Source organism: Arachis hypogaea, chromosome 19 (genome assembly GCF_003086295.3).
Source record: "Arachis hypogaea cultivar Tifrunner chromosome 19, arahy.Tifrunner.gnm2.J5K5, whole genome shotgun sequence".
In the NCBI taxonomy this organism is placed as follows: Eukaryota; Viridiplantae; Streptophyta; class Magnoliopsida; order Fabales; family Fabaceae; genus Arachis; species Arachis hypogaea.
Window position 1 is genome coordinate 143,569,936 of NC_092054.1, and position 72,089 is coordinate 143,642,024.

At 33.3% G+C, this 72,089-nt stretch overlaps 3 protein-coding genes and 3 long non-coding RNA genes across 6 annotated transcripts; 3 read left to right on the forward strand and 3 right to left on the reverse strand.

Annotated features, from left to right (window-relative positions):
• Nucleotides 1–26,894: 26,894 nt before the first annotated feature.
• Nucleotides 26,895–33,312, reverse strand: LOC140181801 (uncharacterized). Its single transcript, XR_011877230.1, has 2 exons — nt 33,074–33,312; nt 26,895–27,426 (listed from the first exon to the last, which is right to left on the reverse strand). It is a non-coding gene; the product is annotated as an uncharacterized lncRNA (long non-coding RNA).
• LOC112776466 (ABC transporter G family member 21) lies at nt 27,333–31,789 on the forward strand. The gene is made up of 5 exons (XM_025820632.3): nt 27,333–27,590; nt 27,884–28,691; nt 30,158–30,325; nt 30,507–30,685; nt 30,961–31,789. Exons 1-5 carry the CDS (start codon nt 27,333–27,335, stop codon nt 31,609–31,611), a joined length of 2,064 nt encoding a protein of 687 aa, XP_025676417.1. The 3' UTR covers nt 31,612–31,789.
• On the forward strand, nt 33,096–33,913 carry LOC112776467 (uncharacterized). Its single transcript, XR_003189969.3, has 2 exons — nt 33,096–33,315; nt 33,622–33,913. It is a non-coding gene; the product is annotated as an uncharacterized lncRNA (long non-coding RNA).
• An 8,786-nt stretch (nt 33,914–42,699) lies between these two features.
• LOC112779504 (uncharacterized) lies at nt 42,700–44,109 on the forward strand. The gene is made up of 2 exons (XR_003190727.3): nt 42,700–43,015; nt 43,584–44,109. It is a non-coding gene; the product is annotated as an uncharacterized lncRNA (long non-coding RNA).
• A 3,773-nt stretch (nt 44,110–47,882) lies between these two features.
• LOC112775695 (peptidyl-prolyl cis-trans isomerase) lies at nt 47,883–48,887 on the reverse strand. Its single transcript, XM_025819515.3, has one exon. The coding sequence runs from the start codon at nt 48,671–48,673 to the stop codon at nt 48,155–48,157; it is 519 nt and encodes a 172-aa protein (XP_025675300.1). The 5' UTR covers nt 48,674–48,887; the 3' UTR covers nt 47,883–48,154.
• Nucleotides 48,888–68,791: 19,904 nt separating this feature from the next.
• LOC112778946 (uncharacterized) lies at nt 68,792–69,253 on the reverse strand. The gene has a single exon (XM_025823208.1). The coding sequence runs from the start codon at nt 69,251–69,253 to the stop codon at nt 68,792–68,794; it is 462 nt and encodes a 153-aa protein (XP_025678993.1).
• Nucleotides 69,254–72,089: the final 2,836 nt, after the last annotated feature.

Genomic DNA, 72,089 nt, shown 5'->3' on the forward strand with positions numbered 1-72,089 from the left:
TGAGACAATTTTGCTTCTTTCGGTTTTAATTTCTATTTATCTCTTATGAAAATTTGCAATCGCTTTGTTGCCTTAGCTTGATTGTATATACGTGTTTGTTTCACATGGAAATATGGCTGGGGTGTTGATTTGATTTGGAAAAAGTGGGAGAAAAGGTAATTGCAGGTAGAAGAAAGAAAGCATTTGTGCTTTCAGCAAGTGCGGTGATTTGATAGGATCTCAAGGGTGGTTTGGACTGTTGATATTTATTTTATTTTGACTGTTGAAGGTCTGGCGTAATTTATGTGGAAGCCTGTAAAACTTATTCTCTCTGTTTCTGCGTTGCTCCTTCTCTCTCCCTTCTAAGTTTCTCACTCTCTGTCTCTCCTCCTTCCTTCATTGTGTCAGTGTATCAATCTCTCTATAGATCTGCTTCTTTCCAGTAGAAGCCAACAGAACCGGTTGCTTCAAACCCTAAACCCTGCCTCCTTTTCCATTCTCACTCTCAGGCACAGAACACATCGAAAGCCGAAACCCAACCCGCAAAATTCTAGGGTTTTTGTTTGCGGTTCCATAATGTCTCAGAACGGGAAGCTCATCCCCAATCTCGACCAGCACAGCACCAAACTCCTCAACCTCACTGTTCTTCAGCGCATCAATCCCTTCGTCGAGGCAATCCTCATCACTGCTGCACACGTCACCTTCTATGAGTTCAACATCAACCTCTCCCAATGGGTTCATTCCTTTATAATCTCCTTCCTTTCATCGATTCCATTCTCTATCTCTCTCTCTCTCTAACGCTTTCTCTCTCTTCTTTCTGCGATTACCGTTTGCAGAGCCGCAAGGACGTTGAGGGATCCTTCTTTGTTGTCAAAAGGTCTACTTTTTGTTCCTTTTCCTTCATCATATTGCAACAATTCATGAATTCCATGATCCTATTGCTTTTTGTTTGATTTTTTTAGGAACACGCAATGGCGATTTCAGTTTATTGTGATGAACCGTTGCTTCCATGAATCTTCCCCGCTATTGCACTCTGATTCGCTCACCAGAACAAGTTAGATATCGGATGCTTCGTGATCGTGTTTTTTAGGATTTCTTTGATTTTGTTTCAAATAAATGTTAATTACTATTATGTATATTGTGATCTGTTGGTATATGAAAATATATAAGAGATTAATTGAGTATTCAGCTGGATTCTGATCTGAGATTGCATCAAATTTAGAGAAACAGAAATGAGTTCAGAACGTCTACAAGAAAATTAAGTTAAATAATTTTTCTTCTTGCTTATATTTATATAAATTATATTTAATTTGTTCTTTTTTTTGTGGTTTACTAATGTTTTTTTTTTTTGAGATAATACATATTTTAGAACGAGTAAAATGAGAAGAACCGGTTAATTGTAGAAAGAGAAAAAGCTTTTGCCTTTTTTTGAAGTTAAATATTGGTTTCTGATATATATTTAGTGGTTCTAATATTTTATATGCTAACGTTTTTTCTTCTTTTGTGGGTTGTTATGTTAATATAATACATTGGAATGAGGAGTTGTGTTGAGACAATTTTGCTTCTTTTGGTTTTAATTTCTATTTATCTCTTATGAAAATTTGCAATCCCTTTGTTGCCTTAGCTTGATTGTATATACGTGTTTGTTTCACATGGAAATATGGCTAGGGTGTTGATCTGATTTGAAAAAAGTGGGAGAAAAGGTAATTGCAGGAAGAAGAAAGAAAGCATTTGTGCTTTCAGCAAGTGCGGTGATTTGATAAGATCTCAAGGGTGGTTTGGACTGTTGATATTTATTTTATTTTGACTGTTAAAGGTCTGGCATAATTTATGTGGAAGCCTGTGGTTTATATATTAATTTGAATTTAACTTTGACTTTGGGTAGCTGGATAAGAGTTCTTATTCTTCTTTTGGCATATGATGCCTTTATGATTTTTGGTGCAATATTTAAGCTGCCAAAGTGAAAAGTATGCAGTTTAAAATGATAGAAGTAGTTGTATTCTTAAAAAAGTTCCTTCATGATCACTTTCTGATGACATATTTGGGCAAAAGGCAGCTTATTTGAAAATATTTGAAAATTTTCTGTGGTCAATTATTTGAGCTAGAACTAACATACGAACTTAAGAAAATTTTGTTTAAAGGTTTTTGTTATGATTTTTTGCAGGAATCTTCATCTCTTAGAAAAATACTAGTGGTATCTTTTGGCCGCGATCTTCAACTTCCTACACATGGTAAAAGAAATTCAAAAAATATAGTCATACTGAATAAACATACAAATTAAAAGTTTTTAACAAATGTTGTATCTGTGAGTAGGACACTATTAGGATTTCATTATTAGAAATTCAGAAAACGGGTAAAATTATAAAAAACTTTATTCATATTTTTAGAATTTTAAAAATATACTAACATGTTACCAATGAGATGTTATTCCTAAGAAATCTTATTTTTAGAATTTTAGGTACTACCTTCCTAACATGCAATAAATTTCACAAGTTTTAGGTATTGCATAGTTTAGCTAACATTTAGTGCATAATGAACTTGTAAAATACTAAACAATGAAAGAGTTGGAATGGATAAATAAAGCTGAGCTTTTAGGGAGCAAGAATCAACTTACTATGTTAATTGTTTATAATAAAATTGTATTTTCAAAATATTTTTTACAAAACTCCTCCTAAAGAGTTTAGAATTGTAAACAGATGATAATTATAAATTTGGATAAAGTATATTTTTGGTCTCTGAAATTTGTTTAAAGTTTAAGGAATACTCTAAATTTTACTTTGTTTTAATTATATCCTACAAATTTTTAATTTTGAATTAAATATATCGTTGTTGACAGTAAAGTTGTATAAAAGATAATTTACACAAGTATTAATCATTAAATTATTATTATTGTTATTCAAAGTTATGTTGTGTCCAACAATTTATATAATATAGAAGAACAAAACTATAAACAAAGAATTGTAAAATTGTGTAAAAAATACTTAGAAAGAGTACATTTAATTGAAAGTGAAAATTTCTCCTAAAATAAAATTAAAACAAAATAAACTTTGATGAATATTTTAAAAACTTTTAACTATTATTGAAACGCAAAAAATGTAATTATTGTATAAATTCTTTATAATCTTATCTTTGTTATTTATTTAATTATTTTCAATATATAATTAGATAATTTTTTTTAAAATAACTGTTCATAATGATTTAAATATTTTTTAAAATAGCAATCATAACTGAGAATTAAGATAAAAAAATATATGATATAAGCTAATTTATTCAAATATTAATTATTAAATTATTATATATTTTAAAAATAGGAGTAAATTAGAATTTTTAATCATTTTTCATAATTTACATATGATGTGATTATATTATTATTTTAATTTCAAACAAATATGTCTTTGAAAAACATTTTTGGCAATTTTTTTTTATAATTTTGTTCTACTATACTATATAAATTGTTGGACATAAGATAGATTTAAATAATAATAATAATAATAATAATAATAATAATAATAATAATAATAATAATAATAATAATAATAATAATAATAATGTAACTTAATGATTTTAATAAACATGTTCAAATGAAATTTTTTTCAAAAGACTAATATTTATAAAAAATGACAATACTTATGTCAAATTGTTAACAATTTACATATTTTCTTAGAAAACAAACATTAATGCTTGACAATGACATTTACTTTTTTTTTAGAGTATTATTAACTCTAAATAGCAAAACAATAGATAGGTGGAAGCTATACTTCCTTTGCATGAAGTAGCTGTGTTAACAAATAAGGCTACTTTAAAATATTAATTGTGAGATGATGGTTTCCATCAATCAATAGATTACTTTACTAACCATGGTTGGTTAGTAAATTAGTTAAATTTTTCTTTAAAAAAAACATCACCTTAATGGACTAAGTTTTGAATTTCAAAATATTATTTTAAATATATTAAACTTAGCTTATTCAATATTATTTTAAATATATTAAATTTAGCTACTTTGTTTATAATAATAGCATTTTGTGTAAAGAAATTGAAAATAACTTTGCAGTGAATTTCAATTCTAAATTAACAAAGGCTATAATTTTACTTTAGTTATTTCAATCTAAAATTTCTAGTATTATACTATCAGATAAATATTAAATTATTCAAATATTAATATTGTTGACATCTAAATGTATGTAGTTTGTAAATTTATTTTTGTGCTATATTTGAATTCAGCCATTGCTTTTTATCTGTATTTTTTAGCATGTTTATTGCTTAGAAAGACCCCTATTTTTTTAAGTTTTTATCTTTTTATTTTTTCTTCATTATACTTTACTTCGTAGAGATATTGACAAATAAAAATGATTTTAAGTAATTAAAAATAAATATCCATAAACAAAATAGTTGATATTTAACCCAACTAAACAAAAAACAATTCTTAACAATTTCATTATTTTAGTAGTTTTTATATAACTTTTTTTGTAGTTGTTTTGTGTAACAGCCCAGACCACCCGCTAGCACGATATTGTTCGCTTTGGCACACAAGGCCTCACGGTTTTGCCTTTGACGATAGGAATGCTAGCCGAAACCCCCACACTCACTCGTCAAAACGCATCATGCTAGGGAGAGGTATCCACACCCTTATAAGGCATGCTTCGTTCCCCTCTCCAACCGATGTGGGCCTTACAATCCACCCCCCTAAGGGAGCCCAGTGCCCTCGCTGGCACATCGATCCAGGTTCTGGCTCTGATACCATAATGTAACACCCTACCACACTAAGCTTTACGCTTAAGTCGTAAAACAGAGGTGGTGTGGTATTACGACCTCTAAAATAAAATGAGTACATATAATAGCAGAAGAATTATAATATACTAGGAGCCTTGAAGAATAGAGAAAACAAAAAAAAATCGCAAAATAAAAGCGCAACGCTCAAGGAACGAGTTAACCTGCGTGCTAAGGAAACCATAACTATTAAACATGAGATAACAGAAGTAGGAATAGAGTGCCAAAGATACAAAATAACAAGCTCCTAACTCAGCCTGCGAAGTCAAGACTGGCCGGAGAATATTTACACATATATACATACATATATCCAAAACCCAAAAGTACATACACACAATCCTGCCTCTCCATAAACCTCTAAGAGGATCAAAAAAGACAAGTTATGCGGAGAGAAAGCTAAGTACATATATATATATATCACTGTACAACAACACTATCCAGTAACCCCTCCGCTTTAAAAGTCCAGACGCCTAACGAGATGGCTCCCGACCTGCATCTGAAAAATAACAACATAGTATGGAATGAGAACCGGAGGTTCTCAATATGGTAGAGGTGCCACGCACATAATATATAAGGTCCTGGGAATGCCAGAGGCAATCCTAGAACACCGACACTCGGATTATAGAGCTTAAAGTATTAAACAGAAGCCATAAAAGGTGGTTTCCTAAAATATTTAATCCTAACTTAACTTAACCTTAAATCTAAGTCCTATACTGCCATTCCTCCATACCTCCAACTCCATCATGCATTTTCACAGACAAATAGACAGATAAAGGCAAACACAAGAAGGTTACAACTACTGCAGGTAACAAATACACATTTAGCATGGCAAATACAGATAGGCACACCCAATTAGAGCACAAGCAAGTAATTCAAGTAATATGCATATGATGCATGCCTGTCCTATCTCTACCTCGCCCGCGACCGCGTTCGCGAGTCGACATCTGGTCCCTATACACACCAAACAAGTGATATTAAGTTGATCAGTCTCAATATCGCAGGTCTAATGCTTTAAGTTCCAAATGCATGCTCACAAACGTTTATGCCATATATATCAGTCAGATATCCTAATAGCACATACACACATATACAGAGAATGCACAAAAGTACAATCAGTCCGTCTTTCAGGCTCTATAGGAACGAACTGCTCTGATACCATAATGTAACAGCCCAGACCACCCGCTAGCACGATATTGTCCGCTTTGGCACACAAGGCCTCACGGTTTTGCCTTTGACGATGGGGATGCTAGCCGAAACCCCCCACACTCACTCATCAAAACGCGTCATGCTAGGGAGAAGTATCCACACCCTTATAAGGCATGCTTCGTTCCCCTCTCCAACCGATATGGGCCTTACATTTTGAATAAATTATTCAAAATCAAATAAAAGATATATTAGCATGAGATTCACGAAATAACTATTCTCTTTAATAAGTTATTATGTACCAAAAATTTTTCTACTTTTTTAATCTCATTAATTATAATTATTGTTTCCGTAACTATTTTTTATATGTCATATTTTATCAAACTTAGCTTGGGTTGAAGTAATTTATGTCATTGGCTAACTATAGATTTTTCAGTTCAGATTTTCTTACCATTTTATTCATTTATCACAGGAACTGAAATTTTAAAAGAAAATAAATAAATAAATAAATAAATAAATAAGTAAATATGATGAGCAAATTTTAAAAAATCAATAGAAGAATACTCATAATTCACAATATCAAATAACTACAAAAAAAGAGACTACACAAAGATAATAACAAAAAAAAAGTTTAATCCTATACAAAAGAGACCATTTTTTAAAAATAATGTTTATTTAATTTATTTTGTGCACTGTAATAAACTAAATTATGTAAAAGAGACAGTTCTTTGATTTACATATAGAGTCAATATGAAAAAATAAAATAACACAAGAAAGAAAAAAGATAAATAAATGATATCCTAATTAAATATTTGAGAAAGAATTTGAATGATATGACAAGAGTTAGAAATTGAAGGTATGACGGTGAATAGTTAAAAATTCACGCAGAGTAGGTTATATTAGGTTATAGGTTATAAGGGTTTAAAATTAAATTTTAAATAATCCTGTGTTGATCATGCGGATTTAAAATTAAATTTTAAATAAACTAAACTATGTAATAAACTATTGGGCCCAAGAAAATAAAAAAAATAACATATGTAAATTAAAAAAAATACCTTTTGGTCTATCTAAACTAAACGCACGTTATAAACTAATGGGAATGAATTTTCTTTTAGAGTCCAGGATAATGAAAGAGTGTTGTTCCTCTCTCTTTATTCTTTAGTGAGCAAGGCAAACCAAACATTAGAAAGCAAAGAGTTTCAGCAGAAGTACAAAAGAAGAATCTACACCAGATCATCTATCCAAGATTCTTCGAAAGAACAAAGTAAGGTTTGCATCATTCATATGAAATATTTCTATCTCTCTAATTTTTAACTGTCTCTTTTAACACAAAAAGAAACCCAAAAATTTTTTTTTTTTATTAATTTTCTATACTCAAATAATATTTTGTACTAAGAGAAAAAATCGTTGGTCTATTCTTCAGTGCTGAGAATGCAGTTAGCAACATCATAAAATTCAATGGCGGCGTATGCAGACAAGAATGATGCCAACAGGTAAAAATCTGAATCCTTATCAAAGAAGGGTCAAATTAGGTGAATGAACCTTGGATGGTATATGTATCGTGATCAAATTTTGTGTTGCAAGATCGTAACCTGGGGAGTTTAGCATCTTTAATTTGATTCTTGTTGGGTCGCTGTCTAATGTTTAGGATTATTATTGGCGTATATTATCTTTTTATTTGTTCTTTGCTCCCTTAATTAATGTATATAGTGGTTGTTGTTGTAGTATTTTAAAAAAAGAAAAACTATTAAGTGTCCTTGTAGTATTTTGCCTCTTAAATTTTGCCGTATTGATTTTTTTTTTTTTTGACTTTTTGAGAAATTTTAATTAGAACGGAAAGATCAATAATATAAGGCATTCAGATCTTATTAAAATAATTTTAAGTAATTAAAAATATATACCAATCAAAAAAATAGTTGATTTTAAGATGACTATTTACTTAAGTCAGCACAAGTCCATTTCTTACGCTATAAATAATCGAAGTATGACTAACTTATGATGGTGTTTTTATATGCTCTCAGGAGGTTTTTGGCAACCCAACAACACTGGATCCAAGGAAAAGAAGCAACTCTAAGGTTTCGACTATATCACGGGCAGGTAAGTAAATATATATAATATTATGTCATGTATCGTAAATAGCATGTGAGTTGCATATTTAATTTGAACTGTAACATGTAATATAGGGAGACAGAGCTCTACCACCATGTTTTGAAGTAATTTATGGGCATGAATTAGGGTCTTCATGCTACGCAATTGATGAGTGGGATAATTGCTTAGTGTTGGATATAGAAAGTAAAAATAAACAGAAGGCTATAACTAAGGGTTCATTCGAGCTGATTAGGAATTTTTATTTTGTCGGGAAAGGAAATACTATACAGTTTACCTATGCGGGTTTTGGGATATTTTTTATTTCACTTTTCGATGAAATGAACCAACCAATTAAAATTTTTCCTGAAAAAAATTTTTATGTGGGGGACCGATTGGACCAAAACACATTGAACAATGTCAAAAGAGCATTTCATCTAGATTACAGCAGCAACGATGACTCTTCCTCACCTGATGTTATGATACTTTCCGGGTCTGAACCATCCGAGCTTCAAGACTCATCAGATGAGGATGAAGATTCAACAATGGAGGGTAATAACCCTAACAATCCAATAATTATGTCTGATGAAACCAATTCAATCATTGAGTTGAGCGAAGACAGTTATGAAAGAAAAGATATAGCTGACCATAGGTAATGTGACACTTAATTTATGTATTTATCCATAAATTTTATTTCTAGATAACATTGAGATAAATTTTAGTATGGAGACTAACAATTTAAACTATCATCAAGCAGGTATAATCCAGAGGTTTCCTATAGAAAGAGATTGACAAGTACGGACGTGACCGGAAGTAGATTGGTAAGTTCATTATAAATAATTCATATCAATTTTATACAAACACATCAAATTTTGATTATCCATTTACAATACATAAATTTAATAATTTCTCCCAAAACACTAACAATGCTTCATTTTTTGCAGTACCTAGGTGCTAGTTTTGCTGCACATCTCACTCCATTTGGACATGGTTCCATTTGACAGATCGCTGGTCCATCATCTAGTGGCGACAACAATGTCTTTTTTTTCTATTTACTCAAAAGTCAAGGAAGAAATACAGAGTGGAGATTCACGACAGAGGAACAGTCCAATGGTTAGCTACCAGAATTTGTCGGGTTGGCTTTATAACCGACAGATGAGACTCACAGCCACTAGGACAGGCATGCATCATATGCATTATATGTGAATTGTCTGGATTGCCTGATTGACTGCATCATTACTTGCTAATTTCCTAATTGTCTTATTTGCTTCCTACTTGTGCATCTCTTTGTTTGATATACTTGTGTTTGCATTTCAATTACAGTTGGTGGTTGGGAGTTTTGCAGGATTTGGAAATGGGATATCTAGTTAGTCTAAAGATCCTTAAGTTAGTCGCCTATTTACATTTATCATGGTTTAGCATTGTTTATACGCTTTGATTATGATCTGGAAGTTCTAGGATTGCCTTCGGCTTTCCCAGGACATTACATGTTAGATATTTGGGCACGGTTACCATGCTGAGAACCTCCGATTCTCACTCATACGGATTTTGTGGTTTTCAGATGCAGGACATGAGGCTCCTCGCTGAGGCATGCTGGAAACTTCTTTTTGGCTGAGATCCTTGTATCTTGGGATTTTATTTTGATTATTATATACTTGTTTAGATACTTACATTCTCCACTGTATATGTATTTTATATTAACTCCTCTTAGAGGTTATTTTGGAGAAACAGGTTTTGTATTTTGCCTTTTGGGTTCTTTTGGGATTACCTCATATATATGTATATATTTACTTATATGTTCGGGTCGGTTATATTCGCAGGTCAAGTCCCGAGTCTTGATATATGTATTTTGGTACTCTTTTGTATATCTCCTAACATCAGCTTACTCTTTATCTGTTTCGTTTATGTTATCGATCGGAGTGTTGCGCGTTTTGGTTTAACGGTTTTGATTTGTCCCTTTTTCTTCAAAAGTTCCTAGTTATAAATCTTTTCATACTACTATACGTACTAAATTTTACTTTTAGATGTTGTAATACCTTGCCACATCTGTTTTATGACTTAAGCATAAGACTCTGTGTGGTAGGGTATTACATTACACAAAATACCACAAATCAACCTAGAATATATACACAAAATCTTTAGGGATTCGAATATGCTCACCTTTCCAACGTAATTTGGATAAAGCCCAATAATAATTGTATGCTAGATTGTACCTACGCAACAAGAATCACAAAGATCACTCATTCACCTTAACCAAAATTTTAAATTTATTGAGAAGAGAGAACTGGGCAAGAAATATTGAATTTATTATCAAATTGTTTAGCGAGTTTTGTAGAGACCTCTAAGATGAACGCGTGGTCGCAAACTGGTCGTCAATCGGAGCTCTGTAACTCAAGTTATGAACCAAGAAAGTGATGAATGAATAGTGAAATCTCAATCCCTCTTACTCTCTTCACTTCAGCGCCCCTTTCTTCAAATTAGGGTAGAAATGAGTTGAATTACTCATTAGTTGTGTTTACATATGTTGAGTTTGGGCCCAACTTGGATTCGGTCTAATCCGTTAGTATCTATGGTCCGTTTAGCCCAACTTTGGGCCAAACCTATAGAATTAGTGCTCGATTTTCAATTCTAAATATTTTTCTAAGATTTTCTACTATTTTTATTATTCTCACACAGTATCGGGCAAACTTAAGACGGTATTGTTGGCTAAATTATCGGTACACATTTTTACGTAATTTTTTGCAGAAAATTATATTTTTCCACTAAAAAAAATTCACTGAATTCAAATCTCACTATTAAATTTTTAATTAACACTCCTAAATTTTTGAACCTATTATGGGTATTTAAATTATTATTTTATATTATCTAAACGGTCGATTTTAATTACGGTTCTTACAAGCACTTTGATTGTCACAATACAAGGTTAGTGGAGCTGTGAGTGAGAGGTGCAACTCTATAAGCAGATTTGTGTCCAGATAAGCTCAGCTTGAGCTGTTGCTAGTGCTCTAAACTCTGCCTTTGTATTCGATCTACTTACTGCATGTTGCTTGTTGCTCTTTCAAGTAATTAAATTTGTGCCAATGTATACACAATATCCTATTACAGATTTAAATATGAATAGAAAGCAAAATTTAACTAAGATCTAACTTAATTTTTTTTCTTTTTTCAATTAGTTAAAAGAAAAGACTTTAATGGAGAAGAAAAGAAAGTACGTACTGATTGGGTTGTCTCCCACAATATTATCACCTTTTTGTAAATAACTTCATTTGTTGTGGGATTGAACCTTCTCTATGCTTACTCCATAAATTTTAAAACTTCTTTCTGTAGTATTTTGCGCATGTATATTGTGGGGTTCATTCCCTTTTCTTCAAAAATTAAGTGCTGTGGAGAGTTTTCAATGGTATCTTCCTTAAGAACTTCTCGGATCAATGGATATGGACTCTCAATGTTAATAGCCATGTATTTCTCTCTAAGATTAAGTATTGTGTTACTTGGAGAGGAAATTGCTTCCTTTTCTGCCAATTGCTTAACAATTTGTCCTACTTGCACCTTTAAATTCTTTATTAAAATTTCTTGATTTTTAAAATTTGCTCTTATTTTTTTCATAAAACTTTGAGTTTGTTGCATGAAGGAGATAGTGTTTGGGATAATATTTCTATCTTACTCTCAATAGTTTCTTCTTCTGCCACTTGCTTGGCAATTAACTCCAACTGCTTTTTCAAAATTTTTATGAAAATTTCTTGGTTCTTGAAAGTTGTTCTAACCTCTTGTATGAAGTCTTGAGTTTGTTGTACAAACTCTTGAATGAATTGAGACAAACTTTTCATAATAAACTCGAATGAAGTTTGTGATTGCATTCGCTCCCATTGCTGTGAGTGAAAAGAATTGTAGTATCTTTGGCCTTGACCAAACTAATCATCATTATGATAATTTCTCTGTATGAGGGGATAGTGATTACTCCCCAATTATGAGGAATAACCCATGTGTGCTCCTCCATAGAAATGATAGCCAGTAATTTGTGAGGCATGCAATTATTCCACTTGTGCTTCGAATAAGAAAATTTGTTAAAGCATGCACTTGTTGAGTATAAAGATTGTGTTTATGGGATTCATTATTTTCTTGTATATAAAGAAACAAAGAAATCAAAGGCATTCGTGGGAGAAAAAAATAAAAAATACAGAATAATAAAATGAAAGAGTAATACAAAAATTAAAACACTAAACTTAATTTAACTTACCGTGCAAAAAAAGAAAAATCAAATAAAACCCTAATAATTAAAATGAAATAAAACAAAGAGAAAACAAAAACAAAAACCTAATAATAAAAAGAACTTAAACAGAAACACCAACCCTAATGACAAAATAAATAAAAATCCTAATAAACCAACCGAACGAAACAAAAACTAAAACTAGGTTCTAATTTAGCAATTTAATCCAACGTATGATGTCAATCTCAATTAATTTTCGAAAATGGCGCCAAAAACTTGATGAGCAAAAACAAAAGTTCATAGATACCGGTAAGTACATCGAATCATTCAAGTAATATCACGGTGAGTGAATATCATTCTTACGAAAATTAAAGGACTGAGCACGCAAATATCGAATTAAATTACTGGGGTTTCGGAGATGTTCATGTTCTCAGAGAATTAAACCTTGTTAACTTAGTTCTAAAATTTGCAAATCTCTGTTCACGTCTTCACGATGAATCTAAAGTAACCGATTTCTGATGTCTTGACTCCTTGGTTTCTCTTTAATCGACCAACCACCAATGTTTTGGTCGATCGACAAATTAAAAATGTAAAGTTCAAAAATCTGATTAAGTTTCTTAGAGAGAAAACATAATTTTCGAGAATTGTCCTAATCCGAATTATATGTCACGTATCCTAAATTATGGTAATCAAAAATCATGTATTTACGTCTAGTTGATTTAAAAAGTTATGTAAAAGAGTTTTCAAGCATGATTTGAAAATCAGTTCTGTCAAATTAGTAAACAAATTCATGACGAGATTAGCACACCTGTCGATGTTACTAATCCTTTGTTGATAAAGAACGAAATACTCAATCATAAACAGATTAATACAAAGTTTTAAAATAAAAGACAATCTAGATTAATAAACTATTGAAAAACAAACAGAACTCCTAACACTTTGACAAAAGATTAGTGACTCATGAAGAAAAAAACAAAAAAACAAAAAAAAAGAAAGGGAGCAGAAGAGGGACAGTGAGGGATCCGAAGATCCTCCCTTACCGACCTGCTTTCTTTCTGTGAGCTATCTCACTTATTTAAATCTTAGGTTTTCTAATAATTCCAATTCAAATTCAAAATTAAATCTTATCTTAACTAAAAATAATTAAGATAATATCTAATCAATTCAAATCTTAAAATTTAAAATAGAATCAAATTCAAAAACTAATTAATTACAAAATCTTTTCTTTAATTTGAAACCATATCTTCAAAACTGGGCCTTTAGAGATTAATCATTGGAAGGTAGCTTTTGATCAGGGTGTAGCACGCTGGTTTCGTGGCTGAGGTATGTGGTTCAGTGACAAAAGTATTTGTTTCAATCCAAAGCCACATAAGTTCGAATCCTAGCAGTGATTGATGGCTAGGTTAGTGTGTGTGAGTGTGTAATTTAAGATTAGGGATTGTTCAATCCTTCGACCCAAAAAAAAAAAAAACACGCTGGTTTCACTGTGTGGCAAGCTCTTCTATGCACATGGTACGCCTGACTGAAAAACGGACTTGTACGTAGACACAAACGTGTACGTATGTACCTGATAAGAAATTTTTTTAAAGGGCGTCGCACGTCCTACTGTCTCTAGATACCATGTGAAAATTTGTATATGGTGCTATAATTGAAATTGAATTGCATCGATAATGGGTGAAATGAGAAGAGGATAAAATCAGAAAAATTAAGAAAATATATATTATCCGAATATTTTTTATATTATTGAGTGATAAAAAAAATGTCCTATGCTAACTAACTGTTATTTGTAGAAAGGTTTGTAACATCTGTTTAACTAACTAAATAATTCAGAATAATATTTATTCTTCTAACAGTTGAGCTAATCATTCTCTAGAGTATTACACCTCTTTTGATCTTGATTCTTTACAACTTCATCACTAATAAAATGTAGTAATGATTTTTCTTACACTACATTCAATTCCCTCATTAGTTAGAAACCAATTTTTTTCCCCATTAGTTTATTATGATCAGTACACTACGCTAATTAATTAAACTATTTATAGCATGTCATGATTTTAAAATGGAAAAAAAAATCCCTTACCACCACTCTTCAATTCCTACAAAATATATATATATTATGGAAGTGGTCGGAAGATTAAATAAAACGTTGTCAAATTGTGAACCAAGGTTCCAAATTAAAGTTGGCGTCATTTATAAAAGAAAAAAGGTATATAGAGCAACATTCGAACACTTGGCACAGAGTCACTTGTGCTTAATTATGATACAAAGGAATAACACAACAAAGAGTGTACCCTACAACTACAATTGATAGAAGAGAAAAAGCAAAAAAGGATATACGTGCGTTCTAATACTATTTTCTTATAAAATATTTTAAAGGAGAGAAAAGTAATGTTATTAGAGAATCCTAAGCGGTGGTTTTGATGATGGGTTGAATGCACGTTGACTCTATATATATCTTAGGTAATGCGTTTTTAGATGATGCCATTGCATAAGAAAGCAAATTAAAGATGCATGAAATAAATTAAATAATTGTGGAATTAGAGGAACCACTAACTCCCTAGCTACACTTGCTATTCAGATAGAGTAGTTCACAACTTCACATCACCTATACAGACAAATTAAATATTAAATAAATATTTTATAAGAATTTGGGTAATATTCTCTCTTTCGATCGAGAGCTAAGTTATTAATTAGGTTAAATTTGACTGACTTAATTATAACATAATATAGATTATGTTTTGTGGCGCGCATTAAAGTTTCACATTACTTAAAAACTGTTGGTACAAAAAATAGAATTTTTTTAATAAGAGAGTATTTTGATGGTTAATAATTTCGACTACAAAAAAAGTATTTCCACTATAAAAATAGAGATAGATAAGCTGAAATAAAAAAAATGATTAAAAAGCGTCGAACTCGAAAAGTAGTTATTGCTTTTTTTTTGAGTATCAAGGCTTGCTATTCAACATTCAGGCTAAATAGATAACATGGATGCGAAATTTGAAAAACAAGTTGAAGAAACATAGAATTTAAAGACCAAAAAAATATGGGTATTAAAATTTTGAGAGACAAGATTTTTTATGGTCAAGACAAGATTATGACTAAAAAAAAGAAAGAAATAAAATAGTGGACAACATGTTTCATGGCAAATACATCTCTATGGTTTATAAATAGTAAAACTCAGAAGAGTTATGAGACTTCTTCAAAAACATTAGATCATCAGGTAAGTCTGATCTCCACCAAAATTTTCAGTTTTCGCAATGCAAAGGAATTGAAGAACATGGAGCACAAGTATATATGATAGCGTTTGTTTTTGGAGACAGGACACAGTACATGTTTAAAATGTATTTGGAAGCAGAGACATGGACACGAAACACAACACATTGTCTTGGAGACCCTTTTTTATATTTTTGTGTCAACTCTTTTACGAAGGATAATTATGAACACGGGATTTGAAATAGTGGACACGGATTTTTTTATAAATTTTGTTTTCCTTTTTGTCCATAGATATTTTTTATTATTCCACTATTATCTCTTCTTATTTTTCCTATAATTAGTCTTGAAACTTTTGAAAGATAAATATTATTAAAGGTAAAATTGATCTTTTAAAATGTTAAAAAATAATTTATAAGTTGTAATTGATTTTATATAATTTATAAAAAAATCAATTTTTAGATAAAAAAAAATTGGTTTTCTAAATAAAAATAGATTTTTTATTTAAAATTAATTTCGCTTATTAACCTAAGCAAAATTTTTTATCAATCAAATTTAGATCTATTTTTTTATTAATCTTAACCATATGTATTCCTACATATTAATAATAAATTTAAAAATAAAATAAATATATTTATAATTTTTATTTTAATATAAATACTATTATATATTTTTTTATTAAAATTTTTTGTCTCTTCAAACATTTTTTCAAGTTTTGTCTGTAGTCCTACGTACTCTCATTCTCTATTAAATTAATTTGTACTTGATGTAGAAAATTTGGAATCATATGATTATTTTAGTCATTTCATATAATATTTTAATCTTGTCCATATGTATCCAAACATAATACTGGACATTACATTAGTGTCTTGTACATCGTATCCAAACACAATACACAAACAATAATTTTTAGTGTCTCCATCCTATTATCTCTATCTCAGTGTCATATTCTGTCCTGTTTTTAAAAACAAACGCAGCCTATAAGTATTAGAAATCTATTTTTATTTGCTTTTCTTTTATTTTCTTTTTCCGCTTCTTTTCATTTGTTTGTTTTTTTTTATTTATTTACTTTATGCATTTTATTTTCACTTCTGTTCTTCAAACATTTTACTTTCTTTCAACTATAATTTTAAAATTTCATCTATTTTATTGCAATTTATTATTATTTGCCACTATTTAAGCATCTCATACATAAATATTAAATAATTTTTGGATCAAACCCATTTTTTTGTCACAAAAAAATTCTATCAAAATTACTAAAAATCGAGTGAAACAAAAACAAAATTTAAATATTTCTTCGCCACAAAAAAAACTTAAATGTTGTTCCTTATTATTAAAGTTAATTTGTACAGTTGTCCCCCCTCTCCCTTTTTCTGAAGAAACGTTTTAGAATTTAGTCAGGTCTATTCCGATCTTAATAAAATGTGACTAATTGCTTTCATGACTAGACTCGAGAGTTATGTGAGGTTATTAGAAGCTCAAATTGAAATTAAAGAGAAGAGAACATCGTGATTCACATAAAAGAACTTAATGCTATACACACAGAGACCATCCATGAATCCTAACCTCCAAGGAAAAAAATTCTTCAAAGAAAAATAAAAACAACAGCAACAACAAAACTTTATCCTATTAGATAAGTTCGATTATATGAATCAGATGACACTATTAAAATAAATTATTTTCTCAATTAAAAGAAAATGCATCTCATTTCAAATTATAGTTGTTTATTTATTTTTTCTCTGACTCTTCAATTATTGTAGGTAATGTATAAGAATTGAAATATGAATCTGCTTTCATAATTACTATAACGCGAGCACGTAACGCGCGTACTCCTATTCTTATTGATGATTTTGAATATTTGATCGAAAAGATATTTAGAATATTGTAATATATATATCTCATTTCATATCCATCACAATATACTATTATACTCCATTGATCAATCACCAATTGTCAGGTGAAACGTAGAACGAATAATGAGAATATCTTCATGTGTTTCCCAATTATATTATTCGTCCTTCAAAGTTTTTCAGAAAACCCCCAACCCCGAACCAGGTAACAAAAAATGAATAATTTCTAATCCAAATTATATATATATTGTTGGACTAAAAACAAAATAAAAATTTACAATTTTGCTGTATATATATATATATATATATATATATATATATATATATATATATATATATTATAATAGATTAATAGATACTATTTAAATACTAATATTTTCTTAATAATCAATATGTATTTTTTATTTTGTCAATTAAAAAAATCTAAATACATAATTACTTAATAATAATTATATTTTTATATGTATGTCAAGAGTATTAATATATAAATAGTATATTATATATATAACAAAAATGCTAGGAGAGCAGCGCCCAGGAGAGATAGCGCAGTGTGGGTGAACGCAGCGCAGGGTAAGTATAGTGCTTCAAACAGACTGGAGAAGGACCCGAGAGTATGGAATCGTGAGGAGTATGTGCGCTTGGAGCGGGATTCATTCAGTGTGTTCGTGGACAGATTACCATGTGATATATCGAAGCGGGAGTTATTTGATCGGTTCTCTTGGACGGGAAGGATAAACGATATCTATCTCTCAAGGAAGATGAGGAATGGAGTTGTTTACCTATTCACGTTCATAAGGTACACCACGAAGGGAGGAGCTCTGAAAGCGATCGCGGAGATGAATCATATGCGAATAAGGGGATCGGAGATTTTTGTGGGAGAGGCAAAATATAGGAGAGACGAGTCGAAGGGGCGGGTAGCTACTGCTGAGGGGATGGCTGGGAGTCGGATACGAACAGAGCAGCAGGGGGTCAATACTGGCAAAGATATGCGTGCTGAGGATTTAATGTCATCAGAGCACAGGAGTCATGAGGCTGGTCAGACGCCTTTAGTCAGCTCGTCCCCTGCACTCGTGAAGGATCCACATATGGTGGAGATGAAGGGATTGGAGGTCTCTGTATCACAGCATAACTTAGAATGGCTGAATCGGAGCATCGTTGGGAGTGCCACGAGAGCAATCAACACTAGTTCAGTGAGTGAATCAGTTCGGCAGGTGTGGCCGCAAGTTGTCAAAATCTGTGACATGGGGAAATATAAGGCTCTGTTGATTTTTGATAGTGCCCGGAGTGCGGAGGAGGCGTTGGAACGCTCTGGAGATGGAATCCCTCTGATTTTTCATCATGTCTGCCGCTGGAAGGAACAGGAAAGATGCGACAGGAGAAGGGTGTGGCTTACGTGTTATGGGGTCCCGTTACATGCTTGGACGGCAGATACATTCTGTGCAATTGGAGGCCAGTGGGGGGAAGTGATTGAGATAGATGCTGAAACACGCTCAGCCACGTCGTTCTGGGCTGGACGTGTGCTAGTTGATACGTGGCGGTTCGATCCCATCTCTGACAGACTCCGTCTAACGGTTGGGTCGTGTGGCTTCGATGTTCATGTTACGGAGATGGGCAAGGCTGCGCCTGGATTATCGGGGGACTTGACACAGGATGCTCGGACCCAAAATCATGATAACAATACTGATCCGCCGGCCTGTCGTCGTAATTCCAGCACGGTGGAAAGTTGGGGTACGACGGCTGAGCTGGTGACCACGACGCATAGGGTGGCGGAGGTCCAGGAGGATAGAGCGGTAATTTGGCCTGAGATCTTAGATGAATGGGGTAACAATTTTTTGAATTTGAAATCTGCAACGGATAGGAGTGCGGATTTTTCTCCTAGAATGGTAAGGGCTGGGCATGGTGGAGATATGATAGTACATGATCAGTTACTAGAGGGGAATGGGATACCAAACACGGTGCAGGGAGGGGTGGAGACCAATGGGTCGGGTAAGAAGTGTAATGTGGTTGGGGCCCAATTGGAGTTGTATAAAAAACCGATAACTGATTTGGAGCAAAATACACTAGGCCCACCTAGTGAGGTTACTGATGGGATGGAAATGGGCCTAAGTGATGGGCCTCAAATGGAACGGGTTAGGGCAAATGAGAAGGAGGTAATGTGGGCGGGTCGGGTTGGAGGAAATGAGGCCTTGGAAAGATGCTGCGTGGTGAGTGATGGGGAGGCTGGCATCAACGGCGCTATCGGGGTGGGAAGAAGAAGACTGCCATGCGACTCTCGGAGCTCTATGCCTACGACGACTGAGTGGAACACGGATGATAGACCTGTGGTGGTAATGGCTGGTGGCGCGATGGCGGGTCTGGCGGCAGGGGAGTCGGACCTGGCCAAGACTCGGTCGGACGGAGGTGAAGCTCGGCTGGGAGCGCTGGGGTTGGCGCCGGTTAGTTCGGGCAGGAAGAGTAGGAGGCTGAGGCTCGGGGTCGCTCCGTCTGAAAGCCGCGAAACGACCCGGGAAACTGGTTCGAGTGGGGCCGGAGTGCGAGACAATCTGGTTATGGATAATGGTTTGGTGGTGGTGCTCTCTCATGATGGATCCGAGTCTGGGGTGGCTGAGGGTGGTACGGGTACGGACTGCTGGGAGGAAATGGATGGCGGTCAGAGGGTAGGGGAAGGGCTGCGGCTGGGGAACCCACGGTTGGAAATAATATTGAATGGGGGTGGGATAGGGAAGCGAAGGGGTAGACCAGGGGGAGAGACTTATGGGAAGGCTGATGCCACAGAGGACTCCAAAGGGGAAGTAGGTTCAATATCGGGGATGGGGATGGCAGGGGAACACCTGGTGGAATTGACGAATGACTCTGCTATGAGTGGCAAGGAGGCGGGGCCGGAAATGTCTGATAATAATAATAATAATGGAAGGGAAGCTGAAATGAAGGAAAACCGGGAAGCTTGGGCGCTTGCTGTGGAATCTGGAGCCGAGCAGTATGATGAGGAAGATGACATCATAGCAATACTTCAGGCTCAGAACGAAGCACTGGCGGAGAAGAAAAGACTGGCTAAGCAGAAGGAGAAAGCACGGCGGAGTAGACCGAAAACTCAGAAAAAGGTGTGTAGAAATACTTTAAAATGATCTTTAGTTCCTGGAATATTAGGGGGTTGGCGGGTGTGGGTAAATTAAGCATGATAAAGAATTTTCGTAGGAAGTTTAAGGTAAATATGATAGGCTTATTAGAGACAAAAAAAGAAGTTGTGACAACCTTTGATGTAGTGCAACTGTGGGGTGTTGATACTGTTAAATGGGAGTATGTTGGGTCGGTTGGTGCTTCTGGAGGGCTGTTATTGATGTGGGATGAGATGGTATTTCAGATGAATAACTGCTATAAGGGGAGTCGTTGGTTGTGTGTGGAGGGTGTGTTGCTTAGGAATAATTTCTCTTGTGCTTTCTGCCTGGTTTATGGTCCATATGAGAGGGGGGCAAAGCTTGCTACATGGGAAGAATTGAGCTTTCTGCTTGGAATGTGTCAGCTTCCATTTTGCTATCTGGGAGATTTCAACGAGATAACTCAGATAGAGGATAGGAAGGGAGCTGATTCTTTGACGGTGACTGCCGTGGAGTTTAAATCATGGATACAGGATATGGAGTTAGTTGACTTGGCAATCACTGACCGGTTGTTCACCTGGTTCAGAGGGCAATCCTGCAGTCGTATTGATAGAGTTCTGGTGAGTTTGGAGTGGTTAGAAATGTTTCCAGAAACTAGGCTGCGGGGTGGACCAAGAGGGTTATCTGACCACTGTCCGTTGATCATGGAGGTCTCTCAGTTGAGAGGAGGGCCAAAACCGTTTCGAAGTTTAGATTCTTGGTTCACGCACAATGGATTTCTAAAGATGGTAAAAGAGGAGTGGAGAGCTCTAGGGGACAGGCAGTTCATGGACAAATTGAAGGCATTGACGAGCCCACTGAGCAGTTGGCATAAAAAGAATTTTGGGGACATGGATAAAAGGATTGCACAGCTTGAGGACGAGATAAAAAAAGTGGATGATATGACAAGCTCTGGCGTGGATGATGGGACTGTTGAAGCTAGGCGAAAGGCCCTTGTGAACTGCTGTAAAAAATGGTACATACGCCAGGAACTACATTGGAAGCAGATGTCCAGGTCTCGCCATGCAAAGGAGATGGATAAAAATACACGCTACTTCCACACCCTAGCCTCTTCGCGAAGGAGATCCAATCGGATTGATGCTTTAGTGATTAATGGGAGGTTGGTAAGGAATCAAGCAAGGATAAAGATTGCTATACGAGATTTCTATCAGGACTTGTACCATCAGGAACCGTCGCCGAATATTGGGTTTAGGGATGGGCTAGTAAAGCGGATTCCTGTGGAAGAGGCAAGGGAGATAGAGCTGATGCCAACACCTGAAGAAATAAAGGAGGCAGTTTGGGATTGTGAGTCAACAAAGGCTCCAGGCAGCGATGGGTATAATATGAACTTTATCAAGAAGTGTTGGGGGGAATTAGGTGGCGAATTCACTGGAGCGGTGTCAGGTTTTTTCCAGTCCAGTAAACTGCCTAGTGAGTCAAATGTCACTTGGGTGGCGCTGGCACCAAAGTTTACTGGCGCAAGAGAAATAAAGGATCTAAGGCCAATCAGTATGGTGGGGTGTGTATATAAGGTAATCTCTAAGGTTATGGTTCGGAGAATGAGGAGGGTAATGCCGGATCTTGTAGGTGAGACCCAAAGCGCGTTCGTGAAGGGCAGGAAGATACATGATGGAGCTTTGATCGCTTGTGAGACTGTGCACTGGCTGAAATCAAGGAAAAGGAGTTCCGCGATAATCAAGCTGGATTTCCAAAAGGCTTATGATAGAGTCAAGTGGGCCTTTGTGGATATTGTGTTACAAAAGATGGGGTTTGGTCAGAGGTGGAGGGGCTGGATCCGGGAATGTGTTTGCTCGGCCTCCATGTCGGTTCTTATCAATGGATCACCATCGAAGCCGTTTAAAATGAAGAGGGGGTTGAGACAAGGAGATCCGCTATCACCTTTCCTGTTTGTATTAGTCGTGGATGTTCTGCATAGGATGATTGGCGAGGCAGTAAGGAACGGCCGCATCTCTCCATTGTTGGTTGGGAAGGATGCTATTCAGCTGTCTCACTTGCAGTTCGCGGATGATACTATCCTATTCTGCCCACCTGAAGAGGCGACCATAAGAAATTACCAGCGACTTCTGCGGTGTTTTGAACTGATGTCTGGCCTGAGTATAAATTTTGAGAAGTCCAACATTATTCCTGTCAACTGTGATGGGCTGTGGGTCAGCAGGATGTGTAAGTTATTGGGATGTACAGAGGCGTCTCTACCGATCAGATATCTGGGCATTCCCTTGGGTGCAAATCCGAAAAGAGTGAAGACATGGAAACCAGTAATTGATAAGGTTGAGGGAAAGCTGAGTTTGTGGAAAGCTAAGACTCTGAACAAGGCAGGCAAGCTGGTCCTAATTAAGTCGGTGCTTAATAGCCTTCCAATATACTACCTCAGCTTATACAAGATGCCAAGGGCAGTGGCTGAGAAGCTGATTTCCTTACAACGGCAGTTCTTGTGGAGTACAGATGGGGGGAAGCAAGGGATACCCCTTGTAAAATGGGAAGTAGTTATGGCTCCAAAGAAAGCAGGTGGACTAGGGGTCGGTGATGCAGTTATTCGAAACTCAGCGTTGCTATTTAAGTGGTGGTGGAGGTTCTCAAGGGAAGACTGCCCCCTATGGAAGAAGGTGGTCTGCTCATGTACCAATATGGATCCTGCGGTGATGTTGCGAGACCAGCCTGCACCCACACAAGGAGGTCCTTGGAAGGATATCTGCCAGATTCAAGTCTGTGATCCGCGACTGAGAGAAAAGATGATAAATGGCTTGTCAATGGAGTTCGGGAATGGCAGAAAGATCCGATTCTGGGAGGATAGCTGGTTGCCTAATGGGACATTGAAAGATAAGTTTCCTAGACTCTTCTCGGTTTCAGCCCTTACTGGCGCTTTCGTAGGGGAATGTGGATTTTGGGATGGATTGAACTGGATTTGGAGCTTCCAGTGGAGAAGGGAGTTGTTTCAGTGGGAGCTGGATCTAGTAGGACAACTTCATGAGACATTACAGGCAGCCAAGCCGACAAATAAAAGAGAGGATACGGTGACTTGGAAATTTGATAACACAGGTGTTTATTCCACAAACTCTTTCACACAGATGATGCAAGCGGAAGTTCTTCCGGCTGAAGTTACAAGCTATAGTTTCACGCGTGCCATCTGGAAAGGGTTCGTCCCTCCCAGGATTGAGCTCTTGTCTTGGTTTGTGCTGATTGGAAGGGTGAATACCAAGGATCGGTTGTGTAGATTACGTGTTATTGATCAGAATGATACGCTATGTGTGCTATGCTTTAAGTCTGAGGAAACTGTGTTCCATTTGTTTCTTGGTTGTGAGTTCACCTGGCAAGTGTGGTGTGCTTGGCTGCATGCGTTCGGAAGGAGTTGGTGCCCTCCCGGTAATCTCAAGGACCACTTCGAAAGCTGGACAAACATGGCAATATGGAAGGTTGAGAGAAAGAGGTGGTTTCTTGGGTTCTATGCTGTTGTCTGGACTATCTGGTTAGAAAGGAATAGCAGGCTGTTTCGAAATCACAGATCCAGTTTGCGGGAAATTATAAATAAGTCATTTGCGTCTGCAGAGGAATGGGTGGGCGGTGAACCCTTTGGTTGTTGACACGCTGTCGAAGTTAATAAGGAGTTGCTTCTGTTGCTTGTAACTTATGTTTCATGACCCTTGCTTCCTTCTTTGCTCCACCCTATTGTGTTGAGCTCCCTTTAATTCAAAAAAAACAAAAATGCTATTTGTACACTAAAATTAACTACTAAAATTAACTATTAATATATTTGTGTATTTTTTTTTGTGTCTATATATTTGTGTATAAATACATGTAGTTTAATTTATTTTTAATGTATATTTATATTCTAACATATATTTTATACTGATAGCTAACTTTGGTGACTGATTTTGACATATATGTAACATTACTCTATATACAGTTGTGTAATCTAATGGTCATTTTTTGGTCTCTTATTTAATAATCATTTCCACCTATGATGTTAAAAATACCATTTTGTTCTAATAACATATAATTACCTGGTTATTGTTGCAGCAACAGAGAAAATTACAAAGGGTTAGGAATGAAGTCATGAAGAAAGAGAGGTTATAGTGATGGTGACTCCATTTGCAAAAACCATTGCCTTTTATGGGAAAGAAGACACTAATTTCAGCCACTATCTCTACCAATGAATGGATACTTGACACCTATAAAGTCATCGCCGTCCCCGGGGAACTATGCTTTATAAATAAATACCCTATAAAGAGAGGCCATTATTACAACATCTACATATTTTTATTATTTTTATTTTATTTAATATTCCTGTGGTATATAAATATAAATTTGGTTATTCTCTTTCTTGTATAAATCAACATCCAAAAAAATAAATAAATAAATATAGACATATTTGACTCGTTTGGTTTGACCAATAGGATTTAATTTTAGAGGAGATAATATTACATTTATCAGTTGTTCTTTATTTTCTTTTTAATTTTCATTTTGAAATTTAAACCTAAAATACTTAGTTAGAGTCAAAGGATTATGTCCACTTTAATTAATGTACAAATTCATCTTTATATTGACTTTTGAATTTTAAGGACACTCGTAAAAAAATAGCTGTCTTATTATTTGTTTTCTATATTGGAGATCTTCTACAGCGAAAATACTGTTATATATTATTATATTCTTTTTGTTTATTTTATTTTCAATAAGTACAATAGAAGATTTTTCCTTTTTGATGAAAGCTAAGGAGATTCGTGGCATGGTGAAAACAATTGAAAGAAAATACAAAGTAGAGAGAAATTAAATTGAAAAAGTAAACAGATAAATCTTGTTTGGTTAAAAGCAAAAATATAAGGATTGGGATGGAATTCCTTTTTTTAATGGGATATGGATAAATATATTGCTTTTTGGCTTATCTAAAATTGTGCTTAACAAACTTACGTACAGAAAATTGATGGTCATCTAAGAATTTTAATTAAGCTCACAAGCTTTCTAATCAAGAAATTGCGTATGTGATTGTTTTCTCTTTTCATTTTCTATTGCATGTCACATACAATATAACACAAAAATGAAAACATATCGGATGTATGTAGAGGAAATCATTTCTTGACAACTATATGAATTTTGGTGAATTCTGCAGTATTTTTATTGTAGTCTTTAAATTACTTAACTTATTTTTATAAGTAAAAAATAAAATATATAAAATAAAAAATATTTAAAATTTATTAAATATTATTTATTTATTTATTTTAATAATTAAATATAATATCATAGGCACCATAATATTCATTCTTTTTATTATGACAATGTTAATATACTCTAAACAAAATAAAATGTGTAATATTTTTAAAAATTAATTTACTATTAAAAGTAAGAGAAAAAAAATTAAACATCTTAAATTATAAATTTTAAATTATAAAACTAATTTATTGATATAAAACATAATAATTTATGATGCACAAACACTCTAACATAGACATTGGACACAACATCACATAAACATACAAACATACGAATTTTAAATCTTACAAAGCACATAAACACGATATATATATATATATATATATATATATATATATATATATATTAGTTAAAAAATATTTTTTATTTTTAATTTTAAAATTAAAAAAATTAAGATAGTGGGAGTTGGTCTTTTTGTAATAGACTTATTTTTTAACTAATTAGCTCTAAGTTGATTACTCTCTAGTTTGGTTTCTAGCGAAATTGTATATTATACATAATATAAAATATTTTTTTGATAAATTATAATGTTATTTTGATATTTTATTAATATTAAATATAAATTAATTTTTAATATTTTTTAATTATATAAAATATTTAAAATATTTTTTATTTTAATAAATAATAATATATATTATTTCTAAATTCATTTTAAGAATATATATTAAAAATAAAGTTTGAAGAAGAATTTTTTTATTTTTTTTATTAAGACATAGTTGAAAAAAAAACGCGAGTCGGACGAGCATTGATGAGTATCGTATACAAAATGTGTCCGACGACAACTTAGCAAAGTATCTGTGCTTCATAAATAACAATAAAAAATTAAAATTTATTTAATTAACAAAAGTTACATAACTTTTTATTTAATATATTAAATCTAATTAACTTTTACTTTTTGAAAAAATCAAAGTTAAAAAGAAAATTCACTACCATAGTCAAAACTTCAAAACAATAATAGACCGATATCAAAAAGCATTATGCAATCTCATACTTTGAGGACAAGTGGATATCATGAAATCTTATAATGGGGCCCTCACGTTCTAATTATTATTATTTTAAAAAAAAATTAAATTCAATTCTTACATAACTTTAAAAATCTCTACTACTTTTTCCCCCCAAAAATTACAAAGGGAAAAAAATGAGGAATCAAACAAATGCTCTAGTTCCACGTGGCAAGGTGCAATGCAATACCGTTATATCCATGAACAAAAACACATAAAAATGCAAATACATTTCCGTATGAAAGGGAAAGAAGAAAACATTGGCCAAAGCACAAATGATATTAAACACCCAAAAGAAAGAAACACTATTGAGTATTATTCCTTTATTATACTTACTCACACCAACACTTTATCTTTTTTTTTTTCTTTTCTTTTTGAATTGTTATAGCATAATAATATAGCAAGCATAGCATAGTATAGCCCAACAAATAACATCATATGATTCAACACCTAATAGTAGTGACAGCAATGCAAGATTAAAGAAACAGTAGCACCATTCCTAAGACTATATATTGTTACCATTTCCAAACACATCGTTGTGTGCTTCTCGTGCCTTCTCTCACTTTACACAAACACACCCCTACTACTCTTTTCTTTCATGTGACTCTTCTTCTTCTTCTTCTTCTACTTCTATTCTTCTTCTTTTCCAATACTCTCTCATCCTTATTCTTTATCCGATCTTAACTACTTCATTGTAATAATATATATATATTTATACTTAGCTTGCTGATCAATGATGCCCCCAGAGCAAGAAAGCAATATTGCACCCAACATTAGTCCTGCGATTGCGAACCGAACCGGTGATGCTGAACCGGTGGAGGGTTGTCCTGTCACCAATAATAACAAAGTTATACCAAGTTCGGATAATAATAATAATAATAACAATGATGCCATTCATGATGAACACCGTCAACCAACAACAACAGCAGCAGCAGCAACAGCAACAAGATTTTCTATTCTTCAACAATCTTTGCGTCCTATTACCCTAAAAGTACTCATCAATTAATCTCCCTCTCTCATTTTCTCACATTTATATTATATATACATCTGTACCACTTGGACTAGTTTATTTTATTTACTCACATAATAATAACATCTCACACTACTAAAAAGTTTATGAAACCAACTTTTGAAAAAGAAAAGAATCGTTTCTATATAAAATTAATCAAAACTACGACTACGATCATCATTATCCTATTTTTATATCTTCGAGTGAATCAATGATACAAGAAATTGTGTTCATCACGCTACTAAGATTTTTGTGTTCTTGTGTGTGCAACATAGTTTGAGGACGTATCATACAGCATAAGCTTCCCAAGGAAAAAGAAGAATGGCTGCTTCTTGCATCAAGAGCCAAAGCACAGAAGGAAAATACTCAGCAGCGTCACCGGCGTCGCTCGTCCCGGGGAGCTAACGGCAATGCTGGGGCCGTCCGGGAGCGGCAAGACAACTCTCTTGACCGCGCTCGCCGGTCGCCTCGACGGAAAAGTTTCCGGCTCCATAACTTACAACGGCCGCCACGACACCGCCGCCGTGAAGCGCAAGATAGGCTTCGTCTCCCAAGACGACGTACTCTACCCTCACCTGACCGTCCAAGAAACCCTAAATTACGCCGCCATGCTGAGGCTCCCGAAGACGCTCACCAAGGAAGAGAAGCTTCAGCATGCAGACGCGATTATCGCGGAACTCGGCCTCACGCGGTGCCGGAACAGTCCCGTCGGCGGCGGAGTGTCGATTATCCGGGGAATCTCCGGAGGAGAGAGGAAAAGAGTGAGTATAGGTCTTGAGATGCTGATAAACCCTAGTTTGTTGTTTCTCGACGAGCCTACGTCGGGGCTGGACTCCACGACGGCTCAGCTGATCATGTCGGTGGTGCGAGGGCTCGCCCGCGGCGGCCGGACGGTGGTGACGACGATTCACCAGCCGTCGAGCCGGCTTTACAGGATGTTTGATAAGGTGGTGGTGCTTAGCGACGGGCAGCCGATTTATTCCGGTCAATCGGGTCGGGTCATGGAGTATCTTGAATGCATCGGGTATGCGCCAGCTTTCAACTTCGTCAACCCTGCTGATTTCCTTCTTGACCTTGCAAATGGTGAGTATAGTGATTATTTGATTTTGACCTTAGTTAGCTTGATTATTGGGTCTATATTCATTAATTATTCAATTAATTCAAGTATAGCGATGATGATGATTACGACCATGATATACATATAACATCTTGGATTTTTTTTGTGGGATTTTGTGGTGGGATGCCAGTTTCTCAAATTAGATTTGACCTGTTTCGACTTATACATGCACTCTCATGCATTATATTAATTAAGGATTTATTTTATAAAAAATATTAAAAAGTTATTAAAATTTATTACTTTTAACTATTAATTAGTTATTAAATATATTTAAAAATATAAAATAAAATATATCATTAAATTACTAAATTAAAAAAACTACAATAAAAAAAATTAAATTGATAATTAAGTAATGACAAAAAATATAAATTTTGATGGTTGTTAGTATTTCTCTTATTTTATTTGCTTAGATATGGTTTCTATATAAAAGTAATAAGTATATGGATCTGGCAATTTTAAGTTAGATAATATTGAAAGAGATAGTGATTGACACTTGTGACTTGTGGTCATTAACTATCAGGTGAAGGTTCATTTTCAAAGATTTTAAATAATGGTGGTGAGATAGGAGTTAAGGTCTTCTCTGAAGCTAGCTAGCGAAACTTGTTTGAAACATAGATAGCAATAGCTAATAACGAATAATGGGTCATTAGGAGCAGTAATTTGATTAGACATAATACCGAAATGGGGTCAATTTTTCACGACATGTGAGCTTTTTCTTCTGTTGGTAGATAGAGATCAACACAAGAAAAACTTTATGCTGTAAAAGGAGTTTGAAATGGTCCAAATCTCATGATGGCTAGATAAAGTTTTGTGAAAGATAGATATCTGTGTGTATGTGTGTCCATGTTTGTTTAAAAAAGAAATTAATTAGCTTATTAGCTGCTTTGTATTTATTAATTACCTTTGATTTTCCCAGAGATTAGCTTGTCTCCAAATCCAACTATAAGTTCTTTGGCATAAGAAAATTGTATAGAAGAATTTCTTTTTCTTTTTCTTTTTTTCCTCTTCAATCAAATTAAAGGTGCATATTTTTATTCTTTCTATTTTTTATTCAGTGACATTACTTTTTGCTCTCTTCTTTTGTGCTGTGCTAGGGGTACTTATTCTTATTTTGAAAGCAGAATCTTTTTTATTGGGAGAGGAATTTTCCTTCTCAAAACATAGCCATCAAGCCACATGAACAATTAAGTCCCTACCCAGTGTGGCACTACTAGCCATTATAGGACTACTAAAAAAAGTTCTTTTGATTTTTAAATTATGATGAGAAATTGAATTCAATTTCTTAGAATTAAATGCAGAGCATATTTGAAGCACAAATTCTATGATGGTGGAAACATCTTGAAGCATTGTACTATTAATTTCTATTACTTTTGATCATATGCCACAAAAATCAATAGTGTCCATCCATTAATCTTTTACACTCTGCTTGCAGGCATAGTTGCTGATGTCAAACATGACGATAATGTTGAACATCATGAGGATCAAGCATCAATCAAACAGTCCCTAATTTCATCCTACAAGAAGAACTTGTATCCTGCTCTTAAAGAAGAGATTCAACGAAATAATATTGACTCAGTAATATCATCAGGAACACCAAGAAGTAAGTCAAAATTTCATGCTCTCTTTGAATTCTTTTTCCTTTATTACTCCCTTCGTCCAATAATAAGTGATAGATCGACAAATATGTAACAGTTTTGTCGGTCCAGCACTTATTATTTGACGGGGTTATACTAATGTATAAACACCATGGCTAAATTTTATCATCAATCATTCTTGGGTAGGTTCTGATAATCAATGGAACACAACCTGGTGGGAGCAATTGAAGGTGTTACTTAAGAGGGGTTTACAAGAGAGAAGGCATGAATCCTTTTCTGGCCTTCGAATCTTCCAAGTTTTGTCTGTGTCCATTCTCTCAGGGCTTCTTTGGTGGCATTGTGATCACTCACACATACAAGATCAGGTATTATATAAAACCATGTTCTGTTTTTTCTCCTTTTTATGTGACAACTCAAGGATGGAGATCAGTTGTGCTGTTTGAACATCTCAAAGTTGAGAGTAATGAAATTGCAGATTCATGCAGTTACATTTTTTTCCTCTCAGATGTTAAAAGTTTTTTAAACTTATAAACTGATTGCAAGAATTACCAACTAAAATGTTATTTGATGTAGACAAATTTTAAGACTTGTAAAAAATAAATTTTCTTAGTACTTATAACAATGTTGCATTCTTTGACAGGTTGGACTCCTTTTCTTCTTCTCAATTTTCTGGGGATTCTTCCCTCTCTTCAATGCTATCTTTGCATTTCCTCTGGAGAGGCCAATGCTTGTGAAAGAAAGATCATCAGGAATGTACCATCTGTCCTCATACTACGTGGCACGAATGCTTGGAGACTTGCCAATGGAGCTTGTCCTCCCTACAATCTTTGTAAGCATCAGCTACTGGATGGGAGGACTAAAGCCTTCAGTAGTGACATTTGTGCTAACCCTCTTGATCATGCTTTTCAATGTCCTTGTATCCCAAGGAATAGGCCTAGCACTCGGTGCAATCCTCATGGATGTGAAGCAAGCCACGACTCTAGCCTCAGTGACCATGCTGGTGTTTCTCTTGGCTGGTGGCTACTACATTCAACATATGCCGCCCTTCATAGAATGGTTGAAGTATGTCTCCTTCAGTCACTACTGCTATAAGCTCCTTGTAGGAGTTCAGTATCCAGAAAATGATGTGTATGATTGTGGACATGGCTTGCTTTGTAGAGTAAGAGACTTTCCTGCTATAAAGTGTTTGGGGATTGAAAATTTGTGGGAAGATGTTGCAACATTGACTCTGATGTTAATTGGATACAGAGTTGTCGCATATTTAGCTTTGAGGATGGGGCAGCCTCACTGACTAACAATAAGGACTTTGAATTGTTATGAACAGATTTAGAGTTTGGTTTTTGTTTGAATTTCCCACCTTATGTAAAACTGGTGGGAATTCATTCAAATTGTAAGCAGAATATTTTAATGCCTTTTTGTGATTCTTAATTATTTGACATGAAATGAAGCAATCAGAATTGGTAGAGAAACTTGTGTCCAAAGTTTTTTTTCATCATCTAGTAAGAGGACAATGGTCTATTTTGCTGGCATAAAAAAGGTGGTTTTGGATCTTCCTATGCATGTGATTATTGTTGGAATTTGGAAACTTAGTTGTATTAAGTAAATGCATATAATTCTGTCAGCATTTGTGTTTTGTCTTGTCTATTTGTCAAACCAGGACAAGATTTTAAAAAAATAAAATAAAACTTCCATTCTTTTTTGTTATTTCTGCACTAAAATGGATTCATCCAAAGATGTTATGTTTGGCATGGAAATATCAGTTATATTAGTTGTAATTTGTAAATATCTGTATTATTATATTCCTATGCTGTTCTCACTGAATTTAATACAGAGCATTCTCCTTGTCAAGAATATATGGGACCAGTTTGATGAAATCTAGCATACACGCTGAAGTAATTTTCTACATGGAAAAATTGTAGTTACAGTATTACTTCAGTGTTTATGTAAAACGAGCTGTTACATCAATTTAAAATCTCGATACTCGAGAATTTTGTTGTTTTTAAACTTGAATTATTTTAAATGGTTGTTCTGGAGACTTAAACATGGTCCCTTCAAGTCATAGTTCTTACCATTTCTTTAACTACTAAACTATAAGTCTTTTTGCTTTTAAAGTGTCATATAAAAACAATAAAAAGCTGGCCAACAAATTGGGGGGCTAATACATTTTAAGAGGTTTATAATTCATAAAATTTTAGGCCATGCTAATCACAAGTCAACTGAAGGTCATCTCACCTACCAAACTTCAAACATCTATTAGATACTCAGAAAAAAGGGTTTTACATCAAACAATTAAAGTTAAATGCACATCAATTATATATTTCTTATGTATTTTTCTTTTGGTTCTTGGATAATGACATGCATATATGCATGATGAGATATCTCTGTCCTTGCCTTTACCAAAAGATTGTTTTAGTTGTTACCAACCAAAGAAAAAGAAAGGCCTAATTAATGAAACAAGAAGAAGGGATTGAGATTAATGCATGTGCATGTCTCAGCAGTTCAATCCCTACCACATGGTAGAATATGAATAATGATCCAATTTGCAATAATAATAACAATAATTATAATAATAATAATATAATATCTTCGAAATATGCCTTAGGTGAAGCTAGCTAAGCATCAGATGCTGCGTACATACAACAATAATGAACTTATCCGTAATATGACGCTTCAATTTTATTCTCTACTACAGTAGTAACAAATTGGTGTAAAAATATGCTCTAATTAATCTCATCAGCTATAAATGGATGTACCTGGTATAGTAGAAAATACATAGCAGTGATCGAACTAAGGTGAGAAACTCTTTTCTTATAGTGTGAAAATGGCACAAGCACAACCATCATCAATCAAAATCGAGAAACCATCATCGGGGCATGTCAAGAAAGTAGAGCATGTAGCCAAAGCCAGTGCCACCGCTCCCAAAGCTCCGGTCTCCATTAAGCCACCTCCAAAGAAAATTAACGAAAAGTCTCAAAATAAGAAGAATAATTCCAAGGTACACATAGATAAGAGTAATACAAATACCATTCTTCTTATCTCTTTGTTGAATATATTAAGATTTAATAAAATTATTTATTATATCTGAATATTTATTATAGAATATTACGTTTTTATTATTTTAATTTTTTTTATATCTATAAATATCCGTGTATATTATATTATTGTGCACAACTTCAATACACAATTTTTTTTTTACTTTTCTTTCTTATCTTTCTAACACTTGTTATATATATATAGACCATATTTCAAATTGTACCAACAGAAATAAAATAATATATAATTTTTTGATGGTGTATTTCAGGGGCAACAAGCAGGAAATAAAGGAGGACAAAACAAGTGAAAATGACTGAGAGAAATGTATATGATGAGTTTATATAAAGAATATAATAGTAGCAAAATACTTGGTTGTTATTATGTGAAGAGTCCATTAATAAGGTCATAGGGATACTATGATATATGGTGCTCTTCCATGAAGTTTATCTGTATGTAGTTCTATGTATACTATGACACCAACGTTCAGTTTGCTTTATATCCATGTATGTTTATGTTCCTGCAGGTGTGGCCTAATAAATAAAAGATACTTATTTTATTTACGTTGACTAGAGATGTGAATCTGAATATTGTTACCTTACATATCTTTCATATGAACCTGTAATTCAATTATATTTCGAGAAGAAGAGTTGCCTCCTTTATGCGTAATAACGAAATGGATAAGGTATGTTATAAGGGAACCACTTTTTTTTTAATTATTTATTTAGCCACAGTTAAAAAATATACTTTGAAAACATAAATTATGAATAAATTAAAGATCTAAGAGAAGAAATAATTATATTAAGAAAAAATTTTACTTTCCTTTCTTAAAAGATGTTAAAATGACACTCCCTCTTTTCTATTTATAAAATATATATATATATATTTTTTATAATTTTAAAAAAACCTTCTTTTTAATCTATTTTAATTTTTGTTGTATTAACTAATATTAAGTTTATCCATTTTTTTTTAAAAAAATTATTTTTTATAAAAATACCCTTTAACAAAAATTTTATTTTTTTGTCATTAAATTTTGCTTACCAAAATATTTTTTAATAAATTATTTTTATTGATTAAATTATATTTTTACTAAAATATTTTTAAAAAAATTAATAATAAAATTATTTTTTCTAAGAGAAGAAATGTAAGGTGTTATTCACTTTTGTATAAAACTTCTTTATGTACCAAAGTAGCTGGTTGCTGGTTGGGTCGGTTCGATGGCTCTATATAAATTAGCAGCAGTTTTTGATCCCTCTGATCCTGTTCTTGACCCAGCTAATGAAAGGTGAGCTTGAGCTTACAGCCCTGCGTTCTACGACTTCGAAGTTAAATCATTCCCCTTTTCATAATAATAAGGTAAGCATCAAAGCCCTTCAATAATTTTTTTAATTATTAAATTTTTATTTTACTAAAATTTTCGTTAACAATTATTTTTATATTTATTATTAATTTTTTTATATCAATATATTTACCGTCGGTAAATTTTTTTATTTAATGTTCAAATAATATATATTGATATCAAAAAATTAATAGTAAAATATAAAAATAATTGTTAACAAAAATTTTGGTAAAATGGCAATTTAATAATTAAAAAATTATTGAAGGGTATTTTAAAAAAAATAATTTAATTATTAAATTTTTTAAAAATATTTTGATAAAAATATAATTTAATCAATAAAAAAAATAATTCATTAAAAGATATTTTGGTAAACAAAATTTAATAACAAAAAAATAAAATTTTTGTTAAAGGATATTTTTGTAAAAAATAATTTATTTTTTCTTGAAAAATGAATAAAGTTAATATTAGTTAACACAAAAAATTTAAAATAGATTAAAGATGATGTTTTTTAAAAGTTTTAAGAGAGAAGAATGTATATTTTACAAATAGAAAAAATGATAGTGTTATTTTAGCATCTCTCAAAAGATGAAAGTGAAATTTTCTCTTATATTAATGAACTAATATTAATTCAAACCACGCTGAATTTCTTAAATCAATATAAAATAAATTTTTTCAAAATTTGAATTTTACAATGCATTTTATTCAAAGAATTTAAAAATAAATAAAAATTATTAGACTAAAAAAATAATTAGCAATAAGAATTGGTAGATTAAAATTAAATATAAATTTTCAAACATAGAAAAAAATTATTAAAAGAATTATAAAAATTATAAATAAAAATTCAACTCGTAAAAAATTACTAAATTCATAAAATGAAAAAAAAAATCAAAATGATAACATAATGAAATGGAAGCAAAAAATAATATTATAAAATTTATAAAAAATAATAAAAATAAAATAATCCTTTAATAATTTTTTTAATAAAATTTAAGTTTTAAACAAATAAAAAAATTGGTATCAAAATCAAATTAATAATTTTAAAAATATAATAACACTTTTTAATAAAGATAATACTTTTAATTTATGCCACGTGTCAAAAATGCAATACTACATGACAATTTATTCAACAAACAAGATCAAATATCTTTATTTAAAGATATTTTCTGAGTTTCTATCATGTTACAATTGTCCTATCTAATACATATACACCTAGACACTAGTAAATTAAAGAATTTTTTTGATATAAAATAAAAAAAAATTATTTCCAAAAAAATTTATTCAAACTTTAATTCTCGAAATCTTTTTTTTTTTTTCTTTTGCGTCCGGGGGGAAGTTTATCATTTTCCTCGGCAAATTTCATGTATTATATAAAGACCGCTACTCTCCTCGGTAAACTTCAAGGAGGTTCGCCCAAATATAAAAATCCGTGGTTCTCTCCCATTTTTACTTTTCACCTTTCACTTTTTTATCCTTCCACACCCTCATAATCTTTTCTCTTGTTAGACTCTTCATTTTCGGTGTTTTTGAGAATTTCAAATAATTCTGTTCTTCTATTCTTTTTTAATTTAATTTATTGTTGTATTATTTTATGATTTTAACATGTTTATTTAGTTAGATTAAGTTTTGTTGTTAGTTTTTAATTTTAGTTAATTTGATAATTATTTAGTTTGATAATCAGATGATATGAGATGATATGAGTACCATGTGTTAGTTTAGATATTTTAGTTAGTTTATGTTGGTTAATGAAAAAATTGATTTTGATTATTATTTCATTTGAACTAATTATAGTTTTGGAGTAAAATTATAGTTTAGGGTCTAAGCATTTAGATTTTTTATATTTATTGGCGATGTGTTTGAGAATAAGTTAGTTAATTTTAAATTATTTTTATTTAGAATACTGTTTCAATTGAACTGATTATGGTTTAGAGTTAAATTACATTTTATAGTTTAGGTAGTTAGATTAAATTTAAATATGCTTGATAAAAAGTGAGCTAATTTAAAATTATTGTATTTTAATTTATTCTATCCTATTATAGTTTCATGGCGTAAAACATGTTAGGATACGAAGATACTTTTTATAGACAAGATTCGATCAACCATATTTCTGGCAGACTAGGCTGAGTAGTATAATTTATAACTTATCTATTTCAAATGTTTGAAATTTGTCTTATTATTGGTGGACTCCGTTTGGTTTGACTGATTAATTTTTTTGTAGGTGCCTCGAGTCTTACGTACAAAAAAAACTTACTACAGCGGCCACCCGAGTAGATTAGGTCACACCTTGGACGAGTAGGATTTGAGAATATGGCATATATGCTGGAATGGGATTATGACTGAGCATTGGTTTCTGCTTTGATCGAGAGATGGTGACCTGAGTCACATAAATTTCACTTGCCATGTGGGGAGATGACTTTCATCCTGCATGATGTGGCGTATCAGTTGGGATTCAACATTGATGGAGATCTAGTCAGCAGTTGCAACGGTGGGTGGGAGCAGTTCTATAATGGACGATCTATTAAGGACCTCTGTTAGGAGCTGATATGTGTTGTTCCATGCCTATGATAGATAGTCACAAAACAAGTAGACAGTCAATCTTACTTGGTTTTAGAATAGTGTTTGCGAGGAGCACGACAGAAGAGCGCCTACTGCGTTACACTAGAGGATACATCATGCAGATTATTGGGGGCATTCTGTTTCCAGATGCCTTTAACGCTCAGATGCAAATGAGGTCGCTGCCTCTATTAGCTGCCTTGATTGATGTGGGACGCTGTCATGGGTTAGCTGTGTTGGCGTGACTTTACCGCTCGGTCTGAATTCTGATATGTAAACACGGTCTCCATGCGATACATGGGATGGACAAATTGCTCTCAATCAAGTCGTGCATGCGACCATGCTGTTAGCACATGATGGCATGAAATAAAAAGATCATGAAAGTATCCACATTCACACTTACCCTTATCAGGAAGTACTTGGTAATTCTGCTATTTGAACCCGGACACGGCCGCTAACTCTTCAACCATGAAATTGGACCTGAACCGATCAAACTAATAAACATTCATGTATTCACATGCTTCGAGTTGAACTCGATTACATTCATCAACATCTGTGAAAATTTAACACCCACTTTAAGTTATGCCTGAGTCTCGGAATCCTTCCTCACAAAAAGTTCACCCAAATTGAAATAGGTCGACTTGACAAGAGCGGTGATGGACAATTTCGAGTAGCCTTCATCAAAGTGTTGATGCACTCAGAGATGTCTGTTGTCATGTGCCCAAAACGATAGCCCTCATCTGCATACTGCGCCCACTATGAACATGGTATTTCTTCAAACCAGCTTGTGATTGCGACATTCTCGCCTCTTAGACGATCCAAATAATGAGCAAACTCCCTATGCGACTTTTAATATGCTGCGTTAACAAGCATCTTCTTCAAGTTCTTTTTTCTTGAAGTGTGTCATGAAGTTGGCAACAATATGTCTTGCATAAAAGGCCTAGAAGGCACGCGGTGGTTTCCATCCACTTCCATCGGCGTTCAACGCCACATCAATCGACTTGTGCCTGTTTGAAATCATCACCAGACATGGATGGGATGTCACATGCAATCTCAAATAAGAAAGAAAAAATGACCAAGTCTCATTTGTCTCACCTTCGACTACAGTAAATGCAATAGGCAATATGTTTGAATTGCCATCTTGAGCAATAGTCATGAGCAAAGTGCTTCCGTATTTATCATACAAGTGGGTATCATAAATGGAAATAAGTAGTTTGCAATGCTTGAAAGTCTAAACACAAGGAGTAAACATCTAGAACATTCGATGAAACATGACACTATCGACTGATGCAAGCCAAGGCTGTGTTACAAGTTGCACCCAAGTACCTAATAAAAAACCATCAGTTGTTATAACATATAAGTGGTTACTTAATTAAGCACTTATAAGTAAAGGTGTTGTAATGAATCTTACCAGGTAAGCACATCTGCATTGCGAATAACCAATGAGAAATATTGTTGTATTATTCCTCTCAATCTCCATATATCCTAGCAATGATACTCTGCTTTACAAGTCAAATCTTTCTGTACGACACCTTTGAACAAAAGTGACTCTGCACACCTCCTTGCAGAACCCTTATGCTGATGATTGGATTTGCTTTGACCATTGTGAATATATGTTGAGCACTCACCTTCAAATCCAATCTTCCATGGTCTTGACCCATTGATGTTTGCATGCAAGTATGAGGACCACTGTATCTCCTCACCTCTCATTTTTCTTTCTTTCAGCAATAAGCTATGCGTATGTTCCATTGACAACCAATCCCAAACTGAAAACACTTTACATCATACTTCAACTGGTCGCTCTCTTGTATCTTATACGCCACACCCCTCCTAATGTTATACGTCTTAACTGCCATAATAACTCCCTCCTTGTTTTCATACTGTTGTCCAATCTCAAACTCATTGGTGGGATCACTCTCAGGGCCTCCTTGACTAAATAGACAATCGAAGTCATTGCCTCGAAATTCAATGAGAAAAAGTGATCCGACTGATCATATGGTCGGAAAATAGTAGGCTGTGTCAGTGCAATTCGTGTGTCATTGTTGTAGTTTATCTTTTCCTCCTTCTCTTTTGAAATTTTGGTTGGTTCAGCCTCAGCATTTTCACTGGCATCAGGGTTAACTTGATAGGGATCCATTGTTGGGTCTCTAATAGCAGAACCCTTATGACTTTTAACATCAACTTGCATCATACCATCATTAGAATCTTCGACATTTGACCCCTCTTGACTACATTCAGGTAGCATATTTAGGTCAACCATCGTCCTTTTAATATTTCTCCTGACCGCCCCACTTAAAGGGGTATCATCAACGGTATCTTCAGAAGTTCTTCCACCCAAGTCAACTAGAAAAATAAATAATTCAAACAGATGGATATTTGTCCAACGGGACCCTAATAAGACATATGTCCTTATCATCATGTAACTGATACCTAATTCACAAAAACATAAAATCTTATCAAAGCCGTCATCAAATAAAAAATAACAAAATAATGATAACAATTGTAATCTATATAATATACTTTTTGTAAAATAAAGTGTTATCTACTTCGGATGGACACTACAAAAAAACGCTGAGTACTGTCAGATTTAGCATCACAGAGTAGTGACAGATTTACCATCGATAATGATGTCGAATTCATAGGTTAAGTAACTACCAGCGGACTTTAGTTTCCGATGGTAACCCAATTAGTTAAACGCTATTTTTTGGTGACCTGCGACGGTTTACCATCGGATTTTTCTGACAGTAACAGAACGTAAACTCAAATCACGAATCATCTTCTCCCTCATTTCATATTCACCCACTCTCTCACTCATCATCGTTTTTCACCACTACTGCCGAGACCACCACCGTCATAGTTTCCTCTCCGTCACCGTCAACCCACCGCCGACACCTCCCTTCTTCTCCTTCTTCCCCTCTTCTCCTTTTTTCTTGCGCCGTTAAACTACCATTGCCCCCATCATCATCGTGCCGCCATTGCCCACCAGCCTTCGAAAACTTCCCTAGCCTTTGGCGACCACCCTTCCGCTTTTTCTAATCCCAACAACGTCATAATATCGCTACATCTTCACTTCTTCTCAATTTTCTCCTAGTTCTGCGTTTTAATTTTTTTTAAACTCTTTTTCTTTCTTCTTCAAATTATGCTTTGATCAAAGACTCGTCATCAGTGAAATTTACTGAGCATCTGATGCTAAAAGCTAAGATTTTAGAGATTTTCCATGTCATCACTTATTCCACTCCCACCAATTCTCAACCACTAAATTCATCACAATCATCAACTGTGTTTAACAGCTTGGGATTCGAGTTTTCCTCTCCTCTCAATGCGATATATAAACCTAGCATACGATTGAATACTTTTTCACTGTAAAATAATGCTCCGTAGTACTTATTAATATATGTTCAGAGAATTGCTTCATTGCTTGCTTAAAGGAAAACAACAAATATAAATAAACAAAGAATATATTTTGAGTTAATATTCATATTCGTCTAGAAAATATTTTTACATTTTAATTTTTATAGTTTAGTGTCTAATTTAATATTTGTGAATCACGTTACTCTTTAATCTTTTTTAAGATTCTTTTAAAACCTTTAAATGAAATTAGAATCAAAATTTAAAAGATTTTACGAAAAAAAATAAATTAAAAAGTTTTAATTATCATATTAAATAACCGTTAATTAGTACGCCGTCAATCCATCACAGTATTTTATTAACGTTTTCTATGAAAATAAGATTAAGGACCAATATGAATTACGGATATTAAATTAAATGATCAAATAGAATAAATCAAAATTTTAAAAATTAAATTAAAATATAAATATAATTTTAGAGACCAATCTAAATATATATTAACTTATTTTTTATTAATTAATTTGCTTAAGATGTATTTTGATTTATAATTTGAGTAATAATATGGTAGAGTATCCTAGAAGGTCGACAAATCCTTTGGCACCCAACTTTTTGGGCAGGCCAAGAAAAAAGCAAGATATATAGTAGTGAATCTTCAAGGTGCATTATATCATCCATCTTCAAAGTCAGCCCCAAAGAATCCAAGAAAAAACGATATCTCTTCTTTGGAGAATCTTTTAATTTGGAAACTAGCTAGCTACTAATGAAACGACTATATAGTAGTATATGTTTGAGTTATTATGTGCAGGTAGGCATTTTATAGTTATACTATTAATAACTAAATGAAGCCTTTTGATGCTTGGTTGTGAATGCATAACAAATTATTGAAAGGGTAGCAAACCAGCTCAAAGCACTAGCCATTAGCTAGCCAATAATAGCTACATGCATGTGTGTGCGTGTGTTCATATATGCTGAAGGTAAGTTTGGTGTGTGCAACTAAAAGAAGGCACACAATAGTATTGGAGCTTTACTAATGGTGCTTGTACTTTGAACTTTATTTTCTTGTTGTGTACAGCTAAGAAGGAATCATTTTTAGTCTCCCAGACAAATTCAGCTTGCTTTAGTCTTAGAAAAGTGATAGATAGAATTAAATAGTTTGATATGTTTTTTATGAATAAAAATTTTTCAAATGTGAGATGTTATAAAAGGAAAAATGTAATGATTTATTTATCTCAAAATTACAACAGTGCACTTTATTTATAATCAACGGATTGAGATTGGTTTATTATTTATTATTTATTATTTTATTTTGTCGGTCATAAATGATGAAGGTTCGACTATATTTTTATGTTGGTTGTCGAAGACCTAACACAACTCTCTATGAGGTGGTCAAATGAAATCTACATGTAAACAGTCTCTCTGTAGACATGATACATGACAGAGCACAATAGCGTCGTTTGATTCATGTAGCCGACCCCACTTAGTAGGATAAGGCTTTGTTGTTGTTGTAGGTCATAAATCAATAATTTTTTATATTTTTTATTTTTAAGAAATAAATAAATTGAGACGGATCAAATTTAAGATATTTGAATTTTTTAATAAAATGGGTTATGATAATTTAGAATATTTTTAGAATTAATGATATAAGGAGTTGTAAAGTTAATTTAAAAAAGAGATCGTATAATTGCGGATGTAATAATCAAGAGTATAGAGGAATCATTTGATTTACATGAAATTTAAGATTAATTTTTGGTGCACTTAAACAAAAAGAGACCATTATAAAAGAAAATTAATTGTGTCAATTAAATTTTTAAAAAGGAATTTATACTCTCTTATAGGTGAGTGTCTAATTGAAAAAAAAGTTTGATAAAAAAATTAACGTCTAGAGACCCAGTTGAAAAGAAAAAAAGTATAGAGATTTAATTAAAAATTCGGTGAAACTATAAGGACCTGCATAGTAATTAAACCTTAATAAAAAATAGTAAATTTAGACAATTTTTGGCTAATTTTTTTTATTTACCAATTATTTTCTATAATAAATAACTTTAAATCTCATAAACTATGAGTTTAGTTTTTATCATTATTAGTGTATTGACATAAAATTAGTCCCTAAACAATAAACATGATTCATAAAAAAACACACACACAAACACTATCCATGTATGATGTAACAGAGCATATTTTATCAGTAAGATCAGCCACACAAGCACTCACAAACATTAGAATCTTATCCCATTGCACACTTACAAAGAATTCTCACCAAAGCAACCTATAAACTTGCTATACTAATACTAGCACAATCATCAGTTCAATTCACTATTAATCCAGCTCAACACAAGTCAACAAAATTCTTGTCGTTAGAAACACTGGACAAACTTACCTGAACCAGATTAACTGAGTGGATTAGACTAAGCAATTCAACAAACACATGGTAAGCATACCAACCCAACAAGTATAGTTTAATTTTTTTATTTATTATCATATATGATCAAATCTAGAAAGTATTAGTAGGGATAGTAGGCTGCTTGTTTACCTCGTTGCAGGATTAACCAATCTAAGCAGAGAATTATTAGGAACAACCACATCAGAAATAGGTGTCCTCAATGCCTTGTCCTGATTCTCAAGACACTAATCAGTCAATTTCAACTAACACTAATGGAAAAAAATATTAAGAGATTTAGTACTTGCGTATTAATCTTCATTTGTGAGAAATCGAGAAGGAATTATTTGATTTTTAAAGGTATGCTTCTAAATCTTAGCTTTTGAGGACAGCAAGAACTTGTTGTTATCAAATATGGTGATTGTATTCTCCCAATTGAAGAGTTACGAACATTGCTATGATCCTATGGAGTTAAGAATTCGTAATTATAACCTAACTTCATAACAAATTTAATGATCAATTATGTCTCTTCCAAAATCCTAGCTATTTGACTTTCATTTATGCAGAATTTCAAATCAAGTCAAACGAAGTGTATTTATCAATAAGTGTTACTATGCAGAGAAGCTATGATAATCAAGTCAAGCACCGAGAAGAAGTGGATGACGATGGCTAGCACTCTATTGCAGAAACGACGAACAATTGTGATTGTGATGATGATCTCCACCGCTTTCGACCTCCTGGTTCCTCAAGTTTTGAATCCCCAGTCTACAGTTACAAGTTGGCAGCAATTTCAATCGGAAGAGTAGATCTGAGGATGATGCAGCACCGGTGGATCTGGAACTAGAAGACCTTGGCGACGGTGGATCCGAGACAACAACGCAGATCTGAGGTGGAGGATAAACGAAACAGGAATAGAGATGCGGTTTGAATGAGTGTAGGATGGACGGCGGTGGCAAGGCCTATGGAGGCGGTGGTCGATAATGGAGGAAAATGAGTTCCATTACAGTGACGGAGAGAAATGTATTTTCTGAAGATCCAAATCTCAACAAAGGAACAGTTTTTTTTTTTTTTTCTCTTTCAATAATTTAATTTAGGAATACTTTTACTGACAATAATTATTAATTTAAAAAAAATTAACAATAAAAGTAAAAGAAGTAATAATTTAGTGATAATAATAATTGCGACTATAACTTATGTTAATAATGGTAAATATATAATAGCCACAAAAATATAAATTAAATAAAAAAATAGTTAAAAATTTTTAATGGTCTAAAAAATAGGGAGTTGGATTTATGATTTTTTTTAATTTTTTTAAACTTGTCTCAAAATAAATCTGTAGACTTAATTTCTGTTTGGTCTGTGTAAGTAATTAAGCAGGAGACAATTTCGTTTTGTCTCATAAATTGCAGAAAATAGAATTAAAGCAGAGAGAATGAAGATAACACAGCCATGTATCCTGATTCAGTTACCTGTAATTTATATCGAGTCTCCACTACAATATTGTTGAAATTTTTACTATCAATTCAAGTATTACATACACCAATTCTCTAGAACTCAACTAAATCCTATATAGCTACACAAGCTTTAATATAAACTTCAATTGACTATATAACTATCTAGACTCAAGTGCTTATTCAACTTAGCAAGAGATACTTCTCAGGTACATAACACAAAACAGAAAATACAACAAAAAAAATTTAAAATTACTCTTGATTTTTCTTTTTAAGTGTTTTTCTTAGCCTTTTCACTCTATAACTTTTTCTCAATGTCTCTCTTTCTTGCTTTTTATCTCAGAAATAATACAAAAAAAAAATATACAGTAAAATAAGAAGGAGATGATGATTCACAGCATTTATGCTATAAGCCTATAAGTTGAACTGGATTTAGCTCTCTCTGATAAAGCTCTCTATTTTGGCGAAATGTTTCTCTTGAAATAGAAACACTGTCCAAAACATTAAACTCTCTCCCGGTATGAAATTCAGATTCTGATTCTCTCTCCTTACTTTAATAATGAGAATCAATTTCCTTTATATACCTTTTTTGAGCCACGACTAGGATTTTTTTCACCAAGTTAACTTAGCAATCTTTGGGCTTGCAGAACTATTCTCTTGTCTTTCTTCAATCAACCCAAAATTAGAAATTTGAAATCTAATTTGGTTTTACCGAAGAGGGAGGAGCCGCAGAAACTTTTCTTGTTCAGTGATAATCCTAAAATTAAATCCTTAAATTTGTGTTTTGGCTCAAAAAAACACTTTCAACCATTGATTCACAGTAGAAATATTCAGCCACCATTTTTTTCATTTTTTTTAAAATAGTGGTACAAAGAGGAAAAGAAGATGTGAAGCAATTAACTTGCATACAAATAAAAATAAATTACTTTTAACCTCTGATCTTTTTAACATGCTTTTGATTACCTTGATTAGACATTATTTTTTTTATTAACTTTCTTTTTCCTTTTTTTTTCTAGTGTTTGAACACAAACTGAAACTTACTCTCTACTTCCAACCAACATCCAAAGAGAACAAAGCTTTAGGGTTGCTTCACTGAATCTTGATTGGCATTAGACTTGGTTTATTTTTATCTCCATTCAGCTGCTTTGGATTTTCATGATTTGGGTTACAAAACTTACAACAAAAGCAAATTGGGCCTGCACACTAAAATACTTCATCAAATTCACTTAAGTTATTAACCCAATTAACATATTTGTCATCGATAATATATTATTTATGTTCTCATACTCAATTAAGAGGTCGCAGGTTCGAGTCACATATCTTTTTAAATTTTTGCCAATGAGTAATAGCTCAAATCGCATAGACTCCCCATTATCAATTAAGAGGTTGCGCATAAACTCCCCATTATCAATTAAGAGGTTGTAGGTTCGAGTCTCCTATTTTTCTAAATTTTGCCAATAAGTTATAGCTCAAATGACATAGTCTCCCCATACTCAATTAAAAGGTTGCGGGTTCGAGTCTCCTATCTTTAATAAAAAAAAAAAAACAATAGTAATTATTTTATTATTATCGTTAAAAATTTGTTACTAAAAATAATTTTTATTGTAATGTCTTGAACTAAATTATTCTTAAATTATTGAAATCCAATCCCAAGTATCAAACATGAACCTGCTTAAAATTTTGAAGACACAGAACATTTCTCTCCATAAGGAGATTGTTAAAATAATAACTTTTTTCAAAATAAACAATTTGAGGTAAATCTAACCAGGAGAAATCAAGATAAAACGGTACATAATTAAAAATTTTCCACATGGCATATGTATTATGTAATGTGATAAATTGAAAATTTGCACTGATAGGTATGTAATTATTAAAATAATCCCCTCAAATTTAATGCGTTGATTAAATCAATCTATTAAATTTTTGATAAATTAAATTTATCTCTACAGAATCGTTTATTTAAATTTTGTTATTTTTACTTACTCCTAAGAAATTTCTTTTAGATTGTATTAATATTAAACTTCTACTAAACATTTTTATAATTTACAATCAAATCACTACTCTTATTCCCATTTTTTCACAATCAAATCACTCACAACCTATTTTTCCTCTTTTTATATTTATTTTTTTTCTTTTATTTAAATTTTCATTTTATTTAAGTGTAAGAGTTTTATATATTTTTTTCGAAAAGTTGAACTCAATTTTGTAGGATTTAAAACCACATAAATTCAATAATACACTCCTAATGAAAATAAAGAAATTTAAAAGAAAAATTAAAGAGATCAAATTCAATTGATCTTGTAAAATTTTAAAATTAATTTCAATTTTATAGAGTTCAATATACCCGTGTGAAAATAACGGAAGTTTGAGTGGAAAATTGAAGAAAACGAATACAATTGATCTTGGAAACTTTTAAAACTAATTTGATTGAGTGAAAATTTGAAAAACCAATTTGACTACCGTTTTAACCATGTATCCCTAATGATGGATAGTAAATTTCATTGTTTATATGTAATATAGAAAAATAACTTAGAAATTATCATTCTATTTTAATATCAGTTATTTTTTAATAAATTTATGTAAATATACAATAAAAATAATCATATGTAAAATACTATCATGAAAAATAAAAATAACAATATCATCACCCTATAAAAAATTAGCATGCGCCCTGAAAAGTGGATAATAATCTGCCATTTTTTTTAAGTGCATCTTATTAGAGTCTAGGATCTTGGAGGTTTAGAAGGTAAGATTTAGAGTAAGTTCTTTTTTAGAAAGTTTACTTTATTTATTGACCCAACTAATCTGAAGAGTACGGAATGCTTCACAAAGATTGCTTAGTTTGGTTCATATACACTACGTGAAACAACACCTATATTCACAATGCAATTCTCACCCTATACTTGCTCGCTCATGCTATTAGCATCTCTTTGTCCAATAACCACACCTTGAACTTGCAAGCTCTTCCTATATGCTCCATTGCCCCAACTCATTGTGAGCTTTGCATTGCATCTTAAAATTTTGGACTTTTAATCTTAGAAAATTTATTTTTCCATGAGATTGTCTTCCAAGCTTAGGTTCCAATTCTTTTTCTACAACTTTTGAATTTTTTATGCGATGTTATTATCACTCTTCTCCTTCAATGAGATCAACTGCAAATTATATATATATATATATAGCTCTAAAGAAATATAGAGATAGCTAAGCAGTTGTTAGATTGGACAAAGAATTCCAATAGCAGTGTTAGCATGAGTGTTGTTAGGAGTTACCTAGATTGCTTTATGATATTCACTGGTTCTTTATGTTGATTTGCTCCACTTGTTGTATTGAGCTTCTCTCTTTCAAAAAAAACGTGTTAGCAAAAAATAGCAAAAAAATCTAACCAAAATGCAAAATGCAGAATGAACAAACTATAGTATCTCAGTATGCAAAATCATAAACCAAAAGACAAAGCAAACACCCAAATATCAGAAAAGAAAAAACCCCACACAAAGTGCATAACTAAAAATTATAGATACACCATGCATATATATGTAAATATGTCTTAGTTGTCATTACCACCTGCCCACAATTTTATTCTTCTATAGTAGCTCATCTCATAATATTTCTACTATTCAACTTAACACTGTTACTAAAACTAGACGAAAAACAAACAACGATAACTCCATAAAAGGCAACAACACGAGCAGGTGTACATTAAGGTATCAGAGCCACCACTAAACGCTTTGGTCAACACCGTCTAAGACAGTTGACCGCAGTCAGCGACGACCACTGGCTTCGACGTCCTGCCAGAGCTGGACCCAACCTTCTCGATCTCCCTCACGACATCCAGGCCCTCGACAACCTGCCCGAACACAACATGCTTCCCATCCAACCACTCTGTCTTCGCGGTGCAAATGAAGAACTGAGATCCGTTAGTGTTCTGACCCGCATTCGCCATCGACAGGATACCCGGTCCGGTGTGCTTCTTGATGAAATTCTCGTCAGCGAACTTGCTGCCATAAATTGATTCGCCGCCGGTGCCGTTTCCTGCGGTGAAGTCACCACCCTGGCACATGAAGTTGGGGATGACACGGTGGAAGGAGGAGCCCTTGTAGTGGAGGGGCTTCCCGCTGCGGCCAACTCCCTTCTCACCGGTACATAGTGCACGGAAGTTCTCGGCGGTCCTCGGCGTTGTGTCGGCGAAGAGCTCCATGATGATGCGGCCAGCTGGCTGGCCTCCGATGGTCATGTCAAAGAACACCCTAGGATTTGCCATTTTCACAGAAAGCACTAGAAGATGATCACAAGGTACTAATTGGATTTACACTAGTTAGGGTTTAAAATTGGGAACGAGAGGTATATATAGTAGGCTGTGACCGTTCGATTAGGGCACGTGGCATATGTAGTAGGTAACTATGGTTAAGTTGTTCACCGACCTGAGTTAGTGAATGTGGATCCAATTCAACGGAGAAGGATATACTTTTCCACTTATGTTTATTTTGGGGCCTTCTTGACAAACCTGGTCATATTGGGTGGTGTATCTGGAAGCTTCCTTAATCCATCTTAACCCAAAAAAAACAAACGACACCGCTTAATGTGAGAGTGTCAAGAATAAAAAATGAATTCTTCTTGATAAAGTAATATGACAAGATGGAGTATACAGTGCACAGTGCACACGTTTCTGGCATGCATGCACCTAGCTAATTAATGCATTAATGAATTACAGGTAATTACTGTAATTATGTAATTACTGTAACTATGTAATTTCAAGTGGCCAATGAGTAATAGTTTAAATAGCATAATTTTTCCATACTCAATTAAAAAGTTACAGTTCGAATCTCATATCTTTCATAAAAAAAAATAAAATAAAGTGGCGTGAGATCACTTGTCCCTCTAAGCAAAGTCCAAATTATTTGGTAAATTTCTTAGAAAAGATAACATAGAATAAAAATTTTTTTATTTAAAAAAAATGCATCACCATACTTTTGAGTCCAATAAACTCAAAATTATCGCGCTCTACGTGTCCTCTCTCTTGTTATTACTACAAGAAAATGAAACATTTGTAACAAAAATTTTGTATCAAATTTAAAATTATTACGAAAAAATGATTTTTTGTAATAATAATTGGTGATTGTTATAAAAGAATAATATTTTGTAACAACATTAAAAGTTGTTACAAAACATATTAATATTTTGTAACAACATAATTTTTTTTATTACAAATTATATTAGTTTTTGTAACGAACTGTTATTTTGTTACAAAATATTATAATGTTTTGTAACAAAGAATAAAATAGTTACAAAAATTTGAAATATTTTGTAACAAAATATCTTTTTATTTCAAAAATTTCAATTATTTTGTAAGAAAAAATTAATTTGTCACAAAATTCAGCATTGTTTATAACAAGTTATTTGTTTGTCACAAAATATAAGTATATTTTGTAACAAAAAAATTATTTCAAAATGTTAAACACCTAGAGAGTATTTTTTTTAGAATAATTTTATTTTGTTTCAAAAATTAAAATATTTTACATATTTTAAGTAATTTCTATTATGAATAAAGAACCCCGTTAGGGAATCCATGAAATATTTGTACAATATGTACAATGGGCTATGAGTTAAAAAATGAACACCACCCATTCTATTCAGGATCGAACTCTTGACATTTCGAACTCTTGACCTTTCGGATCTAGAGCTCTGATACCATGTCATGAAACCAATCATCTCAAAAGTTTAAGCTGATAGGAAAAGGTAACACTAATGGTTATATCTCTAATACTAAATCGGACATTCTTAAACCTCCATTGTACACATTGTACAGATATTCCATTGGCTCCCTATACTTCCTCATGAATAAATTATGATTTATTTTATTAAATTGAGCTCTAAGAGATTAATTTATTAGGAATGATTAAATTGATTTTTATAAATACTTTAAGTTTAAGTTAATTAATGAGGGGTAAGTACGATTTTGGTCCATAAAGTTTAGCGCCAGAATCGATTTCGTCTCTCTTCTAATTTTGGATTTAAAATCGTCCTTAACGTTTTTTTTCGTATTAAAATCGTCATTTTTAATAAAATTTTTAATTTAATTCCTAAACTACCCCTATTTTAATAAAAAAATAAAATTTTAAAATAAAATAAATATAAAATAAAAAAAAGAAAGAAAGGGATCAGAGAAGCGGGGTGGATGGGGACTGGGGAGAGAAAGAAAAAAAGGGGGGAGGGGGGTCGAGAAAGGGGGTGGGGGAGGGTGGAGGGGGGAGAGAAGGGGGACGCCGCACCGCCGCCCGTCGCCCGCCGCTTCTTCTTCTTCTTCTTCTTCCCGCCACCGTACCGTCGCCCGTTTCTTCCCGCCGCCGCACCGCCGTCCGTTTCTTCTTCTTCTTCTTCTTCTGTGAATTCTGTGAATTTCTGGATTTCTTCTTCTTTTGTTGTGGAATAGTATTGTTACTGATTTGTTGATTTGTTGCTTTCTATTTCTGCTTGTGTTAAATTTGTGTTTGAATTTGTTGATTTTATATTTTTGCTTCTCTGTGTGGAGGTGGAGGTGGAGGTGGGGGGTGGGGGTGGGGGTGGGGAAGGGAAGACGGGGAGGGGGATGGGACGGGTGGGACGCGGGGTAGGGGGAAGGGGGAGACGGGGAGGGGACGGGTGGGGACGCGGGTAGGGGGAAGGGGGAGACGGGGAGGGGGAGGGGACGGGTGGGGACGCTGGGTGGGGGAGGGGAAGGGAAAAGGGAGGAAGGGGACGGCGGCGGCGTTGGTGGTGGTGTTGGTGGTGGTGGAGTGGCAGTGAGTGTTGATGATGATGATGATGGTGATGATGATGTTGATAATGGTGGTGGAGTGGCAGTTGGTAGTGGTGGTGGTGGAGGAGGTAATTATATTGGTAGTGGTGAGGGTATTTTTGTCCAAAAAAAATTAAAAGGACGATTTTAATACGAAAAAAAAAACATTAAAGACGATTTTAAATCCAAAATTAGAAGAGGGACGGAATCGATTTTGGCGCTAAACTTTAGGGACCAAAATCGTACTTACCCCTAATGTTTATGTACAATTTTTTATCATAATTAGTTGTTTTATATAAATTGAAATTAAATTTTTGGTAATAGAAAAATAATAAAAAGTTATATCGATAATCTAAATAATTTATATTTTCGGATTTAAAATTTTATTTTATAAAATGTGATTAATACGTTTATTTTATAATTTGAATTAGAAATAATTATTTGAACTCATTGATATATTGATGAACATTCCGAATTTTTGGATAATTAAATTTATTATATTTGTTGAGAATTTTATTTTAAAAAAATTATTTTACTGAAAGTAATTAAATAAAACTCTATGATACTTTGAATTTAAAAATAATTAGGAGTTTTATGTAATTTTTTTATAATAATTAGAGTTTAAATTAATTAAAATTTTTATATAATCTTTATTGAATAATTAGTATAATTGAAATTATCATTTTTGTAATTAAAAAATAAGAAAGAATTGTACCGTTCAATTTAAGTAATTTTTATTATGAATGAATTATGTTTTATTTTATTAATTTTTTCTTTTAGAGATTAATTTATTAAAAATGATTAGATTGATTTTTATAAATACTTTAAGTTTAAGTCAGTTAATATTTATGTACAATTTTTATTATAATTAATTAGTTATTTCATATAAATTGAAATTAAAGTTCTGGTGATGGAAAAATAATAAAAGGGTATATGATTTAATTAGATAATTGATATTTTAGATTTAAACTATAATATATAGAATTTGATGAATACGTTTATTTTATAATTTAAATTAAAAATAATTAATTGAACTTAGCAATATGTTGATAAATAACGTTTTTAAATATTTTTAATGAAATACATTTGATTTTAAAATTATTTTATCCTCCAATTTTATCAAAATATTTATTCATATTTATCCTTTTTTCTTTATAAAATTTTTAATTTCTAACCCTAATTTTCAAATTAAAAATCAGAACCCTAACTCCCAAATTGAGGAACCTAACCCTAATTTTACCCTTCCTTACCAAGTTACCATCACTCAGCCGCACCCTACCACATTTCATCCCCTTCAACGTAACAAACTTTAGAAATGGAAAATCAAAGAGAGGAGAGTAATGCAGAGGAGGAGAGATCGAGCAAGAGGACGTCGCTGCTGTCGCCGTGGGTTATTTCCGCCGTCCCCGCCGTCGTCCTTGGAGACTGTCCTTGCTGCAACTGAAGCTTCTACTGTCGCCGTCGAGTTACTCCCGTCGCAGAGCCTTCAATGTTACCACTATCCGCCCCTGGAAACAGATCTCATCGCCGCGCTCTGCTGCCACGAAGTCCTCGCGTCTTGCCGCCAAGGGTTCCGTCATCGTCGTGCCTTGCCTCTGTCATTGCTAATCCACTGCCGCTGCTACCAGGGCCCGTCGCCATCACTGTCGCAAGCAGAAAAGGGGGAAAACGAATAGAATGTGAGGGAGAGGAGGAGTTCTCATCGTTTTTGTACGCCCAATTATCGCTGTTGCTTCCAATCCCATCGTTACTGTTGCGTCGCCGCCTCCAGAGTTCGTCGCTGTCGCCAAAGTCCGCCGTGAAGAGTAACGCGAATGAAAAAGAAAACAAGGAAGTTACTAATGGGGATTTGAAAAAATGGCTCTGTTCTGCCTCTGCCTCCGGGTTCCGCAAGTTGCCGGAGTCCTCAGCTGCCGGAACCAGCGTTGGAGCTTCCCATAACCACTACTGCTGCCGCCATGGAAGCGGGTGTTGGAATTGCCGATGGAGCTGCTGTGTTTAGCAATTTCCTCAGATTGCGACATCAATGTAGGGGATATTTTATTAAATTAAATATTTTAAACTTTGAATGCTTGAAAAGTTTACAGGATTATTGCAAATAGATGAATACTTGATATGTGATGGATTTTGGTTGTGGATTAAATGTGTGACTGGCTGTGTCTCTGGTTGATTTTACAATAGTAAGGTAGAACATGTTGATATGTATATACTGAAGTATGCAAGAGTATGTTGAAAATACTATGAAGTTAGTGATGTAAACCTGATAGCAAGGAAGTTTTGTGCTAAAATGATGAGTGCTTGCTTGCTCTGGTAGTGTGAACTATTGTTAAATAACAGAGGTAAGTTATCAAATTGTGATAGCATATTTAACATGATTAAGTCATTTTAAAGTTATATGAATACTGTAATGTCTACAAGAAAAAAGAATTTAAGTATGTGTTGACAATATTTATGGCTTTTTCTGTTTTTATGTTTTATCTGCTGTAAGTTCAGCTTTTTTCTATTCATTCACACATTCAATTCAACTCTTCTATAACTGGCTATTCTCTTTTCTTCTTTATTTGTAATTTTGATCTTAGGCCTTTTGTTGAATGTGTTGGGCTGTTCATTTCTCGTGAGGATGGCTTTCCTTGTCTGCCTCATTATCCTCCCTTTAATCTTTGGTAAGTAATTTATTTCTCATTCTATATTGTGGATCATACAATCTAAATTGATCTTTTCAAACATCATAAAGGGACTATTTACGTTGCGCAAAACTGAACTTATATGGGTTGTCTCCTATTTCAGTGCAAGGGAAACCATCCAAGGCTGTTATTGTTACTTTGGAAGTTCTTCTTTTCAGGTTTGAATTTTTCATTGTGACAACTATTGAGGTGTTCAAAGAAAAACTTGAAGAGCAACGAACACGGGAAGAGGAAAAATTATCTCGAGTGAAAGCTCAATTGGAAGCTCAACAAGCCGTTGTGAATTCACTCATAGTGCGCTTTGACAATGAAAGAAACTAGACAATTAAAGGTACTCCTAAAATTACTTATGGTTTTAATACATATTCATAAATGATTCATACATTATTAGTATAGTTTAATTGTATATGGATAATGTCCTATTATTTGGTTTGATAAATTTGGTTGTGTATTAGCTGAGAAGTAAGTAATGAATTGGTTATTTTTTATGGAACCGTAGACAGTGGAAATATCCAAATTTTAGGGGAGGTTTTGTCAAAATTTTTATAAAAATTTTGGATAAAAGTTAATGAAAAAAATTATAATTGGTGTTATATCTTATTTCTAATTTTTTGTTTCGCTTTTTCTTATTTATAGGAGTGCTAAAATGGTGACAACATGCTATCTAAAGGACTCAAGAACATTTTAATTCATAGAGACACTAATCTATGTTACACCTTTAACTTTTGGTTGAACTTGTGTAAGAAATATAACTTGTAGAACTAATCAATGTAGTCACTAATGTTATTTTATTTTAAAACAATTTTAGTTAAATGAAGCATGTTTGAATTATCTATGTTTTTACATATTATATAAATATTGACTTGTTTCGTGAAGTAGTTAATATATCAGTTAATTAAAAAATAATTTGGTAAATTATGCATGCAATTTGTATTAAAAAAGTTGTTACAAAATAAATATTGCGTTTTTGTAACTAAAGAAAAAAAATGTTACAAAATCAAGTTATATTTTGTAACAAAATTTTATGATAGGAAAAAATATATTGTCACGAAAAATATTTTGAAGATAAAAATTTGTTATCACTTTTGTAACGAATTTTGGTTTTTGTATCAAAAAAATTTGTTACAAAATATTAATTTGAATTGTAACAGTACCATTTTTCGTTACAAAAACTTTTTGTAATGGAACATACTGCAACGGCCTTTTTTTGTTACAAATTTCTTTTGTTTCAAAATTCCGGTTTTTTGTAACATTTTTTTGTTACAAATATTACTTTTTCTTGTAGTGACCTTTAACAAACTTTAACAGAATACTAAATTTTGAGGGTTCCGATAAAGAGTGTTAAGAGAATAATTAGAATCAAATTAGATCAATTAGTATCATTTGTATTTATATAGCGTATCTGTATATTAATTGTAGGATTCTATGCTTTTATGACTTTGATCCTGTTAGCAGCTATATATACCCCTTGTACATTATACTTTCCACAACACACTCAATAATACACAAATAATTTCTCTTGTTTAGTCTCTTGTTTCTAACATGGTATCAGAGCCATGGTATCCTCTCTGAAGAAGATATGTTATTTTTCTTTTGGTGAAATCACCGTATTTTTCATACTTTTCTTCTATTCTATTTTTCTTGTCTTTTGTCACTTCTTTGATGCTTTTTCACCTCACCGACTAGCCTATTCTTTCCGTCTTGTGTCTTTTCGAGTCGAATGATCAAACACTAATGCCATGCACAGTTTACCTGATCTAATGGAGAAATCATAAACTTTTCGCTCTCTTTCGGCAGTTTCGTTTGCGTTTCCTCGTGGCAGTTCCGTCTGCGTTCCTCGTGGCAGTTTCGTTTGCGTTTCCTTGTGGCAGTTTTGCCTGCGTTTCCTTGTGGCAGTTCCATCTGCGTTTCTTTCCGATAGTTCCGTCTGCGATTCCTTCCGACAGTTCTATCTGCGCTTTCTTCAAGTAGTTCCGTTTGCACCTGTTCTATCAGTTTATGCATTTTTTATTTATTTGTTTCAAATAAGTTTGAGGAGGAATGTTAGTATATATTAGGATCAATTAGCATTCATTAGAATTATTTAGTATATCTGAATATTTATTATAGAATATTACGTCTTTATTATTACAATTCTCTTAACACCTATAAATACCCTTTTATATTGTATCATTCCAGACAACTTGAATATACACAAATATTTTTCCTATTGCTCCCTCATCCCTAGAATAATTAGAATCAAATTAAATCAATTAGTATTATTTGTATTTATATAATGTATCTGTATATTAATTATAGGATTCTATGCTTTTATAACTTTGATCCTGTTAGCAGCTATATATACCCTTTGTATATTGTACTTTCCACAACATACTCAATAATACACAAATCTTTTCTCCTATTTAGTCTCTTGTTTCTAACAAAGAGAAATTACCGTACTTAGGAAGAAAGCCAGGACAGACCTGCGGTAACTCCGACAATGGGGTTGACAGCGAGGGCTCCCTCCAGTGAATATCCAACAGTGGCGACAGCGAGGTAGCAACGACAGCGGCGGCGGCGACAAGCTTCAGCGGTGACGAACCCAGTTTCGATGGCGGCAGCTTGTGAAGACAAGGACACTCCTCCGCGATGACAACGACAACACTGGTGCAGACTCTGCAAATGGTGATGACCCTCCGTAAACCCTCTCTCTCTCTCTCTCTCTCTCTCTCTCTCTCTCTCTCTCTCTCTCTCTCTCTCCGTCGCATCTCTCTTCCACGACGGCACAGCTGGCAGCGATGAGGACGAATGACGTGGGTGACGGGTTCGGCGGTGATCACCTGGCAATGGCTCGTTTGCACTCCTCTCCTCCCTTTCTCCCTTCACTTCCCTTTCCTTCTCTTCCCTTTTCTGTGCGTGTGTGCGTGTGTACGTGCGTGTGTGCGTGTGTGTATGTATGTTTGTGTTTTTGGGAAGGGAATGGTGGTGTGGTAAAGGGGTTAGGGTTAGGGTTTTTAATTTTGGTAGGGTTTCTGATTTGGGAATTTAGGGTTAAAATTAGAATTTGGTAATTTTAATAAAATTAGAGTATATTATTTTAATTTTAATAATTGACTTTTAATCAAGTATTCTAATTTAAAATTAGAGATAATATAATTAATTTTTTTTGTTTATAAAAATTAAAGTATCAAATTCCAAAATCTCAATTATTTAAACTAAATTATATAAAATTCTTATTCTCTTACAACTACTAAGCTTTATAATTTTAAATATAGAAAATTATTCAATAATTATAAAATTAAATAAAATTCCTAGTTTAATTATCAAAACCTAATTTAATTACTTTTGATAAAATTATTTTTGAAAATAAAGTCTTTAATGAATAAATAAATTAAAATTAGCTCATAATAAGATTTTTTTGAAAATTTTAGGTCTTACAATGCATGCAGAGCGCGTGTTACGGCAACGGGATTGGTTGCAGAGGGAATCGGCACTGTGCAGAGGATTTGGCGCAGACGCGAGCTTGGCCTTGTAGATGCGAGCGGAGATGCGCAGGGCGATGCGCTGGACGATGTGGGCGGCAATCCGGTGGTCTGAAGGAAGGGGTGGGTCGCGATCACGAAGGTGAGGATAGAGCTTCTTGTTGATGCACAATGGGGAAAGGGGAAAGACGTCATATTGGAGCGGTCTATTGCTGAGTAAGTTTTCATAACGGTCCTTAAGATTCACGGAATTATCCAATTTGGTTCTCGAGATTTCAATTTCATTGTACTAGTTCCTCATATTAAGCTCAGGGCACCATAATAGTCCTTGGGGATCTTTTCGGCACTAACTCGACTATCGTAATACTAATGTAATCATCCTTTGCCACGCAAGTGTCCAACAACAAGTTGACGTGACAAGATTTTAATTGTACTCAATTTGGTCCCTCCCTTTGTAATTGACCCTAACCCTCTTTGCTCCCTCCCAATCTGAACGTTAACTTTTGGTGCTTGCTTCTTCCTCTCGTTCTTCTGGTTCTTCTTCCTCTCATCCACTCCGGTCAAAATTCATTACAGCCAATTATCTTGCCACTTTAACCACACAAACACGCAAAACATTCTCACTGTTGTTTAGCTAAACGCACTTTAATCATCTTCGTCCCTCCAAAACCCTCTCAATCCCCCTTTTTTCTCTCTCAATTACCCTATTCATTCTCCATTCTCTTTTTCTTTCGCTCTCGTTTGGATTTCTCAAATTCTAAGGTTAGGAATTTCTCCTTTTTTACTTCAACTTTTTTTACTCTGAGAGTTACCCACACGGTTTAGACATGGGGGCACCCTCGCAATTTCTTCTTCAATGGAGGCCACGACTACCATTGCCACTGCCGTTGCTACTTGCGGCACCTCTCTCCAGTTGATGCCACCTCCATAACACAAGGAATTGTGTGTTATTTCCGAGCACTGTCATTTGTCGAGACACCCTGAAGACAAGGTACTGGTTTGGTGTGTCAACATCTCGCATTGTGTTTGTGGTTTAGGGGAAACAATGCTGGAATATGAGTGTCGTTCTAAATATAAAAAAAAAGATGATTCCATCTTTTTGTTTGTTTTGTTGCTCGGGTTTGGCCTGGTATTTTGATGCTGTATTTCTTTTTTTTCTCGTTTGAAAACACGTTGTTTGGTGAGTTTTATGATGGATAGTATGGTCATCAGTTTTTGGCAAGTGCAATGAAACATCTAAGTTCTAAATACTTGATATTCAATTTCTAGCTCTTATTTATATTTAATTGATTATTGTGTTATCTGTTATCGAGGAAACAAGGCCTAGGTGTTGAGATTTTGGTACCATAGGGTTGAGTTCCGATGATTGCATGTCGAAATTAAGGTTGCTGCTGAACCACCGGAGCTTTTGGCCACTATCGGAGCTTCTGTCGAGCCAGTTCGGAGGCTCCTGCTTTGTTATTTTTTTGTAGTAAGTTAACCCTGTTAAAAAACTATCACTGCTAGTATTCTGGTTATTTTTTATTGAGAATTTTGCGATGTTAACATTCTAGGGTCAAGTTCTGGTAATTGCATAGTTGAAATAAAAGTTGTTTCTGTTGTTGCGAAAGTAAACGGAGCTGTGGATGCAGCCGCTGCTATTGCTGGCCGAGAAAAAATGGACTTATCACGTTAAAATCGTTGCGGGCTTGATTCCTTGAGGTAGGAAATTGCTTTAAAACTTAAAAATATTTTGAGCTTTGAATACCTGTCAAGTTTAGTAGATTAATGCAAATAGATGAATGCCTGTGAAGTAAATAATTTTCTGTTGTGATTGAAAGGTTGTGTTTGTGGTTGAATTGGTTGATTTTTGAATTTCTGGAGAAATAGATTGAATATGTTGAATTTTGATTTTCTTTGATTGAAATTGATAATGATTAGTTTTGAATGACGTATTGGAAACATTAAATTGAAAGGTTGATTTTGTTGTGTTAAGGTTGAAAAGAGGGAATCCGTGGGTGGTAAACTCCGGTTTTTAGGGGAGGTGCTGCTTGAATTTTTTTGAAAATTTGAAGAAGTTTTGGTTATGATTTTGGAAATGAGTTTTGGTTTGAATTAGTTATCAAAAGAGATAAGCCTTGAATACTTTTAAGAATTTTTAAGAGAATCGAATTTTTATGATTTGGTGGATTTGTGATTTTAACTTATTTGGTTTTTAATAACAACGAAAAGAGATTTGATTAACTAGCTAAATATTTTAAAAAGTAAATTAATTATAAATTCAAGGGTTGGGAATATGAGAGTGAGTTTGAGGTTTTAATAGAATTAACATTGGAGTTGAGAGAAAGAGAGTTATTTTAAGGAATATGATGATAATTGTGTGATGTTTGATTTGGAGGTAAGTTTGGTAAGTTGTTTGAAGGTTATACTTGAAATTGAGATGTGATAAGTGATAATTGGTTTTGATTGAGGTTTAATAATGATTTCGAGATTGAGAGAGAGGATAATGATTAAGTATAATTGAGGTATGGTGATAATTCCGGTTGATTATAGTGATGTGGGATGATGACTATGATTGATGATGATGGTTATGTTATTAATGACTCGATTGGTGATGAATGAGGCATTATTGAGAATAATGTAGATATTGAAGAATTATGATTGAAATATTCATATGGCTTATGTATTTGGAATATCTGAGACACGAGTTTTCCTGGGTAGACGCAATGGCTTGCCACCACTTTCTCCAGGTTGAGATTCGATACTTTGTTGATCCTTTATCGCAAGATGTGACCAGGCAGTTTAACTCCCTGGGTTCCCCCATGGGCATGCATATATATATGAATTTTGAGTTTGAGGATTTTTCCCATGGATATTTGAGCTTGAGGATGCGTCCACAGAGGGATTGTCCAATGGTTAGCTACCAGGACATGTCGGGTTGGCTATATAACTGACAGATGAGCTCATCAGCCATAGGACAGGTATGCATCATATGCATTTTTGTATGTTTTGCTTGAGTGTGCATTATCTTGGTTTGCCTAAATGATTAACCGTGTCTATCTGCTACTTGCTCCACTTGTTGTATATGTGCCCTATCTGTGTTTTTTTGTCTGATTTGTATGTGTATGTATCTCAGAGACCCTCTTTGGTAGAGGTGTGATGAGGGTGATTTTTTATATGTGATGACGGAGGTTGAGGCAGGATGGATTAGGTGTTGCTTTATTATTCTAATTTATGAATTGGTTGGATAGGAGTGAGCGATGTAAGTTGGGTAGGAATCCCTTAGGCATGTCTTTGGTCCTTTTAATCTCTTTAAACTATTCACTTTACTGATTTGTAAAGTAAAGGAGTTTCTTTACGACTTTTCAAAATATGTTTTTCCATAAAGCTTTTTCAAAAGGTTATTTCAAGGATAAACTATTTTTATAATGAAATTAATTCTATATTTGCAAATATTTCTTTGCTTTGATGGTATTCTCTTTCTAGTTAAGAACCTGCGAGGACGATGTTCTCACTCTCCTATAGAATTTCTTTTTCAGTGACAGGTTCAGGAAGCTTTGGCAGGAAGTCGCGACCGAACTATGGAGCTTTAAGTATATATGTGTTTTCTTTTTCTGTATTTGGTTTATTCTTAGATTTTATTTTCCCCTCGTCGTTTATTGTATTGGTTTTTAGAGGGATAAGACTTGTATTTGAGGAATTGTAAATAAGGCTATATATTTAATATTATGTGGATATAATTGTGTGATTAAGTGGTTTAAAGTAAAGACTTTTCGTTTTCAGAATTGAAATGCCATTTGTATTTGTGAAGGCTTAATATTAAATACATATAGTACTAAATTTAAAGAATTAGAGGTAAGTAACGTCTGAACTTTTAGTATGATCATGAGGTGTTAAAAGTAAGGGTGTTAGACCCAACAGAGGATTGCTTGCATTGACAATGGTATTTCAACATATCTGACACCAACACCCTATACTTGGCATTTCTTCGAATGCTGTAATTCTTCACTGCCAAGAGAACAACATCTCTACTCATCAACTTGTGTCCCACTTAAAATTCTACCCCTCTATCTGTGTTGTAATCCTCACTGTCGCCAAGATTGAAAGAGCTCGCTAGTTGCATCACATCCAAATTAAGAGTGTGATAATGAGAGAGAACTTTTAATAACTATGGAACAGGCAACAGGAGAGGAAGAAGAAGTTGAACACCTCCATCAGCTGGAGTATCCAACACATACTCCCTAGACGACTCACTATGTTGGACGATCCGGTATCGACAACATAATCTAAATTAGACTCAGTCAACTCTATGTCAACATTACTCCGCAGATTGGCAAAGTGAAATGGTCTCGCTGGGACTGAGACTGCATGGGTATTGAAGAAGATGGCCCAGAACCACCAAACACATCATGAACATCCGCATACAACTCCATCACATGTTGCAGCATTAGTCTATCATGCACATCAAACGTTATACTAACCTGCTTATTGGCTTCAACCCAAAACGTCCCCTATTAATAAAACCTGTACTAGACAGCGCTGATAGAAATCTATATGCTACTCGGCAAATCTCCTTCGAAGTGGTTGCTCCCATGTTGATCAATATGACATTCTTAAGAGCATCTAGAAAATCAACACGGAAAGTACGCAACATCACAATTGAATTGCACTCAAATATTACCCTCTCATTACCGTTTCTATTGATCCCGTTAGGATAAACTACTACAAAAGAAAAAATTGATTACTAGCCATTTTTTTGAGAAAAAAAAGGAAGAATAAATAGAATAAAGATAGATGCATAATAGATGATCTAAGAAATTGCTTGTACAAATATTTTTTAGAGTAAAGTATCGTTTTTGTCCTCAACGTTTGGGGTAAATCCTATTTGTGTCTCTAACGTTTAAATCGTCCTATTTGTATCCCTAACGTTTGTAAAAGTGATTCAAAGTTATCTTGCCGTCAATTACACATCATGAGCGCTTTAGTTTGAGTTTTAAAAATCTCTTGTTGAAGTTAGAATATAAATGTCTGAGATAGAATCGATGATCCACTCCAAAAAATAACTCATCAAAAGTTGAAACTAATTCCTACAACATTTATATAATTCACTTTTTTAGGATATAATTGAATCTAAACACAAATAGTGGGTATAATATTAAAATCAAACACATCCAAGTAAGACCTAATTGAGAATGAATACATCCAAGTGAGAATAATTGAAAAATATAATCTGATTTGTTAGTATAATTGATAGCAGGATAACATTGAATCACTTTTATAAACGTTAGGGATACAAATAGGACGATTTAAACGTTAGGGACACAAATAAGACTTACCCCAGACGTTAGGAACAAAAACGATACTTTACTCTATTTTTTATCATGTATCTAGAGTGCAGTAACCTCTATTTATTTAAGCGCATACTCCGGATACAGTGCTACCAAATTTATTATGGCTATATCCCAAATACAGTGCCAGAAAATTGGTTAAGAATGTATTTCGAATACAATGAACCCGACTCATGAATATTCGAATTGTGTTTTTATTTTATTCTGGTATCTCTGTACTCTAAATATGTAAAGTAAACACAAATACATAAATATGCTATGGATTAACATATTTATAAATATTATATTTAAATAATTTAAATAAAAAATTTCTAAATGGAAGATTTCCAAGGTTCTGAAAATCGGACTGGACCAGTCGGTCGAACCGATTCAACCGGAAACCGACAATGTAAGCGGTCCGGTCCTCCTCCTATAACCGCTCACAGGAAAACTGCTGAAAAACCGTCGAACCGGCCAAGAACCGGTCGGTTGGGCCAGACCGATAACCGGCCGGTTCAGAGTAAACGACGCCGTTTTAAAATTGTTAAAAAAAAAAAAAGAAACGGATCATCCACGCGTGACCCACCAACCCCCCCTCTCCCCTCTTCCCCAATCCTTCATTCATTCATGTACTGGAGAACAGAGAACTCTGATCGAAGAAACCCTAGCCGCCTAGCCCTCCATCGTCGCCAGCTAACCCAGGTCCTCAGCGCTGCCGCTGTCCCAGGTCCCTAGCACCGCCGCTTCTTCCTCTTCCCCGTGTCCGGAACCCAGTAACTCGGCAGGTCCTCTTCAGCTCTTCATCTTCGCTGGCTTCTCGGCACAGACTCAGGTTAGTGGCTTCTCGTCTTCATCTTCACTGAATGTTTGGTCTTCTTCAATTTTTTTGTTCTTCTTCTTCACTGAACCCTAGTCTGCTTCGGTCTTGGTTTCAACTGTTTCAAGTTTGGTTCTGAAGGTTGGTTCTTCAATTCTTCTTTTGGTTCTGTCTTGTATTTGCTGGTTGCTAATGGTGGAAATTTTACAAATTTACAAATTTTTATGTATGGTTCTAATTGTATGGTTCTGTATATATGGTTCTGATGGCAGTTACTGATAGTGTTTTACTGGTTCTGATGGCAGTTGCTGACAGTGTTTTACCAGTTTTGATGGCAGTTACTAATAGTGTTTTACTGGTTCTGATGGCTCCTAATTTGTTTGTTACAATATTATTGAATGTTGTAGGCAGAATTTAGATATGGTTTTGTTGAGGATTTTTTTTATTTTTCATTGTGATTAGTGACTTGTTAAGCTGCTGTTGTTGTTATGCTGCTGTTTTGTTATGACACTGTGATTGTGTGATATTTAGAAGATGGAAGAGCAAGAACCCAAGATATGAAGGAGTTGTATTTTTTGTGTAGTGTTTTAAATTTGGAAGATATTTTAGGATGTTTATTTATAATTTATTTATTATTTTATTCTAAAACGATTTTTCTGGTTAAACCATCGGTTAGACCGGTTAGACCAGTAAACCAACGAAACCAGTAACTAGAGCGGTTTGATGACCGGTCTGATTTTTAGAACCTTATAGATTTCACGAAATCCAAAATTTATATATAGTTTGTATTAGATTGTATTAGATATGGCGTATATAATATTTTTAGAAGATGGAAGAGCAAGAACCCAAGATAGTTTGTATTAGTTTGTATTTTTTTTAACAACCCGATAGTATGAAGTAATAATATTTTTACTAAGAACCCAAGATGAACAAAAAAAATACAACTCCTTCCATTTTTTCAGCTCTTGGCTAACTTTTAGAGTACGGTTTGATTGTCAAACTCTAACTTGTAACCATTATTATAATGAATTATGAATGACTTAAGAAACTCATTTCTTAATTCATTCAAACCCCTTGGCCAAGGTATTGTTTATTTCATTCATTATAATCGTAGAGCTCAAACTCATTACCATAGTTGATGGATTCCATTTTTACTAATCATTAATTCTACAAGTATTTAAATCATACCCAATGTCTATTCAACTAACACCGTAGGGTGTTAGGTGTCCGGAATCAAAGTATAACAAATACATTATCAATTACTATGATAGTCGCAGGTCAAAGGAAAATTCTAATATTATGTTCATCATAAGAATATCCTATTGACAAATATACGGTAACTATAACTATTAGGAATTCTTAGAGTGAGTCAGTTTAATGGTTATATCTCTATATATATCATTTATATATATAATTTAATAAATGAGATCTATTAATCTTCATCCAATGAAGACTATTATATATATATATATATATATATATATATATATATATATATATATATATATATATTAATCTATCCAAATCACTAATGTCCCATTTTTAGTGATTCTACGATTAAGAACAATTTAAATTAAAAGTACTCAAAAAACGTATATCTCATTATTACGATCCCTATCGTAATTATTCGTTTCTAATTTTAATTAAGGACACTATCATAAATTATAAAAGTTTATTCTTATAAAAAGAAATAATAATAATAATAATTCACAATAGTATTTTGTTGGACATACACACTTATCTCCAAAAATCTCCCACTTGTACTAGAGCCAATGACATATTGGATCTAGGGCATACATGTATTTCCAACAAAATCTCCCACTTGCACTAGAGCCAATCAGTCATATATTTCAATCCCAATTCCCACATGTGCTTATCAAACTCTTTTGATCCAAGTGCCTTAGTGAATGGGTCTGCTGCATTATCCTTCCCAGCAACCTTTTGAATTTCAACGTCTCCACGTTCAACGATCTCTCTTATCAAATGATACCTTCTCAAGATATGCTTAGATTTTTTATGTGATCTTGGCTCTTCTGCTTGTGCAATGGCTCCATTATTGTCGCACAGTAATGGAAGTGATTCTTTAATTGAAGGCACCACACCAAGCTCGTTTATAAACTTCTTCATCCACACAGCTTCTTTAGCAGCCTCACTTGCTGCTATGTACTCAGCTTCAGTTGTTGAATCTGCTACAGTAGCTTGTTTGGAACTTTTCCAACTCACTGCACCACCGTTTAAGGTGAAAACATAACCTGAAGTAGATTTGCTATCATCTTTGTCTGAGGCAAAACTTGCGTCAGTGAATCCTTTTGGTATAAGTTCAGAATCTCCATAGATGAGGAATTGGTCCTTGGTTCTTCTTAAATATTTAAGAATGGATTTAACCACCTTCCAATGTTCCTCACCAGGATTTGCCTGATATCGACTGGCTACTCCTAGCGCATATGCGACATCAGGACGTGTACATGTCATGGTATACATGATAGCTCCCACTGCACTAGCATATGGTATTCTACTCATGCGTACTCTCTCTTCAGAAGTTTTAGGACAATCATTTCTACTGAGAGTAATTCCAGTGCCTATTGGTAAATAACCCTTTTTGGAGTTTTTCATGTTATACCTTTTCAATATGGTATCAATGTACATAGATTGTGAGAGTCCGAGCAACCTTTTAGATCTATCTCTATAGATCTTTATTCCTAGAATATAGGCCGCTTCTCCCAAATCTTTCATGGAGAATTGTTGAGATAGCCAAATTTTGGTATTTTGCAATGCTGGTACATCATTTCCTATTAGTAATATGTCATCAACATAGAGTACTAAGAAAATGACTGTACTCCCACTAAACTTTTTTTATATGCAAGGATCCCCTTCACACCGGATAAAATCGAACTTTTCGATTGTCTTATTAAAGCAAATGTTCCAACTTCTAGAAGCTTGCTTTAACCCATAAATGGCGCGTTGCAGCTTACAAACTTTACTATGATCAGACTGAAGTGTGAAACCTTCAGGTTGTGTCATGTACACTTTCTCTTTGAGTTCTCCATTAAGAAAAGTTGTTTTCACATCTGTTTGCCATATTTCATAATCATAGTATGCTGCTATAGCAAGTAGAATCCGAATAGATTTGAGCACTGCCACAGGAGAAAATATTTCTTCATAATTTATTCCCTCCTTTTGACGGTATCCCTTGGCAACTAGACGGGCTTTATAGGTCTCTACTTTACCATCTGCTCCAATCTTTTTCTTGTAAACCCATTTGCAACTAATAAGTTTTATGTTTTTTGAGGGTTCAACCAAAGTCCAAACATTGTTGATCCTCATAGACTCTATTTCGGATTTCATGGCACTCTGCCATTTTAGACTTTGGGAACTCTACATTGCCTCTTCATAAGTCTTAGGATCATTATCATCATAATCGATCCCATTTTCCACATCATCTTGCACCATTATGTTTAGCCTTAGTGGTGGACGATGTTCTCTTGTGGATCGTCGAAGAGGTAGTTCTTGTACCAAATTTGGAGGTTGTTGAACCACTTCCAAAGGTAGTTCAAGGATTGGTTCATTAATCTCTCTTTGAACTATTATTGGTTCGTTATCCTCAACTCTTGAAGATGATAAATTTGGTGTTAGTTTGAATACATCCAAAGTTGGTTGCTCAACTTGAATTTCATATTCTTGAGCTTGTACTATTTCATTGATTTCTTGAACTTCATCAAGTTCTATTTCTTCTTCTTGTCTTCCTTCAGAAAGAAATTCCTTTTCTAAAAAGGTTCCACCTCTTGCCACAAACACTTTATGATCAGAAGGGTGATAGAAATAATAACCCATTGTTTCTTTAGGGTAACCAATTAATCTACATTTATCGGACCTAGCATCAAGTTTATTACTTTGCAATTTCTTAACATATGCTGGGACATCCCCAAACTCTAATGTGCTTGAGATTTGGTTTTCGTCCTTTTCATATCTCATATGGTGTTGAAGAAACTGCTTTAGTGGGTCTTTATTTAGTAAATATGCTGCTGTTTCTAAAGCATAGCCCCATAAATTCAATGGAAGATCAGTAAAATCCATCATGGATCGAACCATATCTAATAGAGTTCGATTCCTCCTTTCTGAAATACCATTGTGTTGTGGAGTACCAGGAGGTGTCCATTGAGAAAGAATCCCATTTTTATTTAAGTACTCAAGAAAATTATCATTTAAATATTCTCTTCCTCTATCAGATCTAAGCACCTTAATGCTTTTACCTGTTTGATTTTCAACTTCCCTGCGAAAAATTTTGAACATTTCAAATGACTCAGATTTGTGTTTCATAAGATGCACAAAGCCATATCTAGACATATCATCAGTGAAAGTGATAAAATAGGAATATCCTCCTTTGGCTTGAATTTTCATTGGTCCACAAACATCTGTATGTATTAGTGCCAATAATTCTGTAGCCCTTTCTCCATGTCCCATAAATGGAGTTTTGGTCATTTTTCCTTTGAGACAGGATTCACAAGTTACATATGATTCATAATCATATTTGTTAAGGTAACCTTCTTTATGTAACTTAGAAATCCTTTTTTCTCCTATATGACCAAGTCTACAATGCCAAAGATATGGTTCATTTACTTGATTATTCCTCTCTTTTTTGAGAGTAGAAACATGCATGACAGAATTACCATTTAAATCGGAAAGAATATAAATGCCATATTGGAGATAGCCATTTACGTATAAGTCATCACCATAATAAGTAGAACAAATGCCATTTTTAATATTAAAATAAAAACCACGTTTGTCCAACATAGAAACAGAAATAATATTTGCAACAAAATTAGGAACATAATGACAATTCTCCAATATTAATGTCTTGCCCGTAGGCATTGCTAAAGAAATAGATCCTATAGTTACAGCAGCAACATTTGCTCTGTTCCCGACTTGAAGGTAAGTTTCTCCCTTCTTCAGCCATCTACTTACTCGTAGTCCCTGCAACGAATTGTAAATATTATGAGCACTTCCGGTATCTAATACCCATATAGAAGAATTAATAGTAGCTAAAGAAATCAGGAAAACTATTTTCAAGCATGTCTTACCTTCCTCTTTGGTTTTCAAAGAAGCAAGGTACTCCTTGCAGTTTCTTTTCCAATGACCTTTGCCTTTACAATAAAAGCATTCAGCATCATTTTTGTCAGCTTTTTCTTGTTTGCCCTTGGATTTGATCACACCACCCTTAGGTGTCATGGTTCTCTTTTAAAATTATTCTTTCCATTTCCTTTTGCTTTCAACTTTTCTTTCTTCTTAGAAGAGATGCCAACTACCATAGCAACTCCTTTCTTTTTCTCATATGCAATTTAATTCTCATAATCAATTAGCATGTTGAGCATTTCATGAAGATCACAGCTTACTTTAATCATATTAAAACTAACAATGAATTGTGAAAAAGTTTCTCGAAGAGATTGCAAGATCAAATCTTGTGAAAGTTTTTTGCCCAATTTGCATCCCAACTTCTCAAGTTGTTCAATAAGATCAATCATCTTAAGAACATGGGGTCCAACAGGAGAGTCCACATCAAGTGTGGATCTAAACAAAGTTTTGGACAATTGATATCGGGCCGTCTTACTTTGTGCACCATATATCTTCTTAAGATGTTCAACAATAGTTGGTGGATCCGTATCCTGATGTTGCCTCTGAAGATCAGAACCCATGGATGCCAGAATAATGCATTTGGCAGTAAGACAATTTTCCAAGTACTTCTCATAAGCCTTGGTTGCCTTATTATCAATACTTCCATCCTCTTTAGGAACTGGGGCCATTACAGCAGGCTTATCGATTATATCAATTAACCTTTCATGCATAAGAACAATTCTTAAATTACGATACTAATCATCATAATTGGCTCCAGCCAATTTGTTATTTTCAAATATGCCACGCAGTGATAGAGTAGACATATTATTCATGAATCTAAAAGGAAAAAACAAATATAAGTACGTATTCACACATACAAATAACACTTTCTACAATAATTATTATTATAGAAAATTAAGAAATCTTTATTTCTTAAATTAAGTGTTAAAAAAAATATTTAAAATCATGAATTAGTATCTTGGTTGTCAAGTCATTACTCATACATTTTTAAACAGATGATTAAATGTATCACATACAATTTTAATCCCAAATAATTACCTGGTTGTCAGGTTATTATTTAATTGAATTATATTTTATACCCTTAGGTTGTCTAGGTTCAAGTAAAAATTAATTCATTCCATGTATCAAATACATATATAAATTTTATCCTTGAGTACGAATCTCCTGGTTGTTAGGTAACTCCTCGTAAACAAAGTATAAAATTTATTTATCCTTTTTTTCTTTCAGTTTTATTTCATAAATAAATAAAAAATAATAATAATAGTATGTTCCTTAAGATACATATAATTTTATCCCATATAAATTTATAATTTTGATAATAGCATCCCATGCCATTATTAGAAATCACATTCACTATAATAACAAAACTTAAATTAATCCTATTAATTCTGTAAATTTTTGCAATAAAATTTTAAACACAAAAGGGCCATGGCTCTGATACCACTGTAGGATTACAAGTGTTCATAACACGCAGCAGAAGTAATAAAGTAATCCTATTGATCTATTTTGTGCTTAAAACTTTATTGAAATAAGATGGGTTAGATGTCAATACCTGAGTATCCTAGTGAATGAAAACTTTCTCCTTCGATAGTACGAAGGTACTATGTATATCCACATTGAGACTGATCCTTGTTGTCAATTTCTTGACCAATGGATTTAACTGAGAAATTTCTTGCAACTCCTTGCACCAGCAATTCTTCACTAAGAATCGGAATATTTGTGTATGTGGAGGTAAAAAAAATTTGTGTGTTCTTTCTTTTATCATATACACATATATATAGTATGAGATTGGTGACTGATTTGTGAATCAAATTACAACTTAATTTGAAACAGAATCAGTTGGGATCTTATCCATATTTAAAACTCATCATAGAATAAATAATTAATTATTTAATATTCTCAATTATGATATTATTATATTCATGGTGTTAGCAAAGAATATAATAATATGCCATTTGAATTAATATAATTATTTATTTGATCTAATCAAAATAATAATTAAATGATTATTTACCAAGGATTAGAACACTCGTTAGTGTGTGACCCCATAGGTTCAATACTAAGCGGGTAGTAAATTAGTCATACTAAATTTACTAATCAAGGTTAGCGTCTAGCAACGCTCCTTGACGACCCGATAGTATGAAGTAATAATAATTTTACTAAGAACCCAAGATGAACAAAAAAAATACAACTCCTTCCATCTTTTCAGTTCTTGGCTAACTTTTAGAGGACGGTTTGATTATCAAACTCAAACTTGTAACCATTATTATAATGAATTATGAATGACTTAAGAAACTCATTTCTTAATTCATTCAAACCCCTTGGCCAAGACATTGTTTATTTCATTCATTATAATCGTAGAGCTCAAACTCATTACCATAGTTGATGGATTCCATTTTGACTAATCATTAATTCTACAAGTATTTAAATCATACCGAATGTCCATTCAACTAACACCGTAGGGTGTTAGGTGTCCGGAATCAAAGTATAACAAATATATTGTCAATTACTATGATAGTCGCAGGTCAAAGGAAAATTCTAATATTATGTTCATCATAAGAATATTCTATTGACAAATATACGGTAACTATAACCATTAGGAATTCTTAGAGTGAGTCAGTTCAATGGTTATGTCTCTATATATACCATTTATATATATAATTTAATAAATAAGATCTATTAATCTTCATCCAATAAAGACTATATATATATATATATATATCCGAATCACTAATGTCCCATTTTTAGTGATTCTACGATTAAGAATAATTTAAATTAAAAGTACTCAAAAAAGGTATATCACATTATTACGATCCCTATCGTAATTATTCGTTTCTAATTTTAATTAAGGACACTATCATAAATTATAAAAGTTTATTCTTATAAAAATAATAATAATAATAATAATAATAATTCACAATAGTATTTTGTTGGACATACACACTTATCTCCAACGGTGACTTTCATAAATATTTTGACAATACGAATCAACGAGTTTTTATCCTTGATACGTTACATTCGTACAAATTAGAAAAATTGTATTCGTTGGTAATTCAATCGATTGAAAGTATAACATAATCGATTGAATTTCGCTCGACAATATGTTTTTTCATAATTCAATCGATTGGAAGTAATCGATTGAATTTCACTGGCAATATGAGTTTTTCAAAAATCAATTGATTGAAAGTGTTACACAATCGATTGAATTGAGCACTGTACTATGTATTAAGCCATTATAAATTTTTTGCCTTTTTATATAAATTATTATTTTATTTATTCATCTGTCTTATCTTTAAAATTTTATCTTCTATTTTGATTTAGATATCCTAATTATATTTTCCAATATTAAGATTAATAATTGGTGAATAATCTCTCGTTAATTTATTTTTCAATTACTTAATTTTATAATTGTAATCATTTATCAATCTTTTTTATTATCAATCTCTTCGTCGTTTTTGTTTATGGTTTATCTATCTCTTTGATATCTAATTTTTATGGTTCAAG

What these genes read in the sequence shown, in the direction of transcription:
- LOC112778946 (XM_025823208.1), bottom strand. Translation starts at nt 69,253, where the DNA reads ATGGCCCCAGTTCCTAAAGAGGATGGAAGTATTGATAATAAGGCAACC.
- LOC112775695 (XM_025819515.3), bottom strand. Translation starts at nt 48,673, where the DNA reads ATGGCAAATCCTAGGGTGTTCTTTGACATGACCATCGGAGGCCAGCCA.
- LOC112776466 (XM_025820632.3), top strand. Translation starts at nt 27,333, where the DNA reads ATGATGCCCCCAGAGCAAGAAAGCAATATTGCACCCAACATTAGTCCT. An exon ending in TGCGTCCTATTACCCTAAAA is followed by an intron (nt 27,591 to 27,883) that starts GTACTCATCAAT and finishes TGTGCAACATAG; the next exon opens with TTTGAGGACGTATCATACAG. An exon ending in ATCATCAGGAACACCAAGAA is followed by an intron (nt 30,326 to 30,506) that starts GTAAGTCAAAAT and finishes ATTCTTGGGTAG; the next exon opens with GTTCTGATAATCAATGGAAC.